Source organism: Erinaceus europaeus, chromosome 7 (assembly GCF_950295315.1).
Source record: "Erinaceus europaeus chromosome 7, mEriEur2.1, whole genome shotgun sequence".
NCBI lineage: Eukaryota > Metazoa > Chordata > Mammalia > Eulipotyphla > Erinaceidae > Erinaceus > Erinaceus europaeus.
In genome coordinates, this window is record NC_080168.1 from 14,810,797 (window position 1) to 14,882,885 (window position 72,089).

A 72,089-nucleotide genomic window follows, 5' to 3' on the forward strand; every position below is an offset into this window, starting at 1 on the left:
GGGGGTGAGAATGTTCAGCAGACTCCTGTAATGGGGGTGAGAATGTTCAGCAGACTCCTGTCATGGGGGTGAGAATGTTCAGCAGACACCTGTCACAGGGGGTGAGAGTGTTCAGCAGACACTTGTCACGGGGGATGAGAGTGTTCAGCAGACACTTGTGATGGGGGTGAGAGTGTTCAGCAGACACCTGTCATGGGGATTAGAGTGTTCAGCAGACAGCTGTGATGGGGATGAGAGTGTTCAGCAGACAGCTGTCATGGGGGTGAGAGTGTTCAGCAGACACCTGTCATGGGGGTGAGAGTGTTCAGCAGACACCTGTCATGGGGTGAGAGTGTTCAGAAGACACCTGTCATGGGGGTGAGAGTGTTCAGCAGACACCTGTCATGGGGGTGAGAGTGTTCAGCAGACACCTGTCATGGGGGTGAGAGTGTTCAGCAGACACCTGTCATGGGGGTGAGAGTGTTCAGCAGACACCTGTCATGGGGGTGAGAGTGTTCAGCAGACACCTGTCATGGGGGTGAGAGTGTTCAGCAGACACCTGTCATGGGGGTGAGAGTGTTCAGCAGACACCTGTCATGGGGGTGAGAGTGTTCAGCAGACACCTGTCATGGGGGTGAGAGTGTTCAGCAGACACCTGTGATGGGGGTGAGAGTGTTCAGCAGACACCTGTCATGGGGGTGAGAGTGTTCAGCAGACACCTGTCACGGGGGGTGAGAGTGTTCAGCAGACACCTGTCATGGGGGTGAGAGTGTTCAGCAGACACCTGTCATGGGGGTGAGAGTGTTCAGCAGACACCTGTCATGGGGGTGAGAGTGTTCAGCAGACACCTGTGATGGGGGTGAGAGTGTTCAGCAGACACCTGTCATGGGGGTGAGAGTGTTCAGCAGACACCTGTGATGGGGGTGAGAGTGTTCAGCAGACTCCTGTCATGGGGGTGAGAGTGTTCTGCAGACATTTATCATGGGGACATGAATAACTGAAGCCATGCATCAACCACTGTACTGGAAACCATTAACCCCCATTAAAATTATAAAAGATAAAAATTGAAAAGTTCGACTAGGGAGACAGCATAATGGTTCTGCAAAAGACTTTCCTGCTTGAGGCTCTGAGGTCTCAGGTGAATCCTCAGCACCACCATAAGCAGAGCTGAGTTGCACTGGTCGGTGTATGGCAGAGTTATGAGGGGAGGGGACTCACTCAGTTCTGGGTGTTGAGAGCTGTTAGGTCCCTTTTCCACTTAAGTTATTTAGATTGTAGGGAGCCAGAGAGTCATTCAATGGTAATGCACCAGAATTGCATTCTTGAGGTCCCAGACGTCCCAGGTTCAATTCATGGTACCACCTTCCTTATACTATAGCTAAGTTGTGTTCTGATCTCCCTCCCTCCCTTTCTCTCTCTCTCTCTCTCTCTCTTTCATATGAATACATAAATAAATCTATTTTTAAAATAAATCTATTTTTAATAGGGTTGGCATTTACCCCTTAGAAAGCTTTGTTTTATATCTCCGTAGGACTGTGTGTCTATGCAGTGCTGGGGCTCGAACCCAGTGCCTTCTGCAAGAGAAGTACGTGCTGTACCAATGAGTCACTATTTCCCAGTCCTAGCTTCATTTTCAGTAAGCTTTTATTTTCATTAATTTTTCAATTACTTTGATTAAATACTTAACAATTAACTTTTGTTAATTTCAATTTTGATGACAGCGTATGTGAGCAAAAGAAACAACAAAACACTACTATACCATCCATGCAGTCCCACACTTTTTGCTTTCTAATATTTACTTATTTATTTAGTAAAATCAGGGCGAAATTAAGAAGGAAGGTGGAGAAAGAGAGACACTTGCAGCATTGCTTCCCCAAAGCAGGAGGGGAGCCAGGTTGGGGGTGAGAGTGCTTTGCAGACACCTACACGAGGAGATGAGACATTGTGCCTGTCTGCCAACAACTATGCTTTGGATCATTAATTTCGCAATACAACTAATGAAAGAAAGAAAGAAAGTAAAATTTTAAAAGGCAGGCTGGGGAGAGGAGAGATCCTTGCACAAAGTTACATGTATGTTCTATTAGGTGTGCTGATACCCAGCCCCAGCTCCCCATGCTTTTGTTATAATATTTTTTTTTTCCTAAGAGAGAGAAAAAATGAGAACAAAGAGATTGGAGAGATAACCACTAGAGCACTGGACTTGCATGCCTGAGGCCCCAGGTTCAGTCCCCAGCACAGCCATATGCCTGAGGTCCCTCTATCTTTCTTGAAGATAAATAATTCTTAGAAAGAAAGTGAGAGCAAAAGGAGGCCAGAGCACCCTTCTGGCACATGTAGTGCCGGGAATCAAACTGTGGTCTCACCTACGCTAATCCTGTGCTCTCCCCACTGAGCTACCTGACCAGCCACTCAATTTTTTTTTCATGGAACACAACTCCCTTCTCCTGAAGCTCCCACCTTCTTTGTTTATATTTTTATTTTTCATTCATTCCCTTTTGTTGCCCTTGTTGTAGCTAATTATTGTTGATGTTGTCATTGTTGGATAGGACAGAGAGAATGGAGAGAGGAGGGGAAGACAGAGAAGGGGAGAGAAAGATAGACACCTCCAGACCTGCTTCACCATTTGTGAAGCGACTTCCCCTGCAAGTGAGGATCTGGGGGCTCAAACTCAGATCCTTACACTGGTCCTTGTGCTTTGCGTCACCTGCGTTTAACCCACTGAGCTACTGCCTTCTTTTGAAAACCACACAATATTAAAGATCCTTTTACCCACATTCTGAAAACGCAGTGTTAGTGCTACTTTGTGCTGAACTAAGGCCTCTGTAAGACTGAGAACCCGCCTGCATTAAGATGAAAGATTTGATTATGGGGTTCCACCAACCCCCACAACCCTCTGTTCCCAGCAAGATGATATTTCCTTTTATTATAGTCACAATGTTCTCGCAGCCTGGAGAGCTTTCAGCCAAACGGCAGAGTGATTTTGTCAAGTGTTTGTTTAATTAATCATGCCCTTTCTCACTCAGCTCTTCTGTGCCCGAGAGAACGTAAGCTTCCAACTTTTATTAAAACAGAAATAAACATGTCACTTTAAGTGTAATCGCTGGGGCAGCAAGAGTTGAGTTGCTCTGTTCACAAAGGGCATCCTTCTTTCTTCTGGAGCCATGGGTTAAATCCTTCTTGTTCCAAGAGCTTCCACTCAGCGTAGTCTTGAGGAGACTCTCCTGCTGCAGTTTTCTGCCCGCTGCCAGTCAGTCTTCCTTTCACATCCACCTAATCCAGGCTCAGCGACAGGAACCCCATTCGTGCAAGGAGCCAGCAAATGGTCTGTGGCAGTGTCCTCACTGGCCCTGCTCAGTCTTCTCTCTGCAGCTTCCAAACCCTATTTAGCTCTGCAGTGTCTCCTGGCCTTGGATCATTTGGCAGCCTGCTTTCACCAGGAGCTGCCCAGAGTCCTTTAGGGAGCTCTGATGTTATGTAACACAGTTGGGGATGGAGGGTTGGGGGTGGGTGGGGACTGGGGCACAGGGAGCTGGCACAGCAAAGCCAAGAACGTCAGCGCACAGAAGAATCAAGGTCATGGTTGGCTTGTATTTTAATATGGTGCTGGAGAAGGAACCAGGACCTCATATGTGTGTGACACTCCCTTATGGTCTCCCTCGCCCAGATTTTTTATTCCATGTACTTGGGGGGGGGGAGAGGAAAGACAAAGGGCGAGAGTGCAGAATAAAGAGGGAGGAGAGAGACATCAAAGCACAGCCCCGTTTCCAGGAGCTTGCCTGGTGTCATCCACGGTGCTCTTGTGTGTATCACCCTGCTATGTATTTTTTGGGAAACTTTAATAATTTGTTTAGAGAGAATAAGAGGGCATGAAGAGAGAGAGAAATCAGAGTTCTCTCATCTCAGAGTCCTTTATCCAGAGTCCTGCTCAGCTCTAGCACTGAACCTCTGGCCTCTGAGATTTCACATGTGCAATCTGGAGTCTGGTCCTCTAACAGGCTAAACTCTCTCTATCAGGGTCTCCCTTTCTCTCTCTCTCTCTCTCTCTCCCCCTTTATTTAATTAGCCAGTTAGCTTTTATTTAATTATTTTTACTTTTTTGTATTATCTTTATTTATTTATTGGATAGAGACAGCCAGAAATCAAGGGGGAAGGGGAGACAGAGAGGGAGAAAAACAGAGAAACACCTGCAGCCCTGCTTCACTACTCGCAAAGCTTTCCCCCTGCAGGTGAGGACTTGGGGCTTGAACATTGTGCATTGTAACATGTTCACTCAACTATGTGCGCCACCAACCAGCCTCTATTTAATTATTAGCTGGGTAGAGACAAAAAAAAATTGAAAAGGGAGAGGGACAAAGATACCTTCAGCACTGTTTCACCCTCAAGAAGCTTTCCCCTTATAAGTGAGAGCTTGGGGTTTGAACTTGGGTCCTTAAACATGAGGATTTATGTGCTCAACCAGGTGTGCCACTGCCTGGCCCCACTGGTGAAGCTCCCCCCTGCAGGTGGGGATCAGAGCCTTGAACCCCAGTCCTTACACATTATGACATATATGCACTCAACCAGGTACACCACTGCCCAGCCACGGTCCTCTCCTTCTTATTTTATTTATTCTTTAACTTATGTCCTGCTATAGATCCTGAGACCTCTCGTAGTCTCTAAGCATGTCCTGTGCACTACTGCTGTGCTATCTCCCAGCTTGAGACCATGATCTTTAATGAGACACCTGGGGAACCTCAGTGCAGAGACTCTCTTACTCAGCTCCAGGCCAAACTGTCTCTTAATAACCATGAACATGGAAACTGCCCTCTGAGGCCCCAGACTCCTGGCCCCAAGGTCACTGTATGGTCACTCTAGCAGACTTTGATGTTGTTATGCTTCTCAGCATGGTGGCTGAAGCCAGAGCTCCATCATGATTCTCAGGCTCTGACTCTGAGGCCACGTCCCCAGGAACGGCCTAGGGCCCACTGCTATCCCCATCTGCTTAGTCAGGGCAGACCCTTGGGGTGCACTGGGCATTCTGTCCTGCAGTCCATCTCCCTCTGCCACTGTGGGCTCCAGCACAAAGACCCCCACTCTGGAGCAGTCCTCTGTACAGGCAAGCACTGCTGTGAGCAGAAGCCATGACAAGCCTGAACAGCACTGTAGACATCTTTCCTCCTTGCCAAGGGCTTTCTTTGGTGACCAAAAGGGCAGTAGCACTCAGCACACCCAGGTCACAGGGTCACAGGGAGCAGTGCAACTGGGCACAACTCACTGACCCCAGTATAAGCACCACTGCTAAATCATTGTCTGTCCCATTTGGTCAGAGGCATCAGGTCAGATCACAGACTCACCAGCAGTGGCTCAGCAGGGTGAACTCAAACGCAGGGCTGACTGGACTCCCATTGCTTCAGGGGATCATATCCTGGCTCCTCCCTCTTAGGGAGGAACTGGGCTCCTCTGGCAGGAAGAACAGGGATGTGAAAAATAGCCCCCACCCTCCCCTGGTGAGAGGAATGTGGAAAAAAGGTAGTGAGGGTTGGTGGAATCCAGGTCTTAGCCTTCCAGCCTTCCTGCACCTGCCTGAATTGTTGAACAAGACACCCGAAGGAAGAAGGAGAAGGACCCAATGAAGAGCCGAACACAGCCATGCTGATGCACTCAAGATCACAACATAAAGCTTCCTCCTGTTGTGCAAAGCATAATGGTTATGCAAAGAGAATCTATCTCATGCCTGTGGCTCTGAAGTCCCGGGTTCAATCCCCTGGACCACCATAAACCAGCACTGAGCAGTGCTCTGGTAAATAAATAAATACACAAATAAATAAAATAATAATAAATAAATACAACATACAAATATTATACTATCAAATAGAAACAGCTTGCTTGCTTCTATTTTTTTTCAAGTTCATTTCTATCAGTTCTCTAGATACATAGGTGTGAAGCCATCAGTAAGCTGTCTTTCATCTCTTGACACATTTCTCTAAGCATAATCACCTCCATTTCTTACACCAATCCCTGAGCTTCGCGCCATATGCGCTTAACCTGCTGCGCTACCACCCGACTCCCATTCACCTCCATTTCTATCCACTTTGTCCCAAAGGACACAACATCATCTTTCCTGTTTGCAGAGTAGTATTCCATGGAATATTTATCCTGTAACTTCTTTATCCCGTCATCTGTTGATGGGCATTCAGGCTGCTTCCACTTTTGGCCATTGTGAATAATGCAGCTATGAACATAGAGGTACATATGTCCATTTTAGTGTCTGAGTGTCCTTTGGATAAATGCCTAAGAGTGGTATCACTGGGTCATAAGGTGACTCCATTCTTCCTTGTTTAAGAACTCTCCATACAGTCTTCCAAAGGGGCTGCCCCAGTGTGCATTCCCACCAGTGGTGGAGCACTGTTCTCCACAGCATCTCCAACCCCTGTCCTTTCCCGGTTTGTTGATGGAAGCCATTCTCTCAGGTGGGAGAGGGTATCTCAGTGCACTTTAATCTGCACTCCTCAAATGATAAGTGGAGTGGAGCAGCTCTTCGTGTGCCTGTGGGCCACATATATTTTTCTTCTTTTTTAAAATATTTATTTATTTATTCTCCTTTGTTGCCCTTGTTGTTTTGTTGTTGTAGTTATTATTGCTGTTGTTATTGATGTCGTCATTGTTGGACAGGACAGAGAGAAATGGAGAGGGGAGGGGAAGACAGAAAGGAGGAGAGAAAGACAGACACCTGCAGACCTGCTTCACCGCCTGTGAAGTGACTCCCCTGCAGGTGGGGAGCTGGGGATTCAAACTGGGATCCTTATGCCGGTCCTTGCACTTTGCGGCCACCTGCGCTTAACCCTCTGCATTACTGCCTGACTCCCCCACATACATTTTTTCTTTAGAAAACTTAGTTCTTTATTCTTTAATATTACTTACAAGTACTTTATAATAGCTCCAGAAAACATTCTTTGTGGCTACAGCATATATGCATCAGGCTAGCCTTCACTATTTCATTCATTCATGCATGTATGTATCTGCTCTCTAAGCAAGCACTAAGCACACTTAGTACATGCCTCGTCCTTAGTTCAGATCTAAAGTAGCTACTGCACCTGTCGCAGATCATCTATAGCTGCCGCTGTCTCCGACTTAGGAGCAAGTAATCGGAGGGTTGCAATTCCGTGATCGCCGGGGTCTGTCCCCACCCCCAAAGGGTGATCACACTTGCTTTGGCTGGTGCTTTGCTATCATGATCGAGTAACTAACTCTATGATCAGAGTCAGGACTTAACAGGTAATTGTCATAACTCACCTGGGGAATGTGTCTGCTTTGCCATGTGCATGACCCAGTCTGAAGCAAGGACCCAAAAGCAATGAGGCAAGCTTCAGACTCTCCTCTATTTCTCCATCTCCCTCTCTCTCTCTCTCTCTCCTTCTCTCTCTCTCTCTCTCTCTCTCTCTCTCCTCTCTCTCTGCCTCCCTCCCTTCTCTCTTTCAAAGTCAGCCTGGAGCACTGGAGCACTGAAGCCCTGGCTAGGACACACCACACACACACACATACACACACACACACACACACACACACTCACTGTAAATATCTTCTGACCCAGTAATTTCACCCCTGGGGCCAGCAGTTGTGGCTGATGCAGAAAGACTTCCTTTCGGGAATATGCAAAATTAAAAAATATGCAAAGTCCCCCAGATGCCTAGCAAGGAGCAATAAATCACAGTGTGCCCATGCACTGGAATATAGGTAGCAAGTTAAAAACCTTCCCCCCAAGGGCCAGAGAAGTAGCTCATTGGCAGGGAGTCTGTCTGACCAAATGTTTGACCCAGATTCACATCTCAACACCACATAGGAGGTGCTAAAATACCAGCCCCCAGCTCTACAAAAATTAAAAGGAAAAAAGGAAAAGATTCCCCCAATCCACATGCAAGGCTAATGACAATAGTATATAATAACAATAATAATGACAGTAATACAGCAGCAAGGAACATGAGACCGTGCTCACTGCAGTGTGTTGAGTGTGCATCTGGGAGCTCGTGGAGACCAGCCCCAGCACTAGAGACCTGGTGAGACCCAGGAGAAGGGGACTCGGGAGGGGCAGGACTATCTAAAATGTGGGTCTGTTTTCCCAAAAACACACAGGGCACTGCCTTTTGGGTGGAGGGAACAGTGTGACTATGCACAGTGATGTTGTGTAGGAAAAACTCCAGTGACCATTCAAGACCAGCAGATATGACATCTCATGGTGAGGAAAATAAAAATTATTTTAGAAGGCTGTGTTTCTTGGGTGGCTTTGCAAGAAAGAAAAAAAAAAACGTTCCCAGAGGGCTGGAGAGATAGCTCACCCTAACTGGCTGTGACATGTGCCCAGGTTCTAACTGTGACATCATGTAGAGAGTTACTGTGGCATCAGCAGAAGCTCCATCTACCTGTCTGTCTGTCTTTCTGCTTCTTTTCTGAGGCCTTATTTTTCTTAAGTTTTTTTTTCTTTTTGTTACCACCAGGGTTATCTCAGGGGCTCAGTGCCTGCACAACAAATCCACTGTTCCCTGAAGCCACTTTTCCCATTATTATTATTGTTATTATTATTATTTATTTGTTAGGACAGAGAGAAACTGAGAAGTGGAGGGGAGACAGGGAGAGGGACATAGAGATACCTGTAGTACTTACTTCACCACTCCTGAAGCATCCCCCCTGCAGGTGGGGAGTGGGGACTGGAACCCAGGTCTTCGCACATGGTAACATGTAAGCTCAGCCAGGTGCACCACTGCATGCTTTTTCTTAGGTCAGATCCTCACCTGAGGGCTTTACACCTCTGCTTGTTTCCCCAGACCGGAAAAAATGCTCCAGCCAGTGTGCCTCACTCCCACGTGAATTACTGAGCACTTTTAATGCTGTGTCCTAAGAGGCAGGGTGAGAAGGCAGCTGAGTAGTAGGACAGAGCCAACCCAGCAGGAAGCGAGTCGCCCGCAGTCCTGCGTGTGAGGACACAAGTGTGGTGACACTGAGCTCTGTGCCTGAGTACGGCTCCATCTTCCTTCCAGGTGTTTGATTGGCTGATGCTAAGGGGACGACCTTTATCTGAACAGCACCTGAGTGCCCCCTCTCCAGCCACCTGGGACAGGTGTGATGGTCTCAGGTGAGTGCGTGCTTCTGTACCCTAACCCTACCTGGTTAAGTGTATATAGTACTATGAAGGGCTCACATGAGTTCAAGCCTCCACTCCCCATCTACAACAGGGATGCTTCATGAGTGGTGAAGCAAGTCTGCAAGCGTCTATCTTTCTCTCTCCCTATCACCCCTTCCCCTTTCAATTTCTCTCTGTCCTATAGTAATGGAAAAGGGAAAAAAGAAATTGATGGGGGAGGTGGATAGAGAAATAAAAGAGATAGACAGATCCCTACAGCACTGCTTCACCACTTGTGAAGCTTTCCTCCTGCAGGTGGAAAGGACCAGGGCCTTGAACCAGGGTCCTGGAGAATGGTAGCATGCGCACTTAACCAGCTGCACCATCATGTGTCCCCCCCACCCTCACCCCCTCTGATTCTTATAGGGGCACAACCTCTGTGAAGGAAACTCCACGCTTCTTGCCTTTGAATAAAAGTGGTCTGGTTATATTTATGAAGCAGTTGCCTGCAGCTTCTGTTAAAGGGGCAGAGACACAGTCCTCTAAGAAAGAAAAGAGGTCACAGCCATCTCAACACTGCTTCCCTTTCAGAGAACTCACAGCTCTGGACCTCACTAAGCTTGGGAAAGGGAAAAAAAAAAAAAGGAAAGAAAACCCAGCAATTCAGGTCATTCAAAATTCTACCGAAGTGCGACTAATGACCAGGGACACAGACACACCTTGACTGGCCCTTCCGTCTTCACTTGGTTGCTGTGAAGCAGCTTACCTCTCCCTCTCCCAGGACCCCTGTGTGACCACATTGTCATCTTTTTTCAAAAATCATGATCTTTGGCTTGTAGTAACAAACACCTCCAAAAGGACTGGGTTAGAATATTGGTGAGCTTAGACACTTACTCTGCCTTTGTGACTGCACTGAGGGCTCTGCCTGTGGGCTCTAGAAGCTGCCTCTCTCAGGAGAATGGCTTGTACATCTCAATGACCACTGAGGTTTGGGGAAGTCCCTCCCCTAGACACACACTCCTCAGCAGCAGAGGCTCCCTGCCCTGCTGTGCATGCGAGCTTTTCAAAATAGGGCTGCCCAGCCCATGTGAGCTGGTCCCAGTTCCCCAAAGACAAAACTTTGATACCTACAGCTTTCAAAAATGTCTGTCTTCCCCTCCTCTCTTGATTTCTCTCTATCCTATCTAACAGCGGCAACATTAACAACAACAATAATAACTACTACAACATTAAAAAACAAGGGCAACAAAAGAGCAACAAAATAAATAGATAAATACGTTTTTAAAATGTCAGGGAGAAAAGAAAACCAGCCAGGGAGAGGGTGTCATCCTCATCCTGCCGGGTGGCCTGGTCGAGTCCGAGGTCGTCTGGACAATGAAACATACCCATGGTGTGTGTCAGAGCGATGTTTTCCATCTCCTCCTCCTCCCCTTCCCTCCCTTTCTCTCCTATTTTCTTCTCTTTCCTCCTCCTCCTCCTCCTTATTCCTCTCTCTCCCCCTCTTTCTCTCTCTAACAAATCTTTTTTTAAAAAAAATGAGAACAGGTCCCAGGCACAGCCAGTTGAGTACACATGTTATAATGTACAAGGACTCAGAATCAAGCCCCAGGAGGGGGAGTTTTGTGAACAGTGAAGCAGGGCTGGTGTAGGTGTCTTACTCTCTCTCCATTTCTTATTTATTTATTTATTTGTTTGTTTATTTATTTATTTATTCCCTTTTGTTGCCCTTGTTGTTTTATTGTGGTAGTTATTATTGTTGTTGTCGTAGTTGTTGTATAGGACAGAGAGAAATGGAGAGAGGAGGGGAAGACAGAGAGGAGTAGAGAAAGATAGACACCTGCAGACCTGCTTCACCGCCTGTGAAGCGACTCCCCTGCAGGTGGGGAGCCGGGGTTCGAACTGGGATCCTTATGCGGGTCCTTGTGCTTTGCGCCACCTGCGCTTAACCCGCTGCGCTACAGTCCGACCCCCTCTCTCTCCATTTCTATCTCCTCCTTCACTCTCACTTTCTGCCTTTATCCAATAAATAAGATATTGTTTTAAAAATGAAAGAAAACAAACTAGTAGTACTAAAGAGTCCTGGGGAAAAAGGAAGAAGTGTTGGAACACATTAATAAAGAATAGTTTGTGGGGACCCGGCAGTAGTGCCACAGATTAAGCGCATGTGGCACCAAGCACAAGGACAGGCGTAAGGATCCCGGTTCCAGTCCCCGGCGCCCCACCTGCAGGGGGCGTCACTTCTCCACAAGCAGTGAAGCAGGTCTGCAGGTGTCTATCTTTCTCGCCCCCTCTCTGTCTTCCCCTCCTCTCTTCATCTCTCTCTGTCCTATCCAACAAGAACAATAGCAATAACAACAACAATGATAAACAACAAGGGCAACAAAAAGGAAAAAATAACCTCCAGGAGCAGCGGATTCATAGTACAGGCACTGAGCCCCAGTGATAACCCTGGAGGCAAAAAAAAAGTTTGCCTGGGGCCAGGTGGTGGTTGAGTGCACATGTTACATTGCCCAAGGACTCAGGTTCAAGCCCCCAGTCCCCACCTGCAGGGGAAAACTTCAGGAGTGGCAAAGCAGTGCTGTAGGTATCTTTTTCTCTCACCCTCTATCTCCCCTTTCCCTCTCAGTTTCTGTCTCTATCCAGAATATATATATATACACATACACATATATACATATATATTAAACATATATACATATATATTCTACTGTCCACCTTTCTCTTAGGTTAAACTTACTGGGGGGGGGGGGCAGAAAAACATCACAACTGAATTTTGAGATATTTTTGGAACTGAGTGGAATAAATAAATAAATAAGACTGAGAGGTTGATGTTCTTTTACAGAGTGCAGAGTGGGGAAGGGAGCTGAGAGAGGCCCTGGTTTGCTGTGACTCAGGCAGAAGTGGGGACCCCGTTTAAGTGGACAGAACTAGTGGCCAGGGAGGTGCTCTGAACTCTCTGTCTCTCACTAAATAATTAAGTCTTAGAAAAGAAATGAACGTGTTTGATTAAAATACCTCCCTACTGTTCTTTTTTTTTTTAAATACTTTATTTATTTTTTTTTATGAAAGAGAGATGCACAGAGAAAGACACAGAGAAAGACCAGAGTACTGCTCGGCTCTGGCTTATGGTAGTACTGGGGATTGAACCTGGGACCTCCTCCAAGACTCAGGCATGCGAGTCTTTTGCAAAACATCATGCTCCTCCTTGCTATTTTATGGTCTGTCTTCCTGGACCTTGAAGAGTGTGCATTTTTGTGGTCCAGGAGATGGCACAGTGGCTAAGGCACTGGACTCTCAAGCATGAGATCATGAGTTCAATCCCTGGCAGCACATGTACCAGAGTGATGTCTAGTTCTTTGGATCTCCTCCTATCTTTCTCATTAATAAATAAATAAAATCTGTTTTAAAAAAAAATTGTGTGTCCATTTTTTTTTTCCAGAAGAAAGGATTCAGTTGACACCTAGCTGAATGTCCATTTCCCTGAGGGCTTACATTGTCTTTAAAATATTTATTTTATTGGGAGTCGGGCTGTAGTGCAGCGGGTTAAGCGCAGGTGGCGCAAAGCACAAGGACCGGCATAAGGATCCCGGTTCGAACCCCGGCTCCCCACCTGCAGGGGAATCGCTTCACAGGTGGTGAAGCAGGTCTGCAGGTGTCTATCTTTCTCTCCTCCTCTCTGTCTTCCCCTCCTCTCTCCATTTCTCTCTGTCCTATCCAACAACGACAACAACAATAATAACTACAACAATAAAACAACAAGGGCAACAAAAGGAAATAAATAAAATAAATATTTAAAAAATAAAAAAATAAAAAAATATTTATTTTATTTATTTATTTTTAAATATTTATTTTTTTATTCCCTTTTGTTGCCCTTGTTTTATTGTTGTAGTTATTATTGTTGTTGTTATTGATGTCGTTGTTGGATAGGACAAAGAGAAGTGAAGAGAGGAGGGGAAGACAGAGAGAGGGAGAGAAAGACAGACATCTGCAGACCTGCTTCACTGCTTGTGAAGTGACTCCCCTGCAGGTGGGGAGCTGGGGGCTGGAACCGGGATCCTTTCGCCCATCCTTGCACTTTGCGCTACGTGCGCTTAACCCGCTGCAATACCGCCCGACTCCCTTATTTTACTTTTGTTATTACCTTTATTTGTTGGACAGGGATAGCCAGAAATCAAGAAGGGAGAGAGAGATAGAGAGGGAGAGAGACACCTGCAGCCCTGCCTCACCACTCCTGAAGCTTCCCCTGCAGGTGGGGGCTGGGGGCTTGAACCTGGATCCTTGTCAACTGTAACATATGCACTCAACCAGTATGTCACCACCTGGTCCCCAGAGCTTGCATTCTCTTCTCCACCTTCTTCTTCCTCTTCCTCTTCCTCCTCCTCCTCCTTCTTCTTTGATAGAATAGAGGGAAATTGAAACAGGAGGGAATAGGAGAGAGAGAGAAACCTGTAGCACTGTTCCACCACTCTGGGAGCTCCCTGCTACAGCTGGAGACTGGGGGTACAAACCAGCTCCTTGTACACTGTAATGTGTGTTTAACCAGGTGTGTTCACCACTGCCTGCCCCCACTCCCCCAGGGCTTTCTACGAGTCCATTAGAGATAGGGGCAAGAAACAGTGTCCCGCCCGAGGCACACAGAGGCCTATGCACAGCCTGGTCTCCCAGTCACTTGTCCACAAGGGGGGACAGAGCCTGGCCATATGCCAAGGAGGGTGCCTGTCACCTCACGCTGAATGTCAGAACCTGGACAGAAACACCACAGGCCTCCATCCCACACCGCCCAGTGAGGGGCACATGTCAGGGCTTGTCTCAGAGGCTTCGGCGACCATTGTCTGGTTATCTGGTGCAAGAAATTCAGTCTTTGTTCATTTCTGCACATTGACTGATGTGAGGCTGAGCATTCACAGTGCAAGAGCAAATCTTTAGCAAATATTACTTTTCTTTTTTTTTTTTTTTTCTACATGAGCCAGAACAACAGTTCTCTCAGCTCAAGGGCATGTTCACAAGCTTTAGGAAGGTCAAGTTCAAGTGCGGGTGTCTGGGTCCAAGGGTTGTGTTTGGGAACTAGCAGCCCCCGCCCAAGGGTGGAGGGAGCACAGGTGAGGGGAAAGGGAACCGCCTTGCAGGTGCACCTGATACCAGGTGCCTCCTGCCCGCTGTCTGATTTAATCCCCATTAATACCATGATGTGGAGCAGAGGACCTTTGTTTTCCTGGTGTGCAGGAACTGATGCTTATATGCATTTGCCCTGCCAGTCCAATGTCACACCACTTAGCTAAGTGGGACCCCATGGTGGTGGTGGGGAGGTGGGATGATAGGATGACAGAGCACATGATCAGCCATCCTTCTTCCTCAAGTGGAGACACAGAGAGCTCCAGACTTCATCACCACCTCAGCCCCAAGACAGAGCAAACCCCAGGGTCTCGTGTTGTGTGGTCTCTGACACAGGAGAACATTTTCCTTCAAACTGTGTGTGAGGGGGGAAGGGGTCATCTTAAAACTCAACAAAGTGGGGGCCCACTACCCAGTACCACACAAAGCCAAACTCCATGCCAACTTTTGCATGAGAGGGAATCTGATGGGTTGCCACTGCAGGGTACCAGGAGTCAGTTAGCTCAGACCACAGCCCTCCCCCAAGCGTGTCAAGCCTTCAAGGGGTGTGTGGTAAGGCAGGAAAGCCAGAAGCTGGATTGGGGATTGGGGGTTGGGGAGATCAGAGAGGATTTGAAGGCCTCTATAGCTCCCTCACCTCCCACAATTCTCAGTCCTTAAAGCAAAGCCCCTCAGAAGGGTGGGGCCAGCAGGGACAGGGACTGGGGACTGTTGCCAGTTCTAAAAGCAGCATGCTTCCCCTCACCCCAGGGCCAGAGAAGAGCTGGTGGGACCTGTTTCAACCCGTGACCCTCTCTTCAGACGCTGAACTGAGAGCTGCATGCTGGAGACTGGGTACTAACACACTCAGTTGGATACACATGCTACAGTGTGCAACGACCCAGGTTCAAGTCCTGGTCCCCAGCTGCAGGGAGGGAGCTTCATGAGTGGTGAAGCCATGCTGCAGGTATCTCTTTCTCTTTCTCTTTCCTCTAGTGTTCCCCCTCTTAATTTTTCACTGTAACTATGCAATAAATAAGTCAATTTTAAAAGAGAGAGAACTGTGTGCCTCCCCCCATCCCAGATGGTGGTGGTGGGCGGTGTTTTAAGTAGTTAAAATAGTCCTGGCTGGGACAAGGAACCACTGTCACATCAGTCCTGAACTCAGCACCTTAGCTCCAGATCCTTAACAAAGTCACATTTGCAAAATCAGTTTTGTTAGACAGTGATATTCTCAGTCAAAGTAGTTCCTCAATAAATATCTGCTAAACAACAAATCACTAAAAGTAACCACAAGAGAAGGAAAAGCATACATCTTAAATTTCAGTTACTAAAAATAACCATAATAATATAGCCTCAATCTTGGTTGATTATGTAAGACTAAATTAACAGAGACCAAGAAACAATTGAAAGCATAAGAAAAGATAGCATCTAAGAAACATTCAGTTTTATGGAGTTCATTAAACATCCAGTTTTAAGGAGTCAAATAGATGGATTTTTACTTAGATAACTGCATAATTATGCATTTAAATTGCTATGTGAAAAGGTGACAGTGTTCCCTGACACTACTTCAAAAATATCACAGTGCACACATCACACAATGAGGAACACCTCAGTGAGACAGAAAGCATAGCATTAGCTGACATAACGAAAAGGAGAGAGGTTAAATGCTACGGCATTAAAGCAGAGTCTTGTGATCGGAAGCAAAAAAAAAAAATCAAAGTATACTATCCAGCAACCATAATGAAGGTGAACTATTTTGAAATATAAAATAAAGGACTTTTAAAAGTAAAATGAGGGAGCTAGGCAGTAGCGCAGTGGGTTAAGCGCAAGTGGAGCATAGTGCAAGGACCAGCGTCAGGATCCCGGTTTGAGTCCCCGGCTCCCCACTTGCGGGGGGGGGGGGTGTCGCTTCACAAGTGGTAAAGCAGGTCTGCAGGTGTCTTTCTCTCTTCCCCTCCTCTCTCCATTTCTCTCTGTCCTATCCAACAACAACAACATCAATAATTACTACAACAATAAAACAACAAGGGCAACAAAAGGGAATAATTAATTAATTAATTTTTTTAAAAAAGGTAAAATGAAATAAAGGACTTGACAAAGACAAACTTACCCGAGCAGAAAGAAGGGATGGTAACTTCAAGATCAAGAAAAAAACATTGATTTGAGAAGACTTAGCCTGGCGAAGATACGTTGCACTGGGTTACATTTACAAAAAAGGCAAAATATTAAATATATGTTCCAACAGGTCAGTACTGGCATTTATAGACTTGTGCTTTCAAAGTCAAGATCAAAAATACCAATATTCTATGATGGATTAAGATGGAAAGGAAAGGATGTCAAGCCATGTAACTGCAGTATTAACAGTTGCCCAGCAACGCTGTAACAGACTATTAGGAGCTAGTTTATTTAACATACATATATTCTGGGAGCTGTTTCTGTTGAGTTTTGTGGGGCTGCAGTTAAAGTGTCAGCTGACCTGCCCTCCCTTATGAGACTCTGGGGAGAATGTCATCTTTTTCAGCTCTGTACACACATCTCTACTTTCTGGCCCTGTCTTCTCTCTTCTTTCCTCAGAGTTCACATTGCATTCTTCTTTGGGAAATTGCTCTTATTTTCCTCTCTTATTATTGTTTTTTAACTGGGGAATTGATGGTTCGCAACACAGTTGTTGACACCTGGGTACAGGGTCCCATCTCCCCCTGATAGGTGATGGCAAAATACTCTCACCCCCAATTCAGGTCCTCTTCCCCCATCATGTATCAGGATCCCAAAGCTCCTCCCTTCTCCCCGACACCCTCCCTGAGTCCTTTGCTTTTGTGCACACCAAATCCAGTCCAAGTTTTACTCTGTGTTTTCCCTTTCTGTCCTTGTTTCTTAAGTTCTGCCTTTGAGTGAGATCATCCCATGCTCATCTTTCTGTCTTTGGCTTATCTCATTGAATGTAACTCTTGCAAACTCCATCTAAGATGAGGTGAAGGACATGACATTCTTAACAGCCAAGTAGCATTTCATTACCTTTGGTTGCACAGGCACACAGGGAAATCTAGCAGCATAATTCCCTTATCTCAAGATCCTTAATGTAAATATATATATATATATGTATGTATTTGTTTATTTATAAATTTGCAAGTTCTGTGCTCTACCTGCTATGCCACCTCCTTTAACCTCATCATATCAACAAAATCTCTTTTGTCACAAAGTGATATTCTCAGTTTCCAGGGGTTGGGAGTTGGGCATCTTTGGAGGCAGTTTCTCCCATCCAGGTACTAACCAGGCCCGACCCTGCTTAGCTTCCAAGATCAGATGAGATCGGGCGTGTTCAGGGTGGTGTGGCTGTAAACTGGAGGCAGTTTTTCAATCTATCCCAATGACGACTGTAAAACTGGTGCTCAGGGGCTACTTATTTTCACAGTGGGGAAATAGTTACAAATGTGGCAGAAATTCGACTTTATGAATGCCCTCAGGACACCATTGGTCATTTGGTGATACTGTCTTCATAAATAAAAAATGTCTAACAAACCTTCAGAACACATGAATAGTTTACATGAATATTACCAATAAAATAAAAGATCTCCCAAATGTCTAGCAAACCTTATAGTGTAGATCATTTTAAAAATCATAAAAATAAAGATGTTCCATCTGGGACTGTCTGAGGTACCTGGAGAGATTAAATTTTAATATTGAATTCATTCAATATTAAATAAGAAAGAAAAGAAATATGTAAGTGTCACTCAAAGCATGGAATTGAAAAAGACACCAAGCAGCAGATAATAGAAGCAAATAACAGCCAGACAAATGATAGTATTGTTTAGTAAAACAAAAAGGGATGCACTATAAAGATGAATTAACAGCTCTGCCAGATGTAATCAAAGAACTGAGAAAGAAACTACAGCAAAACAAATTAGAAATGAGAAATTACCATCATTCAATTACATAGTTCCAGACACTACACAGAAATTAAGAACAGAGACTTGAGATGAAGAAGATGAGAGAATCACTACTTCCAGCCAATGTGATGAAACACACAACTCCCTAGACCCCCATCCAGATAACATGTGAATTGCTGATAGAATCCAGAGGCTGAATATGAAGGCAGTAAATAAAAAAAAAAAAAAGAAGAAAGTATTTTATCTCTAAACGCTTAGCGAGAATGGCAATTATCAATGTAAATATTATCATCACTCTTACCAAGAACTATTCACTAGCAGCATTTAGACAGTATAACCTGGGCAATAAAAGGGCATCCCATGCTACAACTGGCCAGTTTGCACAGTGCAAGTAATTCCAAACAAAATCTTCCTACCGTCTGTGGAGAGACATGCTGTGTGTATTTCAAAAGGCAGGTGAGTGAGAATAAATTAAAATATTTTGAAGGAAAAAATAAATAAATGACCTTTTCCAAACTATTAACTAGACAATAATATCAAGCTCTGCTAATTTCACTCCATTTATCCCAATATGAGAAGGACTTGGAAACTATGATGAGGTCGGTAAAGGTCACTAGTGAGAGACATGGGCAGTCAAGTGGGGACAAGGCAATGATGGTGTGTCTGTGCAGACACTCTCTGAGTTGTGAGAAGGTGATGCCGTGGAGTTCTTGATGCTCAGAGCAGTTAGCAATTGATTCTAGTGGTCCCCTTCTCCCTACCTTTAGATTGTCAGGTTGGTGGATACCTCAGTCCTACAGTCTCGATTCTAGAACAGTTGAGCACAGAGGCCCAGCAGCAGATGTCCAGACTTTCTTCTTAACCTAGTAGGGGGGAAAAAAAGGATCAACTGACATAGGAAGAGTCCCAGAATCTCTCATAGGAAATGTTTGAACAAAGGGACAGAAAGATAGATACTAGGATTGGGATCATTTGGGATAGAAAAGAGAAACTAAGGGGATAGACGGTGCACCTGACTAGTGCACGTTACAGTGCTCCAGGACCTGGTTCGAGCCCCCAGTCCCCACCTCAAGGGGAAAGCATCACAAGCAGTGAAGCAGGGCTGCAGGTGTCTCTCTGTCTCTCTCCCTCTCTATCACCCCCTTCCCTCTCGATTTCTAGCTGTTTCTATCCAATTAATAAAATTAAGATAACAAGTTTTTAAAAAGAAAGAAGAGGCTCGGGCGGCAGCACAGCGGGTTAAACGCATGTGGCGTGAATCACAAAGACCGGTGTAAGGATCCCGGTTCGAGCCCCTGGTGATGAAGCAGGTCTGTAGGTGTCTGTCTTTCTCTTCCCCTCCTCTCTCCATTTCTCTCTGTCTTATCCAACAATGACGACATCATCAACAACAACAATAATAACTACTACAACAATAAAAAAAGAACAACAAGGGCAACAAATGGGGAAATAAATAATAAAAAAAAAACATGAATAAAAAGAAAGAAAGAAAATAGAAACTAAGAAGAACACTTCAATTCATAAAGATTCAAGATCTTGAATTTATAAGCCAAGCACTACATGACTTAATGATAGGAAACAGAAACAATTACAAAACCAAGAACACCATTTAGAGAATCTACATCATATCTAAACAGATGTTATATATCCTTTCAGGTAAATTTGCCCCCAAAATAAAGCAATGGGACATATGGAAAACTGATGAAACACAGAACCAAGGAAAACAGTAGATTTATCAGACCGAATATACGAGTGGCTCAAAGTTAGTGAAGGGTAGAAAGCATCAGCTTAATGGGCTTGCTTCACAGTGAGTCATGAAGGACTCTACCTTAAGTCCTATCTTGTGGTCTCTTTCATCAAACTTTCCCTTTGCACCAGTTTTGAAGAATTGCAAAGTTTCAATCCAGCTATGGAAAAATTCTCAGGGGTTGAACTTGCCACCTCTCAGTCCATATTCACCTGTTGTCAGCTTGTGACTATATTGAATACATATCTAATAGTGTGTATGACCACAGCATGGCTTGAGTGAAGTTTTTTTCCTTTGGAAAGAGGTTGAAACATAGATGAAATGCTAGTGAGATATTTTGGACAATGTTCTTTTATTCCATTTGATTCTGTGATATTTTATAATGGCACTGTGTAAAAACTCTTAATATAGTTTGGAATATAGGCATCAAGGAGAAGTCTAAGACAGAGCAGTTAAGTGAGAATAATGTTAAATCACTTCACCCATGGGCAGAACTCAGGAGCAGAATCCAGGTGGATAACAAGCAGGCCAAGTGTCTTAAAGTGACATGAATATTGGCCTCACCAACAGGAGTTGCGGGTGAATGTCTTATTCTTATTTCTTTTTTTCCTTGGAGAATCCCATAGTTGTATATATATTTTTATATCTAGGATTTTCTTCTGCTTTCATCTCTGATTGCTTTTGTTATTTTAAGACTCACCCTAGTGATACATTTTGAAAGAGCAAACCTCAGTCACAGCATAATGAAATCTCAAGTAGATTTCTGTTCTAAATCATTACAATTAGCTTCATTTTCTTCCCCAGAAAAAGGACTAACTTGCTTTTTCTGTATTTCCCATCTTTCTCTTTCTCCAAATTTACCTTTCTCCAGAAGAGCCTGGAGCACCACCAGTGCACAGTGATCTAAGAACACAGCCTCAGCTGATAACGACTGGAGAAGAAAATGAAGCTTGGAAGAGCAGGCTAGCAGAAACCCATGTTTTCTGTGGAGATACAGCAGAAGGGGAGACAGACCCCTTTGTGGGCCCCTATAGGACCTTGTCCTCAATGTGGAACAAAAAAGTAGGGAATGTTCCATTCTCTGAAGGGAGGTTGGATAACATACTCTACCTATCACCCGAGGATGATGGGTCCTGAAATAAGAGCATCCTGGAATGTTGCTAGCCATGACCACAGGATGCAAGCTCAGACCTACAGGGATGCAGAGGTTACATAGGCTCCTGTGCTGACTATGGGCCCCAGATCAAATCAATGCAGTTCACAGTTAACAATATTTATATACTTCTCCCATATTTGGGAGCTACTTTCTTCCCTGATCCAGTTTTCTAGTCCTTTTCCCAACTATGACACCATCGCCCCAGACAATGACTTAGGTCACCTGTATATTAGATGCCCAGAAAAAAACTAGTTGGGTCATGGGCCCCTTGGAATATACCTAAAATAGATCTACTAGCTTTTTCCAAAACGGAGACCCCAAATCTTCACCTGCAGTATTCTTCTCTTTAGGTTCATGACTAGTCAACAATTTGTTCTGCTTTATATCTTAACTCTTTCTCAGCCACCAGGTTCCAGATGCTATCATGATACCAACCTGATTTCATTGGGCAGATGACCCCACCATGTGACCTGGAACCCCACCTCCCCAGATCCCTGCCCTACTAGGGAAAGAGAGAGACAGGCTGGGAGTATGGATCGACCTGTCAGCACCCATGTTCAGCAGGGAAGCAATTACAGAAGCCAGATCATCCACCTTCTGCACCCCATAATGATCCTGGGTCCATACTCCCAGAGGGTTAAAGAACAGGAAAGCTATCAGGGAAGGGGAGGGGATACGGAGTTCTGATGGTGGGAACTGTGTGGAATTGCACCCCTCTTATTCTATGGTCTTGTCAATATTTCCATTTTATAAATAAAAAATTAAAAAGAAGGGGAAACGATGACTTTACTAGACTCTCCTTACATTCTGTAGCAAAAAGCAGGCCCGTCGTTTATTTGTGGGGGCTGCTGGGAAGCTAACATTGTGAAGTGGTGTCACTTCCGTGAGGCGGAGCATCAATTCTCTCAGCTGCTTTGAAGCAGATGATGAGCCTGGCAGGAATGGAGGAGTGAGGCAGCCTTGACCCTCAGGGAGCTGGGGAGACACTGCTGACCTGAGAGTACACTGATTTGCCCTGCTCTGTGGCAAAGCAGCCTGCCTTCGTTCCTTCTTTCCTCTTCCAGGCTCTGTGTTTCCTGGATGCCATTGGATATGAGAAGGCATTTGTGAACCTCTGTCACAATATTCAGAAAATGTGCAAATGATTGTTTTGTGTTTCCTTCATGGGCAGGTTGGGTTCAGGACTGAGCAGCAAGTGTAGGGGCAGGACAGTCTGTATGTGGACAGTTGGGTGTGAGGTCTGTATGCAAAGGCCAACTGAGAAGACAGTTGGACCAGCCTCTCTGTCCCTGCACAGATGTTTGGGAGAAGTGATGGCTTTGTTCTCCTGAGTCAACCCAACTGGCTGACACTCCAGAGAGAACATGATGCGGTGGCTGGACACTAGGGGCCTGGCGTTGATGTTAGTGGGCTCAATTCAAACCCCCCTCCATTGATCCCAGAGAAAGACCAGTTCAGGTGGAGAAGGAAAGGAAGAGTCTAAGCTTACTGTAAATTGTTTTCAGTTAAATTGTCAACCCCCTCCCTGGTCTGACCCAGTGGGGACTCAGTCTGGCCCAGGTGACTGAGGGCTCATTGTCACAGTACATTCTCCCATCTGGGCAGGACCTGGGAGCCACTTCTTGCACACAGGGTGTGTGCTGAAGCATGATGCTGCCCTTGCCTGCTCCACAGTGGTCTGTCTTCACCTGTGGTGGCTTTGTACCCTGGATCCAGGACTCCCAGCCCCTGAGAGACAAGTTCTGGCTGCTCTGCAGCTCCGGGCTAAGGCTTCCTTTTTTGTGAGTCCCATTGCTCATATTGTATGACCCACAATCACACTCATATTCATCTGAAAGGGCTTCAATCCTTCTCTCTTTTATTTTTATTTTTTATTGGTGATTTAACATTTATTAACAGAATTACATGTCAGTAGGGGTACAATTCCACACTGTTCCCACCACCAGAGTTCTGAATCCCCAATTCCTCCATTGCAAGCCTCAAGCAGTTCTCCCAAGGTTGCAGACATGGGTTAACCATCAACTCCACAACTATCTGTCTACATTTGTACATAATTTCCCCCTTTTTCTTCCAGATCCAGTCTCCTCTCCCCTCTAAGCCACACATAACCCTATTACTACATCCAAATATCCCTCCTCTCTCTCTGGGTCCTGATGGAGCTGGAGTTCAGAGCCCTCATATCCTCTTCCTCCTGTCACTACTCCCCCACTGGGAGTAAGTATCAAAATTGTTCTTGAGGTGCAGAAGGAGGGAGTTCTGGTTCCTGTAATTGCTTCTCCATTGGACATGGGTGTTGGTAGGTTGATCCATACTCCCAGCCTGTTCTATCTTTCCCTAGTGGGATAGGGCTCTGGAGAGGTGAGGTTCCAGGACACATTGGTGAGGTTGTCTGCCCCTCAGTTCTGAGCTATGCAATGAGCTCAAGATCTCCAACCTCTTCGTTTTTATTATTGGGGAGTTAATAGCTTACAGTGCATAGTATAAACACATAGATACAATTACTCATCTCCCCATGCATCATGCAACAGGCTCCTCAAGGCTCCCTCTGCCTCTCCTTCCCTCTCCTTTCCCAGAGTTCTTTGCTTTCTTTTATATATATTTCATTTACTTCAATACGAGAGATAGAGAGAAGCATACAGAGAGGTCATAGCACTGCTCAGCTCTGGTTTACACTGGTGTGCAGGTATTGAACCTGGGACCCCAGGGCCCCAGGCATGAAAATCTTTCACATAAATATTTTGCTGTCTCCCCACCCCTCTCAGAATCCTTTGCTTTCATGCAATACATCACATCAAGTCCGAATTTTGCTTTGAAATTTCCCTCTCTGTCCTTACTTCTTAATTTCCACCCATAAGTAAGATCACTTGGTATTTTTCCTTCTCTTTTTATTTTATTTCACTTAACACGATGCCTTCAAGTTCTATCCAAGATGATACAAAGGAAATGACTTCATCGCTTTTAAAGAGCTGAGATACACATGTATCCCATTCTCAGCCACGCTTCTGTCATTGAACATCTGGGCTGTTTCAGATACACATGTATCCCATTCTTCTCAGCCACTCTTCTGTCATTGAACATCTAGGCTGTTTCCAAGTTTGGGCTATTACAAATGGTGCTGCTATGAACATAGATCGCTTCTGATGGGTGTTTTTGTTTCCTCGGGGTAAATTCTCCAGGAGAAAAATTGCTGAGTCATAGGATACATTCATTTCTAAAGTTCTGAGAATTCTCCGGACTGTTCTCCACAAGGGTTAGAGCAATTTACACTCCCACCAGCAGTGCAGAAGTTCCCTTTCCCCCTCACCACCCCTCCCCAGTATTTGTGGTCTCTGTCCTAAATATTTTTAGTGTACAGCATCCTCACAGCTATAAAGTGGCATCTCACTGTTGCTTCATTTGCATTTCTCTAACCACCAGTGACCTGGAGCACTTTCATACACACCCCCACCTCTTCTATCAAGCTCTGGAGTAGCATCGAAGTCACTGAGCTACCATTTTCAGAACAAGGCAAGGGACCATCTGGCCTGCTAGGTATTCTGGGTCCTTCCATCTGACTAAGAGGCAAACCCAACTTTGCTGCAAACAGATGATAAGAACAGAAGTGGGGGGGGGAGCACAGCCACTGGGGAGACTACACATCAGGGAGGTGACTGCAGGCAAAGTGGAGGACAGCCTTCTACCCCCAAGAATTGGCCTAGTGCAACTCAGCAGAGAGGGAGCCGCTGGGTTCTGTAAGCCATCAGGAGTAGGGGCAGGCCACCTGGATAAAAGGCTGAGCTGGTTTTACAAGACAACAAAAAGTCCTGCGCCCTTTCATTTTAAGGACAGAGGAGACCTGACCTAATGTTTAAGCCAGATTAAAGAACTAGGTCCTGACAGCTACAGAGACCATCTGTTAATGGGTAGGTAGGTCCTACCACAGTACGTCCTGACTCAATGCCATCCGGAGTGCCTAGGGCACTTGAATCACTCTAAGCCAATCTTCCCCTGGAGGGCTGATAGGGACAAGTGTTACATCATCTGGCATTTGTCTGGTTCTGGAGCATCAGCCAATGTCCCAAGAAGGAACACTGATATTTCTAACATCCAGCCACTGTATGTTCTCATTTCTGTGTGTGGCTCAAGGTCACAGGTGCTTAGAGTCTATCCCCACAGCTCAGGGGACAAGAAGGGACCCCACCCTGGACAGGAAGGGCAACACACACACCCATCTTGACAGTCACTCTGAGTCGCAGGTGCACGGCTGGAGAATGTGGGAGGAGAAAGCCCAGGAGACAAGGGGAAGGGGAAGTACACAGACTGTAGTCCTGGCTGGTTGATGATGATGATGATGATGATGATGATGATGATAGTGATGATGATTATGATAGTGATGATGATGACTATATCAAGACACACAGAGAGAGAGAATAAAAGAGACCACAGCACCATTTTCTTCAACACACTGGTGGCCAGGCTCAAACCTGGGTCATGTACATGGAAAAACAGCACACTGTTCAAGTAAACTATTTTGTCAGCCCTCGACTGTTCCTTCTTGGTTCTTTCATGTGGTGCTGGGGAAGAAGCCCAGGAGGACAAACACTAGAGCACCTATAACATCATCACAGAGGATGCCTCCCTTACTTCTTAGAGAGGAGAGAGGGAAAGAGAGATCACAGCAGCCCTATTCCACCATCCATGGAAATTCTCCATGTGGTGGAGAAATTGTCCATGTGGTGTTGGGTTCATGTGTGGAAGGCATGTACTTTATCAGGTGAGTCATCTCCTAGTGCCAAGTGTCTCTTCTCATCCATGTTATAAGGTAATAATGTTGGATGAAGTTATTTTACATAATATTTGGGGAACTACTGTGCTAAAAAGCATTTTTCCTCCTTGTCCTTTCCCTCTTTAAGATTTTTTAGACAGATGATCGATAAATAGATAGATAGATAGATAGATAGATAGATAGATGATTGATAGATAGATGATAGATGAGGAAGAGAGACAGAGAAAGAGACCAGATGTGGTGAACCTGGTTGAGCACACATGCTACAATGCTCAAGGACCCAGGTTCAAGCCTCTGGTCCCCACCTGAAATGGAGAAGTTTCACAAGTAGAGAAGCAGATCTCCCTCTCTCCCCTCTCAATTTTTATTTCTATCATAAATGAATAAATAAATAAGAGAGAGATGTCACAGAACTGAAGCTTCCTTCAGTGGAGTGGGGGCTGGGCTTGAACCTGGACCATGTACATGGCACAGCGGCACACTATCCAAGAGCTATTTCACCAACACCCCCCCCCCATTTTATTTTACTGGCGAGGAGCTAATGGTTTACAATACAGTCTTTAACATAGGCACAGCCTCTCATCTCCCCTAGGCTGCTGTCCAGGAGACACAACTGGACCACAGTATCCCTGCACCCTGTCCCTTTACCCCCTTCCCCAGAGTCCGTGGCTTTGGTGCAGTACACCACACCAGTTCCAAGATTCCCCTTCTGTTCTCCCTTGCTGTCCTTTAGTCTTAAGTTCCACCCTAAAGTGAGCTCATTTGGTGTTGTGCTTTTCTCTTTCTGGCTCGTCTCACTCAACATGATGCCTTCAGCCCTTCCTTTTATAAATCTTGTCTCATTAACAAAAGAAGGAGAAAGTCCAGAGCACTGCTCACTGCCGACCTATGAGGTGCTGAGGATCAAATTCTCAGGCCTCATGTGCCAGTACTGCACCCCACGACTGAGCCCCTGGCTGGCCCCTCTATAGTCTTTTTCTGATGCTGAAAAGTTCTAGAAGATTCCACAAAATACACAATGACTGAAAGATCACCTCAGCAGAGCTGTGTTGAGCTAATGTCCTCACCCATACAGGCCAGGATCCTCTGGGGGCTATTAGGATGGATGACAGAGGGAAGACAAGGTGTGGAAGAACATGGTGACCCACATAAGAGGTGTGACAGTGGCATCTGCCACTAACACTGCCACCACCAGCCCACCGCCGACTCCAGGGCTAAAATCTTCCCTGTGGGTAGATTCTGCACCTGCTGAGCTGGATGTGTCCCCCAGACTGGGCACTCACAGTGCCCTCAAGGTCACATGCAGAGCCTTCAGAATGGGGGAGAAGGAGCCCCCAGTCTGCACTAGCCCAGCTCTGGCTGCAGCAGATGGGATGCCCTGCCTTCTTTTTCACTTCCATCAGCAAAGTGTTCTTTCTGCAGCCCAGGTAGCGTCCTGCTTTTCTAACTCCTGTGCTTCTCTGTTGGAGATTCTTTTGTTGTTTACAAAGAATCCCTGTGCAGGGCTGAAGAGCTGTCTTGTGTCCTCAACTGGAGGCCGGGGACGTACCCTGGAGAGATGAGCTCCACTCAGGCGTGAGTTAGAGAGCTGTTGGCCAGGAGTTCAATGTTCATAAATCAGCCATGTGTTAAATAAGGAGTCTTTACACAGAAATGCTCATAAAACAAGGTTATGTATCGATTGGGTGACAAAAAAATCGAGGTGCCAGAGACTCGCGGGAGCTCAGACTCTGTGTCCCCTGAAGCAATGTCACTGATTCATTTCCCTGGTGACTCACTTCATGAACTGTCACTGCTGTGAATGACAAAAAGCTGGCTTCATTCTCTCCCGATGACCTTGCATCCAGAGCCTCACAGGTGGAGGCCAGAGTCTCGTAAGCAAGCGTGTGGCGTGAAAGTGACCATGCCACCTCCTTGTCCGTACAAAGTGCCCTGTTCAAGGGAGGGTCACCTGTCACTTTTGACGTGTTCATTAGCTTTCAGCCACTCGTGACTTCCAGCTGCTCTCCAGAGGAGGAGACTGAATATGGTGAGGCTCACTGGGGTCCCTCAAATGCATGCTTCTCTAGAGGTGCACCAGAATTTTCCAGAAGATTCTATGCAGACATAGAGATGAGGAGATGTCACTGGAGGACAGCCTCACATCACTATGATTCTAAGACTGATAGAAGATGTCTGAGGAGAGGTGGGGAAGGAAGCAGGCCACATGTTACATCAGAGAGTCCTGACAGATGGAAATAGTAAAGGCAGGGCTGAAGGTGTAGCTCACTGGGCAGGGCATCTGCCTTCCATGCATTCAGTGAGAGTCAAGTCCCAGCACCATATGGGAGAGCCACTATTAGTGGAAGATGACAAAGGGCCCTGGATCCCAGTTCCATCGGGATCAGGAAATTCTGTGACCAGAAACTTTTGTTTTGCCCTCTCAATGAGAAGGAGAAGAATTCAGGAACACTAGAGGAAGTCAGCCTTTGTCTCCTTACCTAAAGGGGAAACCCAGAAGTTATCATAGGTGTGGATGTGGCTTAGAAATGAAGTGAAGACAGAGCCTTAGAAGTCTATACGTCAGGGAGTCGGGCGGTAGTGCAGCGGGTTAAGCGCACATGGCGCAATGCACAAGGACTGGTGTTAGGATCCCAGTTCGAGCCCCCAGCTCCCCACCTGCAGGTGAGTCACTTCACAGGTGGTGAAGCAGGTCTGCAGGTGTCTATCTTTATCTCCCCCTCTCTGTCTTCCCCTCCTCTCTCCATTTATCTCTGTCCTATCCAACAATAACAATGTCAATAACAACAATAATAACTATAACAATAAAACAACAAGGGCAACAAAAGGGAATATAAATAAATAAATAATATTTTAAAAAGAAGAAGTTTATAAGTCAGTTGCCATTGAGCACCCACTCTCTCTGCTTGCCCTCACATCAAATATATAGGTATCTGTTCTCTCTCTCCCTCTCTCTCTCTTTCTCTCTTTCTCTCTCCATGTGACCTCCAGTATCTGTGCTCTCACTTTTTCTGAATAAAAGCTTACAGTTGCAAAAAAAAAAAAAAAGTCATGCTTTACTTGTCCAATTCTTTGTTGAGTTTAAATATAGCGAATCTACAATTCGGGAAGACAGTCATCTTGGCCTTTCTTCCCCCCAGTACACTATAGTGCTAAGAAAAACTCTAGTACTGTGGAGTCTCTTTTTCTCTCCCCCCCCCCCTGAACAAAAAAGCACTTCATGAGGCCCTGGTTTGGGACCATAAATTAAAAAACAAAATAAAATAAAGGGCCAGGTGGTGGTACACCTCGTTAGTGCACACATTACGGTGTTCAAGTCCCAGCCCCCCACCTGCAGGGAGGAAGCTTCACAAGTGGTGAAGCAGTGCTGCAGGTGTCTCTCACTCTCCCGCTCTATCCCCTTCTCTCTCAATTTCTCTCTGTATCTATTCAATAAATTTTTAAGAATTAAAAGAAGAGGGAGTCGGGCGGTAGCACAGCGGGTTAAATGCACGTGGCACAAAGCACAAGGACTGGCAGAAGGATCCCGGTTCCAGCCCCCAACTCCTCACCTTCAGGGGAGTCACTTCACAGGCAGTGAAGCAGGTCTGCAGGTGTCTATCTTTCTCTCCCCCTCTCTGTCTTCCCTTCCTCTTCCCATTTCTCTCTGTCCTGTCGGAGACAATGATGACATCAATAACAACAACAATAATAACTACAACAATAAAAAGACAAGGGCAACAAAAGGGAAAATAAATAATGCTTTTTAAAAAATTAAAGGAAGAAAGAAGGAAAGAAGGAAATGAAAAAGTGTGCATTAACCTGGTATTGTTATATACTCCATCACTACCACCAAAAAAAAGAAGAAGAAGAAAACAAACTCTGCTGCAATGACACACAATTGGCTTGAGTCCTAAAGTGTAACCTGCCCCCATATGAAAGTGGCCGCAGGCACCTTGATATTGGCTGATGTCACCATGTTGGGACACAGGAGTTCCCTGTCTGGGTCTGTCACTGATCATCTGCAGGTAAACCAGTCCTGCTGCTAACCCTGTGTGCAGCCACCTGGCTGGACATCTGTGCCAAGCAGCACTCCCCGTGGGCACTGAGAAATGGCCGGCCGTGGGCTGGCGAAATAGTACACTGAGCTAGTTCATTGCTTTGTCGCAGGTGCCACCCAGGTCCAAGCCCGGCCCCCACTGCATTGAAGAAGGTTTTGTGCTATGTCTCTTCCACTTTGTCTCTCTGAATCTCTCTATTGCTATCTAAAGTTAATCATAATTTTAAAAAATAAGAAAGTTAAAAGAGAGAGAGAGAGCCAGGTGGTAGCGCAGCAGGTTAAACGCACATGGCGCCAAGCACAAGGACCTTCATAAGGATTCCGGTTCGAGCCCCTGGCTCCCTATTTGCAGGGGGGTTGCTTCACACACTGTGTAGCAGGTCTGCAGGGATCTATCTTTCTCACTCCCTCTCTGTCTTCCCCTCCTCTCTCCATTTCTCTCTGTTCTATCTAACAGCAACAACAACAGCTATAACAACAGTAATAATAACAACAAAAACAATAAACAACAAGGGCAACAAGAGGGAAGAAACAACCACCAGGAGCAGTGGATTTGTGGATTCATAGTGCAGGCACCGGGCCCAGCAATAAAAGCCTGGAGGCAAAGAAGAAGAAGGAGGAGGAGGAGGAGGAGGAGGAGGAGGAGGAGAGGAGAAGGAGAAGGAGAGGAAGAAGAGGAGAGAGAGAGAGAGATGACTAAACTGAAAGGGTCTGAGTGGGTCCAGGAATCATTCCTGCCATGGGCAATGCCAGGAAGGCCCTGCTCACTCGCTCTCACCCACGTCATTAATGGTTGTTGGGAGAGCTCCTGTTTCATGACATAATTCCAGTGGAGCCAAAGTGAAAAGATCTGGAATCAGAAATATTCACCTTGAGTGAGATCTCTGTTAGTCCAGTCCAGGCTGAGCCCACAGTCGGCTCATCAGAGTTGGCAGAGCCAGGAATGGGCCTCTTACAATGATCCACCCCACCCTAGAGCCTGTGTGTCGGCGGGGCTGGGTAGAGAGAGGGCATAGGGCACCCCAGATTGCTCAGCTGTGAGTTTTCATGTCATGATGCCATTCAAACACAGCACAATGCTTGGCCTCTCATCTCCCGGTTCACAAAAGCACCTGAGATTTTCAAATTCCTCCAACTTCCTCCTCAGTGGAGAAATAAAGACAGGAACTGGGCTTGGGGGTGTCTCCCAAGTGCTTGATGTGTGTGGCCTGACTACCCGGTTCTGGGAGGAGTTCCTATCAATAGGACTTTTTCTCTTTGAGACCCACTTCCAGACTGTGGAGCTTTTGTTTCAGTTCTGATCCATCTCCCTTTGATCAGAGCCCCACCGCCATGAGACACGGGGCTTCCCGCCTCCCCTTGAAGGGGCATTCAGACCCAGGCCAGGGCGCAGATGGCGGGACAAAGAGTGGCCCTTGTGCTCCAGGCCGGCTTTGCCCGGGGCTTTCCTCTGAAACAGCAGCTTTCACTAACATTTGCTTTCTCAAATGTCATCCTTCCACCAACAAAGGCGGCTTTCTGCATAGATGACTCCTAGTAACCCTTCTCTGACGCTGCCTATAGGGATGTTTGTCTCTGACCCTTCATGGTCATTTAGGATCATATTCTGGATTCAGTGACAGACAGGAGGTTGTTTCTTTGCAAACGGTTGATTCACAGCCTCGCCTGAGAAAACCGGGTCTCGGAGCCACACTGCACAGAGGCGGGGGGGGGGGGGGTATCCCGCAGGGGGCCCTGCCTCCCCCAGACATTGGCGCATAGTGACCACAGGGACCCGCTTCCCAAGTCACCACTGGCTCTTGCTTTCCACCCCTACTCCCAGGACCTGGCAAGTCCGTGGACTCTGAATTGGGGCAGGCTGAGACCTCAGCCCTCTAGCGCCCTGGACTTGGGTGTGCTCCTGAGCCCCCGAAGTCCCAGGCTCCATCCTCGGCACTGTCGTGAGCCAGAGCTGAATGACATTCTGCGATCTCCCATTCTCTGATGATTTCTCTCCGTGAAAATAAAAAAAAATCATGGGAGTCGGGAGGTAGTGCGGTGGGTTAAGCACACGTGGAGCAAAGCGCAAGGACCCGCGTAAGGATCACGGGTTCGAGCCCCCGGCTCCCCACTTGCAGGGGAGTCGCTTCACAGGCAGTGAAACAGGTCTGCAGGTGTCTGTCTTTCCCTTCCCCCTCTGTCTTCCCCTCCTCTCTCCATTTCTCTCTGTCCTATCTAACAACGACATCAATAACAACAATAATAACTACAACAACAATGGAAAACAACAAGGGCAACAAAAGGGAAAATAATAAAATATAAAAAAGAAAATAAAAAGACCTTTTGAAAGAAAGAAGCAGGATGGGGGAGGAAGAGTTTAAGGGTTTGTCTTTACAGTAATTCTCCACCCCCTCCACCACTGCTGGCAGGTGTTTGGGACCTGCAGTGAGACCAAGGTGCAACCAGGAAGGCATTGGGAGGAAGCAAGGAAGAGTGGGTGAGGTGCAGAGGGCTTTGCAGGGCACATACTGGGTATGTGTTATCAGATGGGTTGGTGTCCCTTTACGTTTGCCCACACCCACACCATGTACAACACCAAGGGTGAGTGCATGATGGGAAGGAAGCCAGAGACTTCGGATGATTCTGATGAACTGATATAGCTCCATCCTTGGTGACAAATCCATCTCTCTGGAGATAGTGAGGTGTTGGGCAGGGAGGGTAGCATGGATGGAGAAACCTCTGTGCCTGCCTCTCAATTTCACCACAAACCAAAATGCTAAAAAGAAAAAAAAACCCATCATTTTAAAAAAAGGTTTATTTCTTGCTACTGTGTAGAACCTGACACTGGCTTCACAATGTACCCCCTAAAATGTCACAGGGTAGATACAAGTATACCAGGGCCCAGGACTTCCATGGCTCAGAGCACTTCAGAGGCCCAAAGGCTGCACTTCTCCAGTGTCAAGTCTGTGCTGGTCCCACATCCCTGAAGATCCATGAGGTCAGAGGTGCCAGAAAACACTGATATTGGCTCTGAAGCCACCAAACCAACTCCAAGTGACAAAATGACTTTTTGACATTTGCATGGGATGCGGAACAGTAAACATCCTGAGATAGGGAGTGTGCTGGCTCCTGAGTTGCTGGGCCCAGTCCCCAGGAGCCATCTCCCCACAGTGGTGTTCTAGCCTTTAGCGCAAAGATGAGCAAATCTTCCCCATCAGGGCAAAGAGTTGAGATTTTAGACCTTGTCAGTCAGAAGTCTCTGCATAGAGGTGTAAGAGCACTGGTATACAGCGCTCTTCCTGTAAGATGTCCTTCACAGTCAGGCCAGGAGATAAATCCCCTGGTAGAGTGCACACCTTACCATGTGTACAGCCTGGGATTGAGCCCTGGCACCACATGGGAGCAGCATGGTTGACACCAGGGGAGCTCCATGGATGGTGGTGTGGTGCTAGAGTGTCTCTCTTCTCTCTATGTCTGTCTTTCCTTTTCAAAAAATAAAAATGAAGGTGCAATAATTTGGACTGGGAGGTTGTTCAGTGGTATCATGTATGTGTGAAGTCCTGGGTTTGTTCCTTGGCACGATGTTGAACTGGTCCTATGTTTGGTTGGTAGTGCAGGGATTTCATGTGTGTGTGTGTGTGTGTGTGTGTGTGAGAGAGAGAGAGAGAGAGAGAGAGAGAGAGAGAGAGGGTATGGGGGGGTGTGGTTTGGGAATTGCATAAAGAGCAGTGAGTCAGATAATACCATGTCTCCCATTCTGGTGTGAGCTCTTCGTTGAGATCACAAAGCAAGAACATCTTATCTTGTTTGTTCACCTACCCAGTCAACCTCTTCGCCCTGGTCCAGCTGTTCCCTGTGGCTCCCTCATGGCTGATGAAGGTCCTGTCTCAGCTCCTTGTGTCCCTGGTCCCTCACAGTCAGGAGATTTGGGGTGCAGCCTCTTCCCAGAACCAGACCTGTGAGCTCTGTTGGCTCCCTCAGATGCCCGGGACATAACAGCATTACAGGCTGATTGCTTTGACAACTCATGGTCACTTCCACAGGAGAGAGGAATTCCTCCTCTCACACCTGTTCCCAGGAAGCAGCCACAGCTGAGGGGCATGTTGAGATCATTGTGGGTCTATAACCTGGAATAAGAAAGACCTGACCGGCCTGGCAGATGTTAAAGTTTGTACTGCGGGTTCTCTAATCTAGTCCTGTGCTTAGCTGATGTTCTGTGTTTGAAAACTTGAAGATGGGGGGCGGGTGGAGGGAGTGTTCCAGCTGGTGTCCTTTTATCTCAGACCTTTGGGGGAGAGCCCAGCTTTGTACAGCAGTGAGCTTAGCCAGGCGTGGGAGGCTGAGGGTACAAAGCTGTCTACTTTCCCAGATGTCTGCTTTGAAAGCAGTGACCTCGCAGGATCCTCACAGAGCTTTTTTGTTCTTGGGATGAGCCCTAGGCTGCAGGCCCAGGAGCTGCTTCCCATGGAGACTTGATGACATGGGTTTAGTCACCACCAGCAGGGGACAAGGACCCTCCAGGGTGGAGTTACAATTCACCTTCAAGAAAGTCACAGGGAGCAAAGGCCTCTGCAAATCTGTCACCTGTGTCCCAGGACCTGTAGTTTCTTAGGTCCCTGGATGCTGGGCAGAGAGAGGAGAAAAAGGCTGTGAGACTCAGAGGCCAGGCTGTCCTGAAGGGCCGTGTTAGAGCAGGTGACACCACTGGTTTTGTTATGTCAGTCAGGGCTTTTACTGTGGAGAAGCAGCGGGGGGAAGGGCAGGGCAAAGGACATAGAAGTCCCCTTTAAGCCCTGATGGTTGAGTTTGTTGTTGTTGTTTTGTTTTTCTTATTTTTGTTTATTTACCAGAGCACTGCTCATCTCTGGTTTATGGTAGTACAGGGGGTTGAACCTTGAGATTGGGCTAAGGGACAGGTGTTGATGCCTGAGACCCCAGATTCAATTCCTTTATACTCAAGCCAAGCACTGCTCTGGTCCCCTCTCTCTTCCCTCTAGTTCATTCTCTCTTTCTCATAATAAACAAGTAAATATTTAAAATAAGATTTTTTAAAAATGAACACTTAGAAAAATAATCAAACTGATTGCCTCAAGGATCTCTGGAATATGGTGGCACTGAGAATTGAACCAGGGTAGTAGGAGAGGGGTGTCTGTGAATAAAGCCTGGTGCTCTACTGCTGTGCTGTCTCTCTGACCCTGGGTCCAATGTTCCATTCTTGCTTTGAAAAAGAGAAGAGACATCACAGCACTCTTCCACCACCCATGGAGTTCCCTTGGTGCTATCTACGGTGCTACCCTGTGGTGCCAGAGTTTGAATCCTGGGGCTTGTGAACAGTAAGGTGTGCACTCTACTGGGTGAGCCACCTCCTGCCCTCACTGGCCCCCATCTTTACTCGAGGGGGTCAATCTTTTGTTGGGGGTGGGGCCTATGAGACTAACTGGTACCTTTCCCAACTCCCTCGCCGTGGGTTCTCATGAAGCTTCTTGAGAGAATTACAGAAGAGAGCTCATGATCAGTATGCAATTCCCAATCTTCCTTTATTAAGTTCTGAGGTAGATACAGAAGAGAAGTTAGAAGAGATAGAGTTTAGGATAGGGACCCAAGAGCCTATGGTGATTCTCCAAAAAGGCCTCTCTTCGTGTGAGTGGCCCCTGCTCTTAAGCCCTATCATGTCACACCTGGGCCAGCCTCCTAGTGGCCTGCTGAAATCAGCAGGTGTGGTCACCTTGCCAAAACTCCTCCCACAGCGTGCATCCTTGAGTCCCTACTTCCTATGTGAACAAGAGCCTGTGCTCCAACTGGGACACATGTGTGCATGTGTCCCATGTGTGCAAACGTGGGGCAGCCTAGTGTCTGTGCTCCCCAGGTCCTCCCTATCCATCCCCTAATCTCAACTCTGCCTTTTTTTTGCTAAGGGTAGACAACTACTGGACACCTTTGAGTGAAAAGACTCCATCAGCACCAGCTGTAATGCTCTAACTGATTTAGAAGCATTTATAATCTGCTTTTTAGAGAAAAAATTATTATACCTGAATACACTAATGATCTAATGAATTTTTTTTTTAATCCACAGGAAATCCAAAAAAGAAAAAGAAAAAAAAGGATCAATTCATTCAACACTCCCTTCCACTCATGGATCAAGATTCAAGATGAAAATGTATCCTTAGCAGAGCACCATGTTTCAGTCCATAAACAATTCTCTACAATCACAAAACATGGGCTGTAATTCAGCACATCTTGGATGGACCTTGAAAAATTCATGTTAAGTGAAATAAGTCAGAAACAGAAGGATGAATATGGGATGATCTCACTCTCAGGCCAAAGTTGAAAAACAAGATTAGAAAAGAAAACACAAGTCGAACCTGAAATGGAATTGGAGTATTGCACCAAAGTAAAAGACTCTGGGGTGGGTGGGAGGGTGGGGAGAATACAGGTCCATGAAAGATGATGAATGACATAGTGGGGGTTGTATTATTAAATGGGAATCTGGGGAATGTTATGCATGTACAAACTATTGTATTTACTGTTGAATGTAAAACATTAATTCCCCAATAAAGAAATAAATTATTAAAAAAAAAAAAAAGAAAGAAAAACAAGATCAGAAGAGAAAACACAAATAGAACCTGAACTGGAATTGGTGTATTGCACCAAAGTAAAAGACTCTAGGGGGGTGGGGGAGAATACAGATCCAAAAAGGATGACAGAGGACCTAGTGGGGGTTGTATTGTTATGTGGAAAACTGGGAAATGTTATGCATGTACAAACTATTGTATTTACTGTCTAATGTAAAACATTTATTCCCCAATAAAGAAATTTAAAAAAATTATGTGGAAAAAAAAAAAACATGGGCTGTAAGCTTTGGAGTCGGGGGTGAGAGGCAGCAGTGAATGTTTGTATTCAGCACAAACTCAGCACTAAGCACTCAGCTGATCAAAAACATAACTTCCTAGGGGCCAGGTGGTGGCGCACCTGGTTGAGCACACATGTTACAATGCGTAAAGACCCAGGTTCGAACCCCTGGCCCCCACCTGCAGGGCGAAAGCTTCACAAGCGGTGTAGCAGTGCTGCAGGTGTCTCTCTGTCTCTCTCCCTCTCTATGACCCCCTTCCCTCTCAATTTCTGACTGTCTCTATTCAGCAAATAAAGATTTAAAAAGAAAGAAAGAAAGAAACATAACTTCCTCTCCTTAATTTCAAGTTGTCTTATTGTCAGGGACTCCCAAGGGAGAGACTCCTAGAGGGCAAGGACATTAGCAAGCATGTAACCAGGACGGCAGGGCTGGCTGTGCTGGTCACACAACCTGTCTCCCTGAACCTTTCTCAGGTAACCTGGAAGAGGGACTGAACTCCAGGATGTCTCCCACCTGGCACAGGCCATGAAATGGAGTTGTGTGATTCAGGAGACAAAGGCTAACATTAATCCCCTCAGGGTCTGCCTCAGCATCCCGGGCCCACTACAAAAGTAGGAGGACAGGACACCACCCTCTCTCATTCTATAGGGTCCACACATGTCTGGGCATGTAACTGTCTCTGTTCTATTCCTGCTTTGCTTCATAAACATTTACTTCCCCGTAACTTGACCAAGTCTCTCGTGATTCTTCCCTGCAGGCATTTGTCTAGAGCCCGTCCAGCAGAGCTCAAAGAGGACCCCTAGATCCTTCACCCTGCTCCTCCTGCAGCATTATCAGCCAAACATTTAGTGTATAGGATATAGAACCCCCAGTTGTTTTTAAAAAATTATCCAGTTTTAGGAAACAGTATCATGGTGATGCAAAGGACTGCTATGTCTGAGGTTCTGAGACCGCCGATTCAATCCTACCATAAGCTAAGCAGTGCTCTGGTTAAAAAATTAGTTAAGGAGCCCGCTGGTGGCACACCTGATTAAGCACACACAGTACGAAACACAAGCAAGGACCTGCGAAAGGATCCCAGTTTGAGCCTCCGGCTCCCCACCTGCAGGGGGGCTGCTCCACACGTGGTGAAGCAGGTCTGTAAGTGTCTATCTTTCTATCTACCTCTCTATCGCCCCCTCCTCTCAATTTCTCTCTGCCCTATCAAATAAAATAGAAAAAAGGAAGAAATAACCGCCAGAAGCAGTGGATTCATAGCATTGGCACCAAGTCCCAGCAATTTTTAACATTATTTCTGAAAAAAAAAATCTATATTTTTGATCCAGTAAGACAGGATCATAAGGCACTTCTGTGAGGACGAAGAACTTGCTGTTGTTCACTGGAGCAAGGATCTGGTTTCACAGCTGAGAGTTTTAAAGCTGAAACCCCCAACCCCCCACCCCAACACAGTGCTTTCTGTCTAATTAACACCACCTGACTCCCAGGTGGGACTCAAGTGTCCAAGCCACCCGCCACGCTCTCCCCTCCCACTCCTGACCACTAAGAGCCTCCTGTTGTTAGAGCTTCAAATCCTTCTGAAGGTCAGGTTCTTGCAGGCTGCTGAATTTCCATACCTCCACTCCCCCTTCTGTCACTTGACTCCCTGAGCAGCCTGCCAGATGCCCCCCACCCCTTTTGTCCCTGGGGTCCCCGCATCTTAAATTGATGGAGACTTGATCTTCAAAGGTGATGTTCTCAGGTTTCTGCAGCAGTGACCACCCTCTGCGCAGCCATCTGCACTGGCTGAGCACCTGCTCTTCCTTCTCCCGGACAAGGTGAACTTGCACAGAGCAGCTCTGCAAATTCTTTGGAAGAGACATCTGACCCCCCTGGACATCTGTCACTATAACTGTCCTGGCCTTCCTCCATGTACATCACAGGAAGAGAGGTGGGAAAAGCAATCTGCAGAAGTAGTCGAGCAAGTTTTCTTTCCTGTTTTGTTTTGTTTTTAAGTGGATGTGTAGCCACAGGGGGACATCTGAAAAATATTTTCTAGCTCCATAATCACAAGCACCAGAGGAAGTCTTCTGTCTGCTGTCAGGTGCAGACGTTTTGGGAATGTGTGTTTCCTTCAGGAATGTGTCCCCTTCTGTTATGTGATCTCCATCTCAGCCCTTGATGCCAGTCCTTGCTACACTTTGTCGAACTGCCTCCCCATGGTGACTTCATGTTTGTTGATGGACTAACAGATGTTAACAGAAGCAATACTGACTGAGAGGTGAAGCAGACATGACCCCAAGTGCTTTCTGTATGCATCTTCCTTCAGCTTTCTCCTCAGTCCCGCCACAGCCTCATGCTGCCTGTCAGGAAACACATCTTCCAGGCTCATGACTGGCCCAGAGTCGTGGGTCAGTGTGCAGCAGGGACAGATCATGGAATAGAGGCACAGCACCTCCATGAGACCCAGCAGATAAAACAGAAGGAAAAAAAGAAAAAAAGGAAACAATGACCGATGGGAAAGGAGAATTCGTCATGGAGGCACTGAGCCCCAGCAGTAAACCTGGTGGCAATAAAAAAAATTTTTTTAATTAAATTAAGCTTGAGCTGTTCAATTCAGGATTCTAGACGTAGACAGCAACTCACTCGGGGAGCTGATATTAATTCACGGATGAAAATGCTGTGGGGGCGGGCTAGACAGCATAGTGGTTCTGCAAAGAGACTCTCATACCTGAGGCTTCACAGTCTCAGGTTCAGTCCCCTGCACCACCTTAAGGCAAAGCTGAGCAGCTCTCTAGTGATGAAGGAGGAGGAGGGGAGAAGAAGGAAGAAGGAAAAGCAGTGCAGTAGCAGAGCTGGATCAGAGACTGTGACACGACACAGGGAGTGGAGCTGGTGGAGGAGGCTGGGCAGTGCCTGGTGACTGAGATATTAAACTGCCTGGCACTCCCACAGAACGACTGAACTGCAACCTGCAGGCTGATCTTGTGTTGTGAATCAGCCATTCCACCTCATAGGTGGGGCAGTAGCACATCTGGTTGAGGACACGTGTTGCCATGCACAAGGACCGTGGTTCAAGTCCCTGCTCCCCACCTGTGGGGAAAAGGGGTCACTTCATAAGTGGTGCAGCTCTCTCTCTCTCTCTCTCTCTCTCACTATCTATCTCTATCTCTATCTATCTATCTATCTATCTATCTATCTCCCCCTCCCCTCTCAGTTTCTCTCTACCCTATCAAATAAGACGGAAAATAAATAAGTAAAGGAAGAAGTGGCCACTGGAAGCAGTAGATTCATAGTGCCAGCACTGAACCCCAGTGATAACCCTGCTGCCAACAACAAAAAAGAAATATTTTTAATTAAAAGAAAAAGAAAAAGAAAATTCTTCATCCAGCCTAATACTGCAAAGTAATAAAATCATGGTGCCTCCCCCTGGCCCCCATTTCTGGGTGTTGAAAACTTTTCCTGGGGGAGGGCGCAGGCAGTGGCATGCCCAGTTAAATGCACATGTCATCATGTGCTAGGACCTGGGTACAAGCTTCTTAAGTGGTTGAATGGGGTTGCAGGTGTCTCCCTCTCTATCTCCCCAGCCCATCTCAATTTCTCTCTGCACTGTCAAATTAAAAAAAAAAAAAAAAACTTTTCTTGGATATCTGTGGATTTGTTTCTAATCACTTCCATAGTGGTGCATTGTGGGGACAGTGTCACAGTAGAACCATCTAGAAAAATATTGCACAATGGAGGCCTGGGGGAAGAACTCAGGCTGGTACACGATATGCCTCCTCTTCTTCTTCTTGGGAAAGGACCTCGTGCCCCCCCCCCCAACTCCCCCAACTCATTTCCTGAGAGGCTCTGCTAAGGGACTTTCCCAGGGCACTGGCTCTGGCTTGTGCTAGACTCCAGAGGAGAGGGCTGAGCTGGGCTGCCTGTCTCACTTGGGCAGGCTGAAGCTCCTCTAACCTCACCTCTCATGAGGGAGCAAGAGACATTTACCTCAGCAGCAATGGAGAGCATACACTGAGACCCTGGGTCTGCCTCAAGCCTTCTCCCGTTCAGTTTCTGACAGTGCACCAGGGGAAGAGCTGGGTACCTTCAGGCCTCTAATCGGGGCTGGTGGGAGGTGTGGCTGGTATAGCTGGCGCTGATGGGAGGTACTGCTGGGCTGCTGTGAGAGTTCTGGAACACCCACATCCTCTAGAATGGTGGAAATGCTGACGTCTTCTTAAGAGTCCTGCAAACTCCTCTCTTGTCCTTTGCTGTCCAATGCTCTGTCCCTCATTTCTCAATTGTAGGGACATTAAAAAAAAAAAAAAGAAAGAAAGAAAAAAGAAAAAGAAAAGGCCAATTAGAAAGGATTGCTTAAATGTTTCAAAATTAGCACTTCCAAACCAACTCCAGATGCCCCTGATGAAGCTTGGGCTGCCTTCAAGACAAGCTGAACCACAACCTGTCACTGCGCCATCCATCAAGTCAGAGGAGCTCACTGTGACCAGCTTGTCCCCAACAGGGAAAGGAAGTCATCCTGGAATGGGTTCTTCAGCCAAGGCGCACACTGCCACCAAGCAGCCACGGACCCCAGCCGCAAACCTTGGCTTCCTCAGTTGTAAACACGTGTCCCTGAATCCTCTTAGGGATATCGGGTCCTGTAGCAGAGTGAAAGAGCTGCTAGACAGAGAGGCACTAGGACCATCCTAAGATGTCAGAGTGTCTGAGGACAAGGGAGGAGAGATAGCATAATGGTTCTGTGAAAAGACTCTCAGACCCAAGGTTTCAAAGTCCAATGTTCAGTTCCCTGCACCACCATAAACTAGACCTGAACAGTACCCTGGGGGAAAAGGAAGGAAGGAAGGAAGGAAGGAAGGAAGGAAGGAAGGAAGGAAGGAAGGGAGAAAGAAGAAAAAAAGAGATGAAAGGAAAAGAAAAAAGGGAAGAAAAGAGGAGGGAAGGGAAGAAGTCAGAGTCTGGAGCTGAGCTCCCTTGTGAGCTAGTTTCCATGGGGCCAGTCACTTTCCATGGGGGTCCACGTTAGGGGGCGGGAGTTGGGTTTCCATTTCCAGGAATTTGAGACCAGACAAGACCCACTCCTTCAAGAAAGAGTACCTGTTGAGTCCCATCCCTTTGGACTCACCAGCATTCACCTGGGAGGACACTTTTCTTTTTAGGAAGTCTTCCCCATCTTTGTGCTGAAAGAACTCTTGCCATGGGGAGCACAAGCTGATCCCTTTCTTCTTGCTGGGAAGAGTGACACCACCAGGCTTAACCAGGCAGAGCAGCCCGCCTCCCGCCTCCCACTTCCCTGGCCAGAGGCTCATCAGGAAACAGCATGTGACAACAGCTGAGCCAAGGTGTTTCTTCACAAAATGATTTCTCATCATTGACTGAGGATATTTAATCAACACTTATGAACACACACAACATCTAAGTAGTGATATAGCACCTTTGTGGTGTCAGTTTTGCAATAAATTAATAAAGTGAATTATGACGAGAAACAATCTAGGTGTTCTTTTACAAGTGAGTGATTAACAAACTAGATACAATTATGCCATGGGCTATACTACAGAGGAGGAATAGGGGGAGATGGGGAGGAGAGGGATGGAGGGAGAGGGAGGAGAGGGATGAAGGGAGAGGAGGAGAAAGAAAGAAAAAGAGGAGTGAAGGAGGAAAGAAGAGAGAAGAGAGGGAGGAACAGAGAGAAGATAGCATAAGTTATGCAATAAGGCTTTATTCCTGAAGCACCAAAGGTCCCAGGTTCAAACCCCAGCACCACCTTCTGCCAGACCTAAGGAGAAGAAGAAGGAGAAGAAGAGAAAAGAGAGAGAAGAGAGAGGAGAGAGAGACATTATTGTTATCTGCTACAACTTGATGACTCCATAGAGAAATATGCTGAGTGAAGTTTTTAATCCTGAAAAGTAGCATACTGCTACATTCTATTTATATAACATTCTTGAAATGACAAAATCATGGCAACAAACTGCACATTTGTTTTTTCCAGGAGTCAAGGGAGGAGGTGGGAGTTTGAGGGGAGAAAGTGTGACAACTGAAGACCAATTCATGAAGAACACTCTTTACCAAAGCAGCATGTGTCAGAATTAATATGCCATGTGGCGTTGTGCTAACCCTTTGCAAATCTGAGGCATTGGGGAAGCTGGGTAAAATGTACACAGGACCAGGAGCTAGGCGGGAGCACACCGGGTTAAGCGCACATAGTACAAAGCACAAAGGCCCACGTAAGTATCAAGATCCCAAGGTGGTAGCGCACCTGGTTGAGCACACATGTTACAATGCGCAAGGACCCAGGTTCAAGTCCCCGGTCCCCACCTGCAGGGGGAAAGCTTCACGAGTGGTGAAGCAGTGCTGCAGGTGTCTCTGTGTCTCTTCCTCTCTACCCAACCCTCCCCTCTCGATTTCTGGTTGTCTCTATCTAATAAATAAATAAAGATAATAAAAATTTTAAAGAAAGAAGGAAAGAAAGAAAGAAAGAAAGAAAGAAAGAAAGAAAGAAAGAAAGAAAGAAAGAATCAAGACCCCCATTTCCACGGCTTCACAAGTGGTAACACAGGTCTGCAGGTGTCTGTCTTTCTCTCTCCCTCTCTCTTTCCCTGTAATCTGTCAATTTCTCTCTGTCCTGTCCTCTAAAATAAAAATAATAAATAAATGGCTGCTAAGAGTTTTGGATTTATAGTGCTGGCACCGAGCCCCAGTGATAACCCTGAAGGAAAAAAAAAATTCTTTTGCTTTCAGGTGGCCACCCAGTCCACCTAGAAATAGTTTTGGGATTTCTAGGACCTCGCATAGATATCTCTCTAAGACATTTAGGTGGAATGTAAAAAGCTTGATGGGAAATGGATACCAAGTTACAATAGCGTCAAAGTGTTTTGTCTACTGAACGTTAGTGTCCTTGGCCACCCCTATTCACCTGAACCAGGTTAAGGGGAGTGTGTGTGTGTGTGTGTGTGTGTGTGTGTGTGTGTGTGTGTGTGTGTGTGTGTGTATACATAAGGCAATGTTATCTCCATAAACTCACACACACACTCAAATACACACACTCACACACACACACACACTCATATACACACTTTTTTTCTTTATGCCTTCCTCACATTAACAAACTATTATACTACTGCCTTACTCTCTCCTATTGTGTTCTTTGCTATATATGCCTTTATTTTGTTGGACAGTCCTTATTATCAGCAGTGGTTGCCATGGAGATCATCATACATATTCTCCACTGACTAGGATCTAAAAATGTTTCCACATTTTATCACTTCCAGACAGTGCAAAGAAAGAGCTTGAAAAACTTTATTCACCTGAGTTGTCTTTTGTGATATTGTAATCATGCATTTTGATTTTACATTTTAAATTCCATGATGTTTTGCTTTTATGATTTTTATCTAGGCTGTGATATTTTAAAAGTACCCTCATATTCCCCCATGGCAATACTCTTTAATCCTTCTTGTTTTACTCTGTATCTGTCTGAACTCACTTTCCACCTGCTAGGGAAAAAAAAGATCTTTTTGTTCTTTCCTTTAGTTAAGATCAGTTGACAGTGAATTTTCTCAGCATTTATCTTGACATGTCTCAATTTCACCTCCACCTTGGTAGAATATTTTCCATTCATATAATTCCACATTCACAGATATTTCATTTCAGCTTTTTAAAGATACTATTCCATTACCTTTTGGTTCTTACTGTTTCTGTTGAGAAATAAATTGCAAGTCTTATGGCATTTTTGAAAGTAATATCAAAAACCTCACCCAGAATAATCTGCTTAAATATTATCAGTTATTTTATAATATAAAATTCTCATAAATGTCCCAAATCTGTGAATAAAGTTCTAAACAACTTCTACAATTGTGTAATATAAAAGAGAAAGAAGGTGATTGTGATACTAGGTCACATTTCTTTTAATAATTACAAATAGCTTTGTTTATCCATTATGCACAGGCTTATTGTTAAATGTCTTAAGCTTTTTCTAGCTCTTGGAGGCCATTTTTTCCCATTTTGTTGCCCATGTTGTTGTCATTATTATTGCCATTGATGTTGTTGTTGTTGGATATGACAGAGAGAAATCAAGAGAGGAGGGGAGACAAAGAGGGGGAGAAAAAGATAGACACCTGCAGACATGCTTCACCACTTGTGAAGCAACCCCCCTGCAGGTGGGGAGCCAGGGGCTCAAACCGGGATCCTTACACTAGTCCTTGTGCTTCGCACCACGTGCACTTAACCCTCTGCTATGGACGGCCCGCTCTAAATATTTCTGGAGTTAAAAGACTTATTTCCGTAAAAGAAGACAGTCTGGAGTTGACAATGGGTAACACTAAGGAATCTTGGTCCACTAGCCATTCAAGCTAACAGGTACAGCTCAGAGTCAGAGATTTTGTTTGTGTAAGATATCAGAGAAATGCAATTAAAGATAACAATGAGATACCATTTCCCTCCTATGAGAATGTCATACATCAGAAAGGACAGTAATATCAAATGTGGAAGAGGTTACAGGGATAAAGGAACCCTTCTATACTGCTCATGGGAATGTAAGTTGATTCAACCCCTGTGGAGAGCAATCTGGAGAATTCTCAGAAGGCTACAAATGGATCCACCCTATGACCCAATAATTCTTCTGGGGAGATAGCCTAAGGAATGAAACACACCCATCCAAAAAAGATCTTTGTAGACCTGTGTTCATAGCAGCACAATTTGTAAGAGCCCAAACTTGGAGGCAACCTAGATGTCTAACAACAGATGAATGGCTCAGAAAGTTATGGTATATATACACAATGAAACACTATTACCAAAAATGATGGAGTCACCTTCTTCACCTCATCTTGGATTGAGCTTGAAGGAGTCATGGTAAGTGAGATAAGCCAGAAAGAAAAGGATAAATATGGCATGATCTCACTCATGGGCAGAAGTTGAGAAATAAGAACAGAAAGATAAAATATAAAATAAAACTTGAACTGGGTGGATGCATTGAACCAAAGCAAAGACCTCTGGGGAAGCAGGTCAGGGAGAAGGAGAAAGAGAAGTAGAAGAGTGGTGGTGGTGGGAGGGGTGAGAGGGCTTTCAGGTCCTGGTACACAGTGATGGATCTAATTTGAGGGCGAGAGGGCTTGGCAGACTCCTCTGTTGGTGAGAGGAGAAATTGTACCCATGTGTCAACAACTGTACTGTAAACCACTAACCTCCCAATAAGAAAATAAAGGGGAAAAATAGATTGCCTACTGTTATAGCTGCCCCTAGTAGAGAAAAAGAGGAACTTTCTTAACGTCACTGGGTCACGAACTAGAAACGTATCAGGTGCTGCTCTCAATAGCTCATGCAGCCCTGATACTGGAAGTCAAGATATACGCAGCCCTCTTCTTATTCAGATGTCAGCAGCTACCGCTGAGGCTAATTACTTCTCTGAATTTTGCATTTCTTTTTAGTTTTAAAGCTATTTAATTGCATTTTCAATCAAGCTGAACCCGTTTTTGAACTAGGTAGGATTCTCAATTTTAAAATATTTTACAAACTCTCTAGATGATTCTGGACACTTCAGTGTCTTTGTCTGTGTGCTGAGACATGGCACTGAGGTGATTTCAACACCTTTTCCACTTTATCCCACCTCTCCCTCTATTGGGCTTTGGGTGGCTCTTGCTTTGTCACCTCTTGTGACAAGGGAGAAGCTGTGAAAAAGAAGAATCAGAGTACAGGAGTTGGAGGCATCTTTAACCTTCAGGTGAGGGGATATGGGGATTGGGATCTATTATAAGTTCCCATACACTCCCTCTTCACAGGAAAGGCATTAGAGTTCACACAAGAACACTCTCTCCAGAAATAAAGAGAGTATATTCTGGCTAAATCACTCAACGTGGGAGGTGCTGTCAAAGTGTAAGGAACTCCTGCAGTTATGGCACTTTTATGATCAGTTGTGTTGATATGCTTATGAGCATGACATGCTGCAAAAAAGAACACTGAACTCATATCCAAAGATGGGGTGTCTAGTGTGAGTCTAACACTGAGCATCTGTCTCCATGAGCCAATCACTTAGCTTCTGGGCTTACTCCTCAGTGTTGGTAAAATTCAGAATCTCAGGGTGAATTGGGGCACAGCAGAGATAGAAACATGAAGAATATTGTCCCTGAATGCTGCACTCATCCATCCTTAGACCCTTACCGTGCATTCATTGAATTAATGGATTTAAATATGGCGGTCACTGGCTTTTCAATGACCCTTGTTCCTTCCTGTGCTGATAATTCATTTTCTCCAAGACTGTGCTGACATCCCTCTTAGGATCCTTTCACATCAACAGGGAAGCTTAATGAAGTCTTTTCCATTATATGTTCTGTGCTTCATGTTTACCCTCAAATTAGGGATGAGGGAAGAATGGAGTCATTCATTTGTACCCAAAGCCATTAGTATTTGTCTATGGACTATGCCCCATCCAGGATTCCTTCTGTGCCTTATCAGTCTTATCTGCAATATTAATGCACATGACCTGGTCCCTTCTGTAGTCCAGAACTGACTGTCCCCTGAAACCTCAAGTCTTTTTCCCTCCCCTCACTTTCCATCATGAAAATAGTCAAGTTTATTCATGACAGGTTTTTCAGCACTCACTTAGTCTTGGTCTTTGCCCCAACTATTTAGCCAGAGATGGCCACTCCAGATTCCCTGGTGATGTCCAAGTTCCCAAACCCAGTGATGTCTTCCTAACTAAGTCTTACTTATTCCCTTGCAGTCTGGAGAGAATAACAAAACTTGCTTTCTGGAACCCTTCCATATTTTGAGAGCCTGGCTCCATGTTGTCTGCATCCCTCTGATGCCACAGCTCCATCACTCTGTCTCAAGATGGAACCTGTATGCTCAGGATTTTTTAAAAACACATATTTATCTTTATTTGATAAAAGAGAGAAACTGAGCGGGGAAGGAGAAATGGAGAGGAAGAAAGAGCAACACCTGTAATACTACTCCACCACTGCTGAAGCTTCCTCCCTGCAGGTGGGGACTGGGGACTTGAACCCAGGTCTTTGCACATGGAGAATGTATGTGCTTAACCAGATATGCCACCATCTGAACCCCTGTAGGATTTTTTTCTCCTACACTTTTATATTTTCTACTTTCTAGTAGTCAACTGTCGCCTCCCTTCCATTGACCTAGAGATCACATCTCCATAGTCTTAGTGGCCAGGTTTGTATAAAATATATAGCACAGAGCTACAAAAAGCAAAAGAAATGTGACTCAGGTCACACAGCAAAAGGCAGGAGACAAGGAAACTGAGGCAGAAGTACTAAAAGTAGTGTTATGTCAAAAGAAATTTGTGTGTGACATTGTTAAATATCTGCAGCGACTGAATGATACAAGTTGACGTGTATATGCTTGAAGAGCCTCTATTAGTCAGCTTGGGCTGCCACTACAACCCACCACAGACTGGGCAGCTCAAATACCAGACATTTATTTCCCACAGTTCTGTTGGCTAGAGGTCCCTGATCAAGGAGCCAGTAGGTTAGTCTCTGGAAAAGCCTCTCTTCTGGTTTGCAGATGCTTACAGTCTTGCTGTGGCTTCACACAGCCTCTTCTCTGGAAGCACAGATGTGGGGGAAGTGATCTCTAGGGTCCCATCCTCTTATATCAGTCCTGTGGAATTCGGGGTCCACTCTTATGACTTTATTAGCTTTTTTTCCCACAAGGTTATGCTGGAGCTCAGTGCCTGAATGACTCCACCATTCCCAGTGACTTTTTTTTTAATAGCATGAGAAACAGAGAAAGACAGGGAGGAGGGGATAAAGGTAGAGAAGAGAAGGTGGGCAAAATAGCATAATGGTTATGTAAATAGACTCTAATGCCTGAGGCTCCAAGGTCCCGTGTTCAATCGTCCATACCACCATAACTGAGCAGTGCTCTAGTTTAAAAAAAAAAAAATCAGAGAGAAGAGGAGACACCTGCAGTACAGTCACCCCTCATTCACTGTAATTAATCAGTTCCAGACTCTACCACAGTAAGTGAATTTCCGTGAAGTAGGATTCTTTATTTATACATTGAATTAGAGCATAGAAAACCTGTTTATGACCTTGTAAATATGGGTTTAACATAATTAGAGCCCTCTAGACATGAAATAACACCCCTTTAGCTTTGCTTCCTTGTTGAAAGAAACAGTCTCCTTTGCAAGGATGTTCTTTTCATCTTTACGGATAGAGGGAATGGTAGACTCATCCAAGTCGTAATGGCAGGCAACCTCCATGATTTTCTTGCCATCTTTGATCATATTCAAGAGCTTCACGTTCTCCGGGATGGTAAGCTTCTTCCTTCCTCCCCAGGGCTTAGGTTCATAGTCCGAAGGCTTAGAAGAAGCAGCACATTTAGGAGCCATGGTGAGGCTTAAATAAAGGTTCTTAGAAATCGCAAACACTTAGAAGAGCAAAGATGCTTCCATGCATAGCAATGTAGAAGCGTGTGTGAGAGAAACATGCTCTGATGGGCTTGGTGTCCTCACACCCGATTGCAAACACACACAAGGAGCGGTTGAGCGGCTGCACCTGGCAGTGAAGTTGTGGGGTTACATAGACTACATAGACTACAATCCCTACGGACTGTTATTTATTTTTTTGTTATCTTTCTTTATTAATTAGATAGAGACAACCAGAAGTCAAGAGGGAAGGGGGTGATAGAGAGGGAGAAAGACAGACACCTGCAACAATGCTTCACCACTCATAAAGCTTTTCCTCCTGTGGGTGGGGACCAGGGGCTTGAATCTGGGTTCTTGTGCATTGTAGCATGTGCACTTAACCAGGTGTGCCACCACCTGGCCCTGGACTGTTATTTTAATTGTAATTGTAATACTGGGGTGTATAATTGACTCAGACAACTGAGCATGTGCTTTAACATTTTCACTCGATCAACTTTTTAATGGATATATTCGAAAAAGTAAAAAAAAAAGTCAAAAAAAAAAAAGTCGAGATAGACTGAAGCCTCGAAACTCAAAGCACTAAGTAGCAAGGGACTGCTCACTGCTAGTGAAGCTTCCCACCTGCAGGTGGGATCTGGCAGCTTAAGCCCATGTCCTTGCACAAGATAACAAAAGCTCTTTATGGAGTAAGTCACACCCAGCCCTTTGTTTAACCTTAATTACCTCCTTAAAGACTCTATTTCAGGGAGCTGGGCGGTGATACAAAGGGCTGAGCTCACATGAACCCGAATCAGGATCTCATTTGAGCCCCGGCTCCCCACCTGCCGGGCTCCCCACCTGCAGAGGAGTCGCTTCACAGGCGGTCAAGCAGGTTTGCAGGTGTCTGTCCTTGTCTCCCCCTCTCTGTCTTCCCCTCCTCTCTCCATTTCTCTCTATCCTATCCAACAACGAAGACAGACAACAATAACTACAATGATGATAAACAAGGGCAACAAAAGGAAAAAAAAAAGTTAAAAAAAAGACTCAATTTCCAGGTGTGTACTGGGGTTCAGAGCTTCAATATATGAACTGGGATTGGGGATAAAGAGATACAATTCAGTGCATAACAGAGACCCCCTGAAAACAAAAGTGGACACCTGAAATGCCTCATGGGAAAAATAGCATAGTAAATTAAGGAAAAGAGTGAATATTTTAATTTAATTTTTATTTTTATTGGATAGAGACAGACAGAAATCATAAGGGAAAGGACAGAGAGAGGAAGAAAGAGGAAGAGAGTATCCTACAGCATTGCTTCACCACTTGTAAAGCTCCCCCTCTGTAGGTAGGGACCTGAGCTGTGGAGCTGGGTCCCTGGACACGCTAATGTATCCATTCAACAAGATGCACCACCCCCAGAGTGAACATTTTTAACCAAATGGTGTAAAAAAAAATACTAGGAGAAACTGATAGGACAAAGGAACATTTTTCAGTCATTAAAGGATCCAATTCACCGTGGTAAAGGGCTGCTGGGAATCTTTTTTCTCTTCACATTCTCACTGAATAATTCAAGGTCAAGCTACGGGAAAATTAAGAAGTGGCAAGTAGAGATTAAATGGCAATGGTGGGGAGTCAGGTGGTAGCACAGCGGGTTAAGTGCTGGTGGCGCATAGCGCAAGGATCTGCATAAGAATCCTGGCTCGAGACCCTGGCTCCCCATCTGCAGGGAAGTCACTTCACAAGCGGTGAAGCAGGTCTGCAGGCGTCTGTCTTTCCTTCCCTCTCTCTGTCTTCCTCTCCTCTCTCCATTTCTCTCTGTCCTATCCAACAAGGACAACAATAATAACTACAACAATAACTACAACAACAATAAAAAGACAACAAGGACAACAAAAGAAAATAAATAAATAATAATAAAAATAAATACATGGTAATGGTGGACTTTTACAGTCACGGGGTAGAATTTCAAAAAGGACAGTCCATATGCATATGTGGTGAAGTTACAGTTTCTAGAAAAGAATTACTTGATAGTTTTCATGGATGAGAAAGGTGGCTCAGTTCTGTGAGAGTTTAAAAATAATTTTCCTAGATTGACTGGAGATAATTTACTGAGATTCTACTGGTCTCTCCAGCCCAATTGACAGGTGAGCTCAATACACTGGAAAGAAAATGGGTGAACAACATTGGAGTCGCTCAACTGAACAATAATCGGATCCATTGGCTCCTTAGCTTCCCAAAATACTAAGTTATAAATTAAAGTACTTCTAGAAACTCCAGGTCTAGGTGCTGGTGAAGCAGAATCAACCTGAGTGGAATGTCACAAACCCTTCTGAAAAATCCCCAGGAAAACACTTGAAATAAGTACTTATGTCTTCTTACCACTGAGCCATGGCTTAGTAACAACAAATTATAATCATGCCTCAGTGAGGCCAAAGGGAATTACACGTGTCAATTATTAGTGGAGGCAAGAATAAGACCCAGAAAAGGTGCCCAAATCAGGGACTTTCAAGGTTATTGGTGACCTTCATTTTCATTCAGCTCAACCTAAATAGAGACCTCAAACCCCTCCATGGCATTCCTGTCAGAAGCCCACGCCAACAGCTGACAAATCTGTATGATTCAGTGCAGCTATGACTTCTGCAAGTCTGTCGTTTTCTTACCCTTCATATATATAGCTTGTGGCTGTGCAGTAATCTGGCAGAAATAGGTAGTCTCACTGCCAGGGGACAACCACTAGTGTCCAGTCTGCAGACAGAAATCACACCATTTGTTGGAACTGAAAGATGTTAAGACAAATCATTCATTAATAGGCAATTAATTACAAAACAGGACTCTAGGGTTTAGAAAAAGCAGAGCCAAGGAAGTTTCAAGCTTTAGGAAGTAGAAGAATGACTTCTTCTTCTTCTAGCGTTTGCCCTTCTTCCGTAGCCAGTCAACAGCGTCAGGTTGAGCCTGATGTAAAGTTTGGAGACCTCCTTTGAATGACTGAGAAGGGAGGAAAAAAAACACCAGGAAAGCCCCATTTCCAGTGCCATGCTGAACTTTTGACCTCTTTGAGGTGGATGAGATGGTATGACCACCACAGAAATGTTGTCAACTCCAGTTCTTAGAGTCTGGTTAAGAAACCAACAGGAAGTCACCATACATTACCAGACAAAGTTTACAGGGGCTTGTGCTCAAGAGCAAGAGGGGTGAGAGTCCAGGCAGTAGCACAGTGGCTTAAGTGCACGTGGCACAAAGCACAAGGACTGGCTTAAGGATCCCGGTTCAAGCCCCAAAACCAGCTTAAGAATCCCGGTTCAGGCTCCCGGCTTCCCACCTGCAGAGGAGTCTCTTCACAAGCGGTGAAGCAGGTCTGCAAGTGTCTATCTTTCTCTCCCCCTCTCTGTCTCCCCCTCCTTTCTCCATTTCTCTCTGTCCTATCTAACAACAACAACATCAATAACAATAATAACTACAACAACAAGAGCAACAAAAGGGAAAATAGATAAATATAAGAAAAATTTTTTAAAAAGAGCAGGAGGGGTAAGACAAGAGCGACAGCACAGGAGGTAAATTTGCTTGCTGGTGCTCCAAAGTTAGTGCTTTGTGGGGTTTTTTTCCTATTATTTTTTAAGTTTTATTTTATTTTACAAAAGATAAAGAGTTTTACATAAGAGAGACAGAGAGAGAAACCAGAGCATCTCTGTAGTACATGTGGCACCAGGAATCGAACCTGGAGCCTCAGATATGCAAATCCTGAGCTCCACCAGCTGAGCTATTTCTCTACCACATATTTTTAGATAGAAACAGAGAAGGCAGAGAAGTGGGGGGCACAACAGTGAAGTTTCCTTCAATACAGTGGGGCTAGGCTAGAACCTCGGTTGTGCACATGATAACACCAAGGCAGAGTCGAGTGCACTGGTGTGTAACTCCCGGGACTGTCTGATCAGGAACATTCAGCAGCACATGTTGCTTATCTGCACAGCTGCTCTGCAGATCTTCTAAATGCACGAGCATGGCCGTAGGATGCCCCAGGTGCAGCTTATTTGGTTATCTTATCTCAGCCCACAGGGGTTAAGTAGGAAGGAAGATGCCAAACCCTGTCCTTTACTCTGTGTCAGGAACACAACTCCCTTTCCATAGAAGGGGCTTGCCAAAGGGAATAGGTGGCTTTAGAGGTGACCTGTTGGAGATGTCCTTATTTCTTGATGTTTCATGTGTAATGCCTGCTACTTACTGATGCATTGATTTCTCTGCTAAATTATGTGTAGAACAAAAGGAATGCTGACCACCTCCAGTCTCACCCACGCCCCCTCCCGCTGCAAATGCCTGGTCACTGATGGGCAGCAGGTGAGACTCATTAAGCTAATGAGCAGTCCGGCCCACAGCCCCCAAGCGAAAGGCCTAAAGCTGCACAGCGGGCACACTGCTGCCCTCTAGCCCACCGCGTGCGTGTCTGGACGTCATGAACTGCTGCTGACAGGGCCTGGTGGTCTAGCATTGACTGCCATCATCTGTGTGCCCCTGCGAAGGTGCTTTTGATGTTTCTCACTTCACGCTCTGATGAAATGCAGATTTTTATTAATATTTTGTTGGAGTTCTGGTTGGGGTCACACACTTGACAGTCCCATTGCTGTGTGTGTGTGTGTGTGTGTGTGTGTGTGTGTGTGTGTGTGTGTGTTCATCTCCAGACTTCTAACACCAGTGAGGGTGTTCAAGTGATTCTCTCTCAACCCCGAGATACAACAGAGCTCAGAGTCCTGGCTTCTGGTCCCCTATATCTGGCACACCTAATTTTATCATAGTGGCCCACCCTCACAGGAGAGAGGGCAGACTTGTGCAGCTGAAGAATTATCTCTGGTGTGGGAAGCATGCCCTGGGCATGTAGCTCTGCCCAGGAAGAGGGCTCCTGTCTGTGGACCATTGGGTTCCCAGGATGGGAAACAATCCAGAAAGAAAACTGGGGAGTGGGGTCAGGTAGCACACCTGGTTAAGCACACACATTGCAGTGCACAAGGATACAGGTTCAATCCCCTGGTCCCCACCTGCAGGAGGAAAACTTCACAAGCAGTGGAGCAGTGCTGCAGGTATCTCTCTTTATCACACTATCTCCCCCTCCCTCTCAAAAAAAGGAAGAGAGAGAGGAGGAGGGAGGGAGGAAGGAAGGGAGGAAGGGAGGAAGGAAGGAAGGAAGGAAGGAAGGAAGGAAGGAAGGAAGGAAGGAAAGAATGAAGAAAGAAGGAAACTGGGAGGGAAGAGTCTTCCTGCCACCATGGCCTCTTCCAAGAAAGCCTAATCTTTCAGCAGTTGGAACACCCCATTATGAAGAGTCCAAGCCAAGCACATCTGGTGCAATCCAATTGTCCTCCTGTGGTGAAATCACTAGTGAGAGGGTCCATCCCCAAGGCAGCTCCAGGACCTCAGTTCTTGATTTGCCCCTTACAAGAGGTAGCCTGAGGGATATAGTCATGGAGGTAATGTTTCCTGATGCTCAATAAATGGGAGTCATTGATTGAACTGGATGAAGGAGATGATAAAGGTGAAGACATGTCACAGAAACGGTGCAGGTATGGGGAAAGACAGGGAGCTCCAGACTGTGTTCTCTGAGGACTCTGGCAAGATGATGGGGCAGATTGACTAATGCTTTCTGAGTGACAAATGCTCGACCCCCCCATCCTATCACCAAGCAAAAAGTCTTGCTGTTTGCAAGACAGTGAGAGAGATGACTGGGGAGACAACTCAGCTGTTTTAGAGCACCAGATATGTATGCCCAGAGTCCCAGAGGTTTCAAGTTCAATCTCCAACACACCTTAGCCTAGAGCAGTGCCGTGCTTCCTCTCCCACCCCCCCACACACACTTTCTCATTCTCTCTCATAATAAATAAATCTCTCTCTTTTTATTAATGAATTGTGGAGCTGGGCTAGAGGTACACCCAGTTGAGCACACATGTTACAATGTGCAAGGACCTGGTTTTAAGCCCCTGCTCCCCACCTGCAGGTGGGAGACTTCAGGGAAAGTAAGGCAGTGATGCAGGTGTCTCCCTTCTTCTCTCTCCCTTCCCCTTCAATTTCTCTCTGTCTGTCAACAAGAAGAGAAAACACAGATAAATAAATAAATAGGATTGGTTTTTAGAAATATAGATAAATAAATAAATAGGCTTGGCTTTAAGAAAGTGGAAGAGAGAAGGAATCCAGAGTGCCATTCTACGTGGAAAGCCTGCACTCTACCTCTGAGCATTCTCCCCAGTCCCCTGTCACTAATTTCTAGCTTTCATCTGCTTAATTTTTTCCTTTTAGAATTAATAATGCCTCTCCCTCCCCACCCTGCCCAATCACATTCTGCTCTGTATGTGATCGATCATGTTTCCAAATCTGGCGTCTCCATCCTTTTTTTTTTTTTATTGGATAGAGACAGAGAGTAATTGAGAGGGGAGGGAGAGATAGAGAGGGGAAGAGACAGAGTCTCCTCCGCAGTCCTGCCTCACCATTCATGGAGCTTTCCCCCTGCAGGTGGGGACCAGGGGCTTGAACCTGGGTCCTTGAACACTGCAATGTGTACACTTAACCAGGTGCACTACCACCTGGCCCCTGGCATCTCCAGCTTACCAGCAAGCGTTCTCGTTTAGAACTGAAGAACTTGCATTCAGAATACTGGTTTCTAATTTGAGAGGATTTAAAGTCCTCCCAACAAACCACTTTTGTGGATTTGTCTCAGTCCTTGCATAAGCCAGGAATCAAGTGACAGAGCTGCCAGAGGGACTGAAATCTCTCAGAAGGCTTCTCAAAAGACAAGAGGGTCAGTGTCAACCCCTCGTCTAGACCCAGGAGCCCTAGGTCTGTGCTTGGACTAGAAGCTGGCCTCTTTCAGGACCTGCTTTGCTGCAGTTTCAGCACAGATTCTGATTCAGTGCTTGGGGATGCGGGGAGGGTGCTAGCCAGAGGGTGTGCACCTCTTAGGAGATCCTGGGGTTCCCCCTCTGCAGGGGTGATGTCACACTCTAAGTGTGCCTTCAAGCACATTCTTCAAACTCCTGATCAGGATCCTCTATCGGAGCAGACATTTTTACTATGGAATTGATTTTGTATGTCACACTAGGGACTTAACACAAGACCTTGTGCCTGCTCGGTACTGCTGAGTGGCCTCCCCAGATTAATATTTTATTCTTTCCTTTGCCACTAGGGTATTTTATGGGGCTTTACACCTACACAATTTCACTTTTAACAGTAGATTTTTTTTTTAACTGGGTGCTCCCAGGTGGTAGGCAGGGGACTCAAACCTGGTCCTAGCTAGCACACAATAAACTGTATGTTCTGCCCAGTGAGACCTGCCCTGGCCTCTTGATTCTTCTTTTTCTTTTTTCTGAGAGAGGGCAGAGACACTGCAGCACCACCCCACCATCTATGGTGCTCCCATCATAACGTCCACGGTGCTTCCATGTAGTGCTGGGGCTTGAAGCCAGGGCCTCACATACAGCAGATGAGTTATCTCCCAGCACCATAACAGATTATTTTAATTAATTATTTTTGTTTTACCTTTCAGGGCCTCCTATCTGTGTAATTCCATTGCTTCTGGATTTTTTTCCCTTTCATTTTGAGAGAGAGAGAGAGAGAGAGAAAGAGAGAGGACAGCATCACTCCTTGCTTGTGAAGCTCACCCTATGCCTAGGATGGCTCCAGTGACAAGCCTGTTGTTTAATGATTTGGGGCCACTTGGTGAAGAAACGTCTGTCCCCTCCATAGCATGTGGTCTTCTGGGCTCTGTTTCAGGGGGTCTGAGTATCAGGAAGGTGGGAAATCAAAGGTCTCCTGCCTGGGATACAAAAAGCCAGACTCTGACACCAACTTTTTGCAGAAGGGGAAATTGCTTTATTGGGGGCTGGTGTGGTGGTGCATCTGGCTTAGTGCACATGTTACACTGCTCAAGGACCCAGGTTCAAGTCCCCAGTCCCCACCTTCAGGAGGAAAGCTTTGCAGGTGGTGAAGCAGTGTTGCAAGTGTCTCTCTGTCTCTCTCCCTCTCTATCATCCTTACTCTCTCAATTTCTGACTGTCTCTATTCGATAAATAAATAGAGATAATTATAAAAAGAAAGAAGAAATTGCTTTGCAATGGTATTCAAATCCATAGTCAGGGACTGGAGCACTGTCTCTCAAGTCAACTTCCTGTCCTCGCAGATGGTAAGGGAGGAAGTGGGGGGAGCAGCCTGGAATTGGATTTGAAGCTACAAGGGAGGGGTTGGAAGTCCCCCAAATCTCCACACCTACAGGATCCTGACTTCTCCAACTTCCTTCTGGAACAAGGCCCACCAAGGGTTCAAACTTCTCTCTGCCTATCATTTCCAGAAGGCACAGCCAGCAGGAGAGGTGGGGACTTGAGTCCCTGAAGCTCTCCAGATTACAGACTTGACTTTTTAGCATTTTAGGCCTAGATTATAAAACTGGGAATTGGTAAACAAAGTCATGACACCTTAGGGATACTGGAAAACAATTTTTATTTCTGGCATGCCAGACCCAGAATTGGCTGATGCCAAAAGCTTCTGGGCCTTGATATGCTGTAAGATTTTCCCTTTACACATAAAGAAAAGCTGACAAAAAAATAAAATGATTCATAATTATGCATACAAAGACTAAGAGGTGGGCAAAGGTCATAAAGGTCAAAGGCTGTCATGGCTTTTTACAGACACCAGGAGCTGGCATTAAATCTGTCAGGGCTTTTACAAACACCAGGAGCAAGAGGGGGTTGGGTTTAGGACTTATATATATATATAGCTTGAAGGAGCCTGGTACGAACAGTTGCCAATTATTTCTACATACTCTACTTCAAGATGGCTCTCCTCCATGGTTACAAATACGCTATGGTTTCATTCCCAAAGAATTGCAAAGGAGATGCTAGTTTCAGGAATTTCAAGCTTTCATTCAAGAAAAGTGAGAGCATGTACACATGTCAACATGGGGACAGGCAGAGAGAGAGCAAGAGACTGAGCCATGATAACTGACTCAGTTCCTCCAAGGCCCTGCCTCCATTTCCTTTCTATGCCATGCCCACACCCATTACAACTTCCAGGGATCCTTTCTTCTTCCACTTCCCTGGTGCTACCTTTAAGTTCTTCCCCACTGGTATACTGGAACATGTGATAACATGAAACAAAGTGGCCATGTCCCGGCTATTTGATCCTTCTGGCCTCCTGTCCCCACACGGTTGCTAACAGCAGGAGTTGATTTCAACCCAACGTACCACCATCTGGTCACCCCTTTCACCCAGGACCATCACAGACCATGGATCCTAGCCTTTTCATGTCCCTGTTGCAGGTGAACTTAAGGTAAACTATTCATAAAGGTGTAGAAGCAGCAGCTAGAAACTTTATTTTGAAATGTGGGAAGAATGATTTTCATTCTAGCTAATAACAGGAGTAAGAAATGATAAAAGTCTTCCAATCACCACCTGTTCTTTTTCCCCCAGCAAAATGAACAGAAGTTTGCCAGGCAGAAGGCCAAAAGGTAAAGTGTGTTTGAGGTGGGGGCAGGGGCTTAGGAGCAAAAGTCAGCAACAGCACCCCCCCCCCAAGGGCCAAGAGCCATACACACCTGTCTCATCACAAATTCTTTTTTTTTAATATTTTATTTTATTTATTTATTCCCTTTTGTTGCCCTTGTTGTTTTATTGTTGTAGTTATTATTGTGGTTGTCGTCGTTGTTGGATAGGACAGAGAGAAATGGAGAGAGGAGGAGAAGACAGAGAGGAGGAGAGAAAGATAGACACCTGCAGACCTGCTTCACCGCCTGTGAAGCGACTCCCCTGCAGGTGGGGAGCCAAGGGCTTGAACCGGGATCCTTATGCCGGTCCTTGCGCTTTGCGCCACCTGAGTTTAACCCGCTGCGCTACAGCCCGACTCCCTCATCACAAATTCTTAATTCAAAAGATTGGGGAGATCTTCGTGAAGACTTCTAGCACTTTATGCAGAAGCAACTGCCCAGTGACTAAACTGCATCTTGTGTAAACTCCAGGTGGAATTCCAGGTCTGGCTAATGAAGGAATTTTCACCTGAGCTACAGAAAGATGGCCAAAGATGTTCGTCTCCCCAGCTAGGGGGTGAGGGGTGTTTTAGGGAATTCCCACATAGTTCAAAGGTGCGATTTCAAGATCCTTTACTTAACCATGCAAAGGATAGATTTTTAAGGAAGAGAGAAGAGACTTGGGAACAGGATGTCCCAAAGGGCCTATGGGCGAGGGAAGCAGTCAACCAAAAGACCCCTTTCCACCCTTACATTCCCCAGTTACACCCCTTTCTGCTTTTCATTGACTCTTCCCTCTTTCTATAGTGCAAAAGTAGCCCTCCACCAATTAAAAATCCACTTTTCATGTGCAAACCTCTATAAGTGTGTGTCCCTCTTCCTAGTGTAACTTAAAAAAAATAATCTTCAGCATCTCCTTTCCCTGAGCGCTCCCTCAAGAGGACCACATGGGGGAACTCTGCTTACTTTTAACTAAAATAAAGCATCACTTCCGGGAGGTATAGTTAACTAGGGCCACTTCCCTGTCCTCTCCTATGTGATTCTAGACTGACTTCTACATGGAAGAATTACAAACAGCCAGTCATGTTTCAGAGAAAAGATGAGCATTTACTGGGAGAAAGTAAGAACAGAAAAAAGAGAAGAAAGTACTAGCCACAAAGGCATGTAGACCCCAGAGAAAAAAAAAGAGACCAAGGTCCCTGGGGATCCCTTGGTCTCCCCAGCTTTACATTCCCTCCAGAGGAAGGGGGGCCCTCAGCCTTTGTCTTCAGGTACTCACATCTGCTTGTTACAGCTTTTACAGTCAGGGAGGGATGGAGTGCTGGCTAGGAATATGCTTCTGGCCCTGCTTCTGGTTCCTTCCCCTGGCTTCCTGCAGGGTGCAGGGAGAGGGATGCAGCTTTACCTAAACTGCCCTCCAAAGAGACAAGAAAGAGCTCACTCTGATTTCAAGGTGGATGTAGAAAGTTAACTGGGGGAGAGATCAGGCCACAAAGAAAAGAGATCGCTGTATCACCCTGGCTGGGGCTGAGTTCTAGTTACAACCAACAAAAAACATCTCCCTGGACGAGAAATAGACATGTTAGTAATTTAAAGTCACAAAACAAAACACTGGCACAGGATGAGACAGTATGTAGATGTTTCACCTCCAGTTATGTCTTGTACAGAAAACAGCACAGGTGACACACTAATGAAGAGACCAGAGCCTGACTCAAGAGTCTTTATTCAATCTTTTCTAGTTGCCCAGCGCTTCCAGTTATGGCTGAGGGCTGGAATAGAGAAGAGAGGAGGGCAATAATATTTTGCAGAATCTGCTAATAATATATTCCTAAAGCTGAATTCAAACGTCTTTATTCCAGTTTTATCCCTCTACTCCCCAAGCTCAAAGCCCACTTGGGCTTTCAGGTATGGTGGCAATTCCAGGTCAACTAGAGTCAGCAAACCAGCTCTGGATCTTGTTAATCTTGGGAGATTACAAAAAAGAGAGAGAGAGCCTGCAAAATCCCTAACAAAATTTACTTCTATTTCTCCACCCACTCATTGTTTTTCTGCCCCTCATGGGGATTTTATGGTAAACTTATTTCTGAGGCTGAAGAAAGACAGCCTTTCAAGTCCAGGGCTGCCAGATGTTGAAGGCTCAAAGAGCTTTTTCTTAAGTGTGGAGGGTTGGGCGGGGGTGTGGCTGGCATGACATGGGATCTCTTGCCTGAGGGATTTTTGCATTAACTCCATTGTTTATTCATGAGCTGTTGCTTTTGGAAGACCTTAAAGTACATCTATTGCCTGGGGGTGGCTACATCACAGAAACTCACCCAGAGCTCCCTTAAATTCTTAGATAATTTGAAAGCAATTGGTGCAGAGCAGACTGTACCTTCTGGATAAGCCTTTCAGGTGCACCAAGTATCCTCCTTAACCACAGAGGGAGGAGGTAGAGGGCCTGTTAATTTGGCCAAGAGGATTTTTGCACTGTGCCCTTCCTGAAAATGCTCTTCTGTCTATTGCCCCTCCCCCAGCAATTCATTTAAAAATGCTTAAAATGGGCTTTCAAACCCTTTACCCCCATCTCACATCCTCTGGCTTCGGAGAAGCGGGCAGGCGGAAGAGGTAATGCTGAATTATGCATGAATGCAAATGATAACTTAAAACCCAGAGTTTCTCCTTTAATAAGACAAAGTTGTGCTGTGTCGTTGTTGGACAAGGACATCTGTTGGAAAAGGACATCATGTTCCAGAAAGGGGAGTTGTAATGGTTATTTGTGTGCCTGTTAGTCAACTACCGAGACCTGCCACTCAACTGAACTGAAGGCTCCTGCAGACAAGCTTCAGCAAGGACTTTGAGAAAGTACAGAGTGTTAAAGAGCGAAATCAAACCACCATCCACTGCAAGGAAGCAAAAGATGTTTATTCACGAATTGCAATCCGGGCCGAGATGGTGACTAGTGTTAGTCTACCAAGCTCGACCCTGAACAAAGCTCAAACCATACAATTTATAGGAATTCAGACTACACTCAGGGAGGGGGAACACATCACCTTATCTGCCTATATCCAATCATTTCAAACTTAGCAAAAGCCTGATCCATTCAGAGCAAAGCATGGGCTATTTCTAAACATCACACCAGACCAATAGGTCATTGCCAAAGTGGGGGTCACCACATTTTTTTGTTCTTTATTGGGACCACCGACCATCTGTTTGCAATCTATCAGGTCATCATTTGTCAGGCCATTTTTAACTGTCTGGTAACAGTATTCTGTTGCAGAGGTCATGATGAGTCCTGCTCGCTGCAGGGTCTGTCAAAATAATTGATGGCCTCTCAGGTTCTGTCGAGGGGAAAAGGGCAAGGAATTTTCCACCTCACTGGTCAGGAAGGCAAAAAGCAACTATATTTAAACTATTCTTAAAACTCAAACTTAAAAAGCAACTATAACTATCTTAGAGTTACTGCCTCTAGCACAGAGGAACCCAGAGAAATCATCTGAGGGGAGATTGATGGTGGCGGGTGCTTCTAAACTGTAGAGAGGGCCGTGCTTTTAATTAAAAGGGGAAAAAAAGAAAGAGAATTTAAATCTCCTTGGTCAGCCTTTAGAGGTATTGTTCATCTTTAACAATTCCCAACCTACATCCCCACTTCCCCTGAGAAGATTTATTTAATGGAACTTAGGTAATTTAATGAAAAAATCCAGGCTCATTTCATGCAAGGACATTGTTTATAGGGGACCCATTGTATTTATTTATTTTATTTATTTATTTATTTATTTTTAATTTCTTTATTGGGGAATTAATGTTTTACATTCAACAGTAAATACAATAGTTTGTACCTGCATAACATTTCCCAGTTTTCCATATAACAATACCCACCGTATTTAATCTGTCTCGACATTGACCTGGTAAGTTCAGGGGCCTGGAGGACAAGTCTGAAGTTGTGGAGTGACAATTGGATCTTGACTTTTAGACCTGGAAAGCATCCAAAAGTTCCGTCCTGGCACTGTCCTACGATGGTGCCCATGCAAACCTCCCTCGGGGTGGGTAGTTGGCAAATGGGGCATTACTTCTCAGATATCTGTAGGGAATGGAAAGGCACTTTCTGATAAGAACGGAATTCATAAATGACAAAGGAGAACGGTATTTTGTGGCTGCTACTTCACTTCTGTGTCCTGCTTCTTGGCCAGCTAGTTACGCTTCGTGTTATGCTTGCACGTGTAGATTCATTTATTCTTTGTCTCGTGCACTCCTTTGTGCTCACAAAACTAAAACCTGCTCACACATATTGACAGCCATAAAGGATACCAAGGGGAATGACCCTCTACTATGGCCTCAGTTCATTTTTTTATACAGACTTACAGAAGGTTTTCATAAACACTTTAATTGTCCTGTTCTACATTTATCTGTGTTTCTGCTCAGCATCAACTGATGTACTTTTTACTCCACAACTTTTTCTTTGGGAGAAAAGAGGTTCAAATGTAAAAATAATAATAATAATAAAAATTGGAAGGACAGGAGACATAAATATTGTAGAAACATGCCACCAGTTCGTTAAGCCAATTGAAAACTAAATTTAGCCTCCTGACATCCAAGGCAGTACGAAAACCATGACAAGTTTTATATTTCTCATTATGTGATAAGGCGAAGTCAGTCTGGAGTTTTGCAAAGAAACATTTTCTTGACACTAAAATGAATCCATTAAATGAATCCTTCCGTGCCCGCAGGGAAGAGAGACAATCCATCAGGCAGTGTCTTTGACTATAATTTTGCAAACATGGAGGAATGTTTCACAGGTGCCTGCGAAACGCCTCCTTCACAACAAACCTGAGAAATTCAAGACTGAATTAGAAGCTGCTTCTGGTAATGGCTGCACATCTGGCAGTGGGAGGAGCCTGTGTGGAGCTGGGCGGAGGGGCATAGAGACAGGGCGGTTCAACTGGCAGCTTTGGCTCAGGGTGTGGAAAGACAGAAAGGACTTGTCCATGGTGAGAACACACCAGTGTCCAGAAACCATTTTCGGATTAACCCTCCCAAGAAGCAAGCCCACAAGGTAGCTTGACTAAGCCTGCATCTAAGGAATCACTCAGACACAAAGGGCCCCTCCCTCTCTGTGATTTGAACCTGTGAGCATGTTTTGTCTTAATTTTCATACAGCAAAAGAACCTAGCAGGAGAAGGCACACCCAGTTGAGCATACATGTCACCATACTCAGCTATCTGAGTTCAAACCCCCAGTCTCCACCTGCCAGAAGGAAGCTTCACAAGGGATGAAGCAGGGCTGCGGATGTCATTCTCTCCCTCTCTTCCTCTTCTCTCTTGATTTCTCTTGGATTCTATCCTGTAAAGAAATCCTATTTGAAAAGAAAAAAATTTAAAAAGAGCGAGAGAATGAAAGAACACAGACAGGTCATCTGAAGTCTATTTCCTTGAAACATCCAGCAGAGAAGAGCCCATGGAGATGCTGTTTGCAGAGCTCTTGAGCTCAGGTGCTGCCCTGTCTTGGGGATGCTCATTCCCTGAAACCTTGGACTGCTCAGATCTCAGCACTTCTGTGAGGATCCTTTGACATGTTCTCCATCAGGCCTCTGGGTTCACCTCCATTTCTTTTTTAAATTTATTTTTATTTATAAAAAGGAAACACCAATAAAAAAAAAAAACACAATTACCACCACCAGAACTCCCTATCCCATCCCCTCCCCTGATAGCTTTCCTATTCTTTATCCCTCTGGGAGTACGGACCCAGGGTCATTATGGGGTGCAAAAGATGGAAGGTCTGGCTTCTATAATTGCTTCCCCGCTCAACATGGGCATTGACAGGTCGATCCATACTCCCAGCCTGTCTCTCTCTTTCCCTAGTGGGGCAGGGCTCTGGGGAAGTGGGGCTCCAGGACGTATTAGTGGGGTTGTCTGCCCAGGGAAGTCCAGTTGGCATCACGGTAGCATCTGGAACCTGGTAGCTAAAAAAAGAGTTAGCATATAAAGCCAAACAAATTGCTGACTAATCATTAACCTAAAGGCTGGAATAGTTCAGATGAGTTGGGGGGGTCTCCATTTTTCACCTCCATTTCTTCAGCAATGCCAAAGTCAGCCCCTCACAAGGACTGGTTTGAGATGTGGCCCTAGGAGGTGGTGGGGGGTGAGTGTTGGAGAGGGAGAGCTATGTGTTGGATGACACTGCACTTGAGCATCAAACCCAGCCTGGAACAAAGGAGTGACCTCAGGGACTCAAACCCTTGCTCTCTTGAAGCAATTAACAATAGTTGAGAACAAGTATGAACTTTGTTCTAGGAGGAGGCTTGAACAGCTCTGATCTTAGCAACTTGTGCGAGGCAGGAAGATTTGAAGTCTTTCCTTCAAACTTTCACTGTTTGGCTCCCAAACCAGCTCCTGGCTTCCCAGCCCACTCATACTTCCACCTGTACAATACGGCAACACTTGGGTCAGTGGTAGCTCACCTCACTCAGACAGTGGATTTGTTTTTCCATGTACATGAACCAGGTTTGAGCCCAGCTCCCACCACCCAGAAGGAAATGTTGGTGCTGTGGTCTCTTTCACACTGTCTCTGTCATCATGCACAGTGACATATGTGCTCTACCAGGTGAGCCAGCACCTGGCCCCCTTCGATTTCTTTTTTTTTTTTAACATTTATTTTATTATTTATTTCTTATGAGACAGAGAGACCTTATTAGAGAAAGAAGCCTGAACACCACTCTGGTCCATGTGATGCTGGGATTCAAACCAGGAGCCTTGGGTCTGCAGATCCTGCTCCCGAACAGCTGTACACATCCCTCTGACCTAAAGAGAAGCTTTAATCAGGCCACCTGGGGGGCTGGGCAGTAGCATAGCAGGTTAAGCACACATGATGCAAAGTGCAAGAACCAGCATAAGGATCCCGGTTCGAGCCCCTGGCTTCCCACCTTCGGGGGGGGGGGGGGTCACTTCACAAGTGATGAAGCAGGTCTGCAGGTGTCTCTTTCTCTCTTCCTCTTTGTCTTCCCCTCCTCTCTCAATTTCTCTGTGTCCTATCCACCAACAATGGCAACAATAACAACGATAATAATAACAACAATGGCAAGAAAAAAAAAAGAGCAACAAAAAGGGAAAAAATACCCTCCAGGAGCAATGGATTCATAGTGCAGGCACCAAGCCCCAGCAATAACCCTGGAGGCAAAAAAAAAAAAAAAAAAAGTAAAGAAAAGAGAAAAAAAAAAAGACACCTGGCCCCCCCTTTCCCATCTCTTCTCTGTAACAGAAACACAAGAACACAGACAAGAAGCTTTCCCCAGCTCCATTTGCGCAGCGGTTGCCATGTGAACTGTTTTGCAATGAACAAACATGTCCTTCCCTCCATCTCTGGGGGTGGGGGGGCACATTTCAGATGGCCCATGTCAGTCTTCCTGGCTACACTAAAAAGAGCAGCAGCTCACTTCTTGAATGTCACACGGTGTGTGTGGGAGGCGAGTGACAGCTGTCGGGACAGGCATGGTTTCGTTAGAAGCACTGTTTCATTTACAGTATATTGGCAGCTGGAGCCTGGCACTTTGCTCAATTTTCCATTCTTTTCCTACCCATGTCATAAAGGAAGCAGGAAACATTAGGTGGTGTCTAAGTAATTAAGAATTAAGTTCAAAAAAAAAAAAAGAATTAAGTTCAGTTTGGTTCATATTTGGATGAGTGTCTGGGCATATTCTTATTGTCAAGATGTCAGTATATTCCTGCTTAACATATATGCTTGACATCAATGATCACAGGACAAACCAAATAGAAGAGAAAGGTTAAGGGGCCAAGTGGTGGAGCATGTGGCTGAATGGATAAATTACAGGGTACACAGACCCAGGTTCAAGCTCCCAGTCCACAGATTCAGGGAGGAGGGAGCTTCACAAGTGGTGAAGCAGTGCTGCAGTGCTCTCTCACTCTCTCACTCTCCTCTCTTTCTCTCTCTCTGTCTCTGTCTCTCTCTCCCTCTCTTTGCCTCCAGAGTGGGGCTCAGTAACAGCAGTACAAATCCACTGCTCTTGGCAGCCTTCCCCCCCACACACTTTATAGGATAGGACAGAGAGAAATTGAGAAAGGAGGGAGACAGAGACAGACACCTGCAGACCTGCTTCACCGCTTGTGAAGTGACCTTCCTGCAGGTGGGGAGCCGGGAGCTCCAACCGGGATCTTTGCACAGGTCCTTACGCTTCATACTGTGTGCACTTAACCTGGCGCTCCACAGCCCAACCCCCACCCTTTCTACCTTTCCATTCCTTCTCAATGTCTTCCTGTCTCTATCCTAAATAGATCAATTAAATATTTTAATTTAAAAAAAAGGAAAGAACTTATAATTTTGGAGACTTGTCTAAGACTGCATAGGCTATGAAACGAGCTTTGAGCATGGGGAGTAGCAGACTGGGTTTTATGCTGAATAGAACTAAGGTGCATAATGGTCTATACATACTTTGGAGTTTTCGGGGGGGGGATCCTGTATATTTATGAGAGGAAAGCCAGACTTGCTTGATAGAGGAACACCCAGTATCACATGTTGCCCATGTAAAATATGGTGGGAAACCCCATTAAGCACTGGGTACTAGCACACCAGGGGCTTGTGCTAGGAATACGTCATGCAGGAGGCATGGAGCTTTCCCTGGTGCTGCCCATGCTTCCATGTGGTGCTGGGGCCCAAACCTGGGGTCTTGTGCATGGTAAGGTGTGTGCTGTACTAGGTGAGCCCTCTCCCAGCCTCATTTTTTAAACAGCAGGCTCAGGGTCTCACACATGCTTGCTCACGAGCCTCCCCTAGGCCAATTTTCACATGGATCAATTTTAGAGAGAGAAGAAAGACACCACAGCACTTCTCCACCATCCACAGAGCTCCCCTGTACTGTGCATGGGGCCCCCAAGGAATGCTGGGCCTCGAAGTCAGGGCCTCCTACATGGCATGCACTCTGCTGATGAATCATCTCTGGCTCCCACCACTGTACTCTGTCTCCATGGAACACAGGAGTGGGAAATGCAGTCTGTGCTCTTCTGGTTCCTGTACAATAAGTTCCAAGGCCCCCAGTCTCCCCGGGATGGCACTGTGGCTCAAGAGCCGGACATTGGAGCCAGGAATAGTCTCCATAGGAGTCTCATAGGTCCATCGGAGACATCCCCTACCTGCCCCTCCCCCATTCTCATAGCCAGCACCTGTCATGGACTGTGTGCTACACCCACTCTGTATGACTGTTCAAGTCACCTCAGTACACTCACCCCCATAGTGTCTAGGGGACAAGGTCACTGCTTCCAGGGACATGTTTTTTTGTCAGTACAAAGGAGGTCAGGCTGCCCAATAGGGCAGCAGGGAGGTTTGGCTTTGCCCTGGACTTCTGGATCTCACTTTCAGAACTGTGCCCTATATACAAAACCCCGGTAGCTGCTTGCTATTGCCAAAGGGACTACAAACAGTCAAGGGAATCAGCCCACCACCACCATCTTTCCTGGACATCCATGGAGCCAGACGTCAGACTGCAACAGAGCTGGACTGGTTTGTGACGAATCAGCCTCTGAAGACTCCACACTCTCTGAGAGGAGGTGAGGGAGGGAGACATCAAGAAGCCAAGGTCAACAGTCTTCAGCAAGGACCATAAAGAACAGCAGGTCCCTGATGTCTCACACTCAGGTTCTCAGAGGGTGAATGCAATATACAGAAAACAAAGCCTAGTGACCTTTGGCTCATCTCACTTAGCAGGATCTTTCAAGCTCCAACCAAGAGGAGACAAAGGAGAGGACGTCATCATTCTTAATAGCTGCACAATGTTCCATTGTGTATACCACGACTTTCTTAGCTTCTCATCTGTCACTGGACACCTGGGTTGCTTCCAAATTGGTCTATTACAACACACCCATCCAGAGAGATCTGTGTACGCTTATGTTCATAGCGGCACAATCTGTGACAGCCAAGACTTGGAAGTTTGTCCTTCAATGACCAAAAAATACAGGTCACTGAAGGACAAACTGAGTTCAGTGGTCATTGAATTCAGTGGCATGCAGCTAACCTGCCCCTCCCCCCACCTCCCAGGCCCTGACAGATGAGCTGTGTCTTCTGCTGGGTCCTTCCCAATGAACTGTCCTCCAGATCCAGGGAAACTTCCTCTCTGCCTGTTGCCATTTAATAGAGTAGGGATAAAGATTTTAATTTAATTTTATTTTATTTTTTACCAGAGCATTGCTCAGTTCTGGCTTATGGTGGAGTCAGGAATTGAGCCTGGGACTAGGAGCCTCAGGCAAGAAAGTCTCTTTGCATAACCATTACGCTATCTACCCCTTGGGATAAAGATTTTAGACCAACCTGCCTGCTGTGCCTGTGACTAAGCTCAGAGGGACTCTTGCTGCTTTCAGAATGATTAGAAACTGACTGCCTTGTCCTGCTGTCCATCTCTTCTCATCAGTGTTGCCTAGAAACCAGGTGCCCTCCTCGATCTTGGAGGAGATGTCCATTCCCAGGATGGGAGGCTTAGCGAATGCCTTCTGTGAGTGTAGCCCACTCTGGGTGTGCTCTGTCAGAAGCGTTTGTATCCACGGGTTGGATCTCCTTGGTTAGTTCTTCACTTCTATTATCTGACTTTTCATCTTTTAATCTCTTTCTTCATTTCTTCTGTGACCCTCTGAGGTTGCTCAAGTTCACCTCCAGCACTGCTAATTTCATTTCCTTCAGTAATGAACTTGATATCCAACCCCCTACCCCCACATTATCTTCATAATGAGAATGTAATATCTGTCTCCATTCTTCATCTCCACAAGCATTTTCTGTTGATAAGATGCTCTCTTCTGTCGTCTTTCTGTGAAGTAAACAAGAGCTGTCTTCTGGAGTCCCATGAAGATCTCTGATTCCCAGCACAAAGACCTCCAGATTCAAGTCTTAAACAATAATCTTACCTGGAGTTTGTTTTAATCACTTAGCAGACAAGACAGAACGCATTGACCAATGGCACCAGAGAGAATCCCTGGCAGTGGAATCTGTTCACCCATCACATGACCCTCTCCACAAGCCCCCCTCCCTTTCCTTCTGGTAACATCCCATAACCCTAGCCTGAGAATGGGATGGTTTTTGGAGACACAGTCTGTCCTTTTCCCAGGAAGCCAGCACCTGAATTAAACCTTTCTGCCTCTCTCCCCACCCCTAGCTCTTGAATATTTACTTTCAGGCAGTGAGCACTGAATCTTGGTGTTTGATGATGACCAACCCCCAGAGATTCTTATCTGGTCTGTGAACAAACCAAAACTCCCCATTTTTCAGTTTGAAAAAAATAATTTGACTTGTAATCATTAGACCAACCTAGTGAGGGCCAAGTACAGAATGATCCCTCCTGGCCTCTGCTCTGCCTTGTAGTTCTCCAGAGGTCAGTGAAAACTTAGCAGAATGGTCTTCTGCTATGGGGCAGAACCTTCTAGATGGTTCCATTTGGTCCCTGGTTTCTCACTGTGGAGAGAAGAAGGTTCTTCCAGACTCATCAGTGGGTAGACAGGATGTCCAGATAAGTCTGTGCACGGCCATGTGTCTGAAGGTAGAAGAGGTGGCTGTTCAATAAGGTGCTGTCTGTGAAGGAATGGGGGCGTGGAGATGAGAATATCATGGTTCCTGGAAAACCACTCAGCAGGCACTCCCTGGAGGGGCCGAGAGCTCCATGAACACTGCATCCTCATCTCAGAGCCCTCCACAAGGTGCTGGGGAAGACAAAGCTCTCAGGAAATGACTGATTCTCCATATGTCACTAAATGCTGTTCTTACTGAGCTGTCACAAGTCAGAACAGCTCCCAGGTCACAGCAGAGTAGCCTTAGCACGACCCCTTGCCTTTTGCTTCTTACTACATAAGACTGCCTAGTGCCTTGTGGATCCATGTTAGTAACTGTAGAGAAACAAGCACCTTGCCTGGAAGCTCAAGATGTCAGACCACAGATGGACAGAGTTGGTATCTCTGTTTCCTGGTGGGAGGGCTCAATTTCAGGTCCACATTCCTGAAGTGACCAGGTGCTGCCAGCCAAACTTGCCCCAAAGTCATTGGGTGTACTCCCCAAACTCATATCCATCTGTTCTGTATCATTATAACTCTGGTCCCCAAACCTCCTCTCTGTGTGTCACATTCCTGTTCTTGATCCACACCAAGCATTACAAGAATTAGCAGGTGTTTTGACTAGAGAGGGCATTACATGTTATGTCACCCTTTGGAACCATAAGAGACCAGAAACCATGTGTCTTTCTCTCTGTGTTTCTTTCTTCCCTAGACTTTACTTTGCCATGTGACATTGTAGAATGGGCCTGGTAAGGACTATAGGGACTACATTCAGTAGAGCACAAATGTGATAATATACAAAGACCTGGGTTCAAGCCCCTGGTCCCCACCTGCAAGGTGCTCGGAAACTTCATGAGTGGTAAAGCAATGCTGCAGGTGTCTATCTGTTCCTCTTTGTCTCTGTCTCCCACTTCCTTATTGGTTTTTCTATATATATATATATACAACAACTAAATAAATAAAATGTTTTTAAAAGAATAGACCTGGGGGGGAGCTGGGCAGTAGCACAGCAGGCACATGGTGCACATGGCACAAAGCGCGAGGGCCAGCGTAGGGATCCTGGTTAGAGCCCCAGCTCCCCACCTGCAGGGGGTCGCTTCGCAAGTGGTGAAGCAGGTCAGCTGGTGTCTGTCTTTCTCTCCTCCTCTCTCCATTTCTCTCTGCCCTATCCAACAACAACAACAGCTATGACAACAATAACAACTACAACAAGGGCAACAAAATGGGAAAAATGGCTTCTAGGAGCAGTGGATTCATAGTGCAGGCACCAAGCCCCAGAAATATAACCATGGAGGCAAAAAAAAAATGGGCCTGGAGCTGGGTGGTGGCGCACCTGGTTGAGCACAAGGACCCCACCTGCAGAAGGAAAGCTTTGTGAGTGATGACGCAGGACTGCAGATGTCTCTTTGTCTCTCCCCCTCCTAATCTCCCCCTTCCCTCTCAATTTCTGGGTATCTCTGTCCAATAAATAAAGATAATAATAATAATAATAAAAGAATAGACCTGGATGTTGGTGCAGTGGATAAAGTGTTGACCTCTCAGGCATGGTATTCTGATTTTAGCCCCTGCATCCTACATGCTAGACTAAGGCTCTTGTTTTCTCTCTCTCTCTCTCCCTAATTAACAAATGTTTCTTAAAAAAGAAGAAAGGAAAGAAGGAAGGAAGGAAGGAAGGAAGAAGGAAGGAAGGAAAGAAAGAAAAGAAGTGTCTCTAGAGCCCTTCATTTTAACTGTATACTCCTAGAAATGTTTCCATTTTTGCTGTTGTCAAATTTGAGGGCATCCATTCGCCTGAGGCTCTCTCATGGACTTTGAATAACTTCCATGCTGTCATCACAGCCTGGTGTTTACTCCTCATCTTGCTTTTGTGCCTCTTTTAGCCTTTTGTAAGGATCCCTGTTCTCTTGCTGACTTTTCAGTAAATTCACTTTTGCTATGGTTGGTTCTCTTTATTGTTTCTTTATGTTTCGGTTTGTTAACATCTGCTTTTATGCCTGATGCTTCTATTTTTTTTTAACCTCTTTTCAGCTTGAGTGGTTTTTCTTCTAACTTGAAGCAAAGCTCATTTGTTTTAGAAAGCCATTTTAACAAATGCGCTAAGGCTATAATTTAAATCCTAAGTACCAATTTAGCTATAGCCTTCAAGTTGGGCAATATCAAAACTTTTC

At 45.6% G+C, this 72,089-nt stretch overlaps 1 long non-coding RNA gene across 2 annotated transcripts; it reads right to left on the reverse strand.

The window, feature by feature from the left end:
- Positions 1 to 2,948: 2,948 nt before the first annotated feature.
- Positions 2,949 to 30,765, reverse strand: LOC132539384 (uncharacterized). Of its 2 annotated transcripts, none has more exons than XR_009550634.1 (5): positions 30,632 to 30,765; positions 18,816 to 18,917; positions 16,278 to 16,343; positions 5,313 to 5,418; positions 2,949 to 3,342 (listed from the first exon to the last, which is right to left on the reverse strand). It is a non-coding gene; the product is annotated as an uncharacterized LOC132539384 (long non-coding RNA). The 2 variants fall into 2 exon arrangements; XR_009550633.1 differs by lacking the exon at positions 30,632 to 30,765 and adding an exon at positions 26,757 to 26,979 and having other exon boundaries at positions 2,949 to 3,348.
- Positions 30,766 to 72,089: the final 41,324 nt, after the last annotated feature.